The sequence below is a fragment of the Cnephaeus nilssonii genome (assembly GCF_951640355.1).
Source record: "Cnephaeus nilssonii genome assembly, chromosome: 7".
Taxonomy (NCBI): Eukaryota; Metazoa; Chordata; class Mammalia; order Chiroptera; family Vespertilionidae; genus Cnephaeus; species Cnephaeus nilssonii.
In genome coordinates this window covers 19073914-19144907 of record NC_137078.1, presented here as the reverse complement: position 1 = coordinate 19144907, position 70994 = coordinate 19073914, and the positions used below count along the sequence as shown (strand labels likewise).

Here is a 70994-nt window from a genome sequence, read left to right as displayed (position 1 = left end):
CAATAAATATGTAACATGCTAGATAGTAGTAAATGTTATAAGGAATAAAAAACATGGCAAAGATAATTAACTGGTTCTAATTTAGATTTGAGATACATTTGCAAAATACCTTATAGCCTACCTGTTATAAAACATTATTGTAATATTAATAACAGCTACCATCTACTGAATGCTTTATTTCACTATGTTCTCACAACAATGCTTAAAGTTATCCCCATGACATGAGGGAGGAGCCAGGCTCAGAAAATTTAATTAAGTCCATCTCAAACAACCTCAAGGTCAGGAGTTGAACTTCAAGATCCAGGCTCTTTTAGTTCTTCTAAGCTGCTGCTATGAACGTAGAAATCTGGCCCCTCGCTCTTCAGTCCTTACACAGAACATGGAGTGGCTATAATATCCCATGTGATTTATTCACATGGTTAGCCCACATCACAAGAACAGTATGTGCCTCAGGCTCGCATCAAATATTTAACTATGACCCATTGTCGTCCTGGACTGTCTTTCCCTAAGGCAGTGTGTTCTCTGACTACACAGTCCCTAATTCAGCCATTCCTGGAGTATTAGTGAGAATTTTGTGGGGAAAAAAAAGTTACATGGAAAAGTAAATTCTGGAAATACTAGTATAAAAATATGGAACAGGTTATTTAGGTATTGTTTTACTGAAGACTCCTCCTTTAATAACATAACATCACCTTTAACCTTCCTGTTATTTATAGTTACTACGAAATAATTTCCGTTTCCTGTGAGTGTTACTTTTTAATAAAACTAAGAGTGTTTATTTTAAATAATATAGATATGGGAAGATGTAATAAGTGAAACATGTAGTGAGTATAAACACTTTCTAAATTATACTATATCCAAGCCACATGACAAGTTATAGTTGACCAAATCTTATAGTAGATTTTGTTACCCAAGTCATAGGGTATTTAGAATTGCAAATCAAATCCTATTCAAGATAACTATTTTCAATTGAACCATTATTGTTATGCATTTTGTTATGTTTTATAGAGAACATTCCTGGGAACTGAAAATTATTTAAAACTCACATAAAGAAAAATCCTTCCATTTGAAGATACATTCGTTTCAGGAATAAACTATATTTCTTTAACCTAAAAAAAGTGTTAATGCGAGGCTTTTACCTCACCTAATTTTTAAAAATATATTTTATTGATTTTTTACAGAGAGGAAGGGAGAGGGATAGAGAGTTAGAAACATCGATGAGAGAGAAACATCGGTCAGCTGCCTCATGCACACTCCCTACTGGGTATGTGCCCGCAACCAAGCTACATGCCCTTGATCGGAATTGAACCTGGGACCCTTGAGTCCACAGGCCGATGCTCTATCCACTGAGCCAAACTGGTTAGGGCTACCTCACCTAATTTTTAAAAATTACAGGTGTATAATGAACCAGGAGGTCACAGTTCCATTCCCGGTCAGGGCACATGCCCACATTGTGGGCTTGATCCCCAGTGGGGGATGTGCAGGAGGCAACCAATTGATTTTGTTCCTCTCTCATCAATGTTTCTATCACTCCTTCCCTCTCCCTTCCTCTATCTCTAAAAAACATATTTTTAAAAAATTACATGTGGATGTGTATCATATCATGCTAAAGACATCAGCCTGACCAACTAGCACAAACCAATAGATACAAAACTGTGTTCCTTTAATAAACAATTTTGTTTGGTTGCAGGCTCCTCCCCAGCCAGGGTCCTTTTAATAAACAATTCTGAACAAAATTTAAAGAACAACAACAAAGCAGCAATCATTGAGAACCACAAGAATTCAAGATAACTCTGGTATGTCACCTGTTCAAAAGTGTCCTTTCCCTTTGCTGGAATTCAAAATATCTCTGTGACAATGCGCACAGCAGAATTGTAAAGTTGCCAAGACCAAGACTTCTTGCTGGAATATTGACTCAGAATCCTCAGTAAATTAATTTTAATTTATCATTACCAAGCTTAATAACATTTAATTATTTATTGCATTGGTTACCATTAAAAGGCCAAATGAAAGTTTATGTAATGAGTCTTCAGATCCAAAAAAAGAACTTCTGTTCTGAATCATTTCAAGGTTCCTTAAGGTAACCCTTGTGGCTGAGTTTAAAAATTAAGTCTGCCAGACTGAAGGTGGTTGACCAAAACAACCTGACCCGGAAGCAGAAAGCCTGCTTGGGTCACCACATGGGGAGCGTGTTGTTGTGGTGGTGTAACTAAGGTGACCAGACGTCCCGCTTTTGGCGGGACAGTCCCGATTTTTAACAATTTGTCCCGCGTCCCGGGGCGTTTTAAAAAAGTCCTGATTTTTGGAAAGAATGTACGACCAGCTAGGGAACAGCGGGAGAACAGGAAGGGAATATACGGTTTTCGGCGGCCATGTGGCTATTTAGCCAGGATATGAGTTTTATATTATTTTTGTTAATTTTATAATGTTAAACTTTAATAATAACAAATAATTGTTGAGAACTGATTATCGAGAACTGCTTATCAAAGTTCGCATTGTTGATCAGTTGTTAGAATTCGACCACCATTGTTTGGACTTAATGAACAATGGCATTTTTTGGGATTGGCAACGACGAAAACATTTTGTAACTGTCTCTCAGACGATACACATCGTACTGCGTGGTAGTAAGCTAGTTAAACAAGTGATGTCATTACAAATCAGCTATTCAGATAATTTAGGTAAGTAATTTATTTATTTATTTCATAAATACATAAATTTTCTTGAATTTAGCAGACAGTACTCGTATTACTTATATTTTATAGTGGCGGCAAAAAGTCTAGCGCCGGCCTTGAAAGTGACACTTACGACTTACGTTACGGCAAATTCAGAGGAAAAATAATACAAGTTAGTATTGTTATTATTTAGAAAGAAATATAGGATTAAAATAATTTTTAAAATATAGTTACTTTATAACAATCAAATTAATTTAATTTATAAACTAACAATAAAATATGTTCATGTAATTATGTACCTACTTACTGTGTTTTTAAGCAATATGTATATAATAATTTATAATATAATTTTAAATTATTTTTTTTAGATTTTTAACATAATGAGTAAGAAAAGAGGATGCAAATTCAACGATGATCTAAGAAGTGAATTTCCTTTTATTAAAAAAACCAAAAGCGATTACAATATAGACCAAATTTTTAATCAAGAACCCCCCCCCCCCCCCCCCCCCCCCGGCCAAAACCGGTTTGGCTCAGTGGATAGAGCGTCGGCCTGCAGACTCAAGGGTCCCAGGTTCGATTCTGGTCAAGGGCATGTACCTTGGTTGCGGGCACATCCCCAGTAGGGGGTGTGCAAGAGGCAGCTGATCGATGTTTCTCTCTCATCGATGTTTCTAACTCTCTATCCCTCTCTCTTCCTCTCTGTAAAAAATCAATAAAATATATATTTTTTAAAAAAGAACACACCCACCCCCCCCCCGGTCAATGGTGTCCCGCTTTACCAATGTTAAAATCTGGTCACCTATTAGGTGTAACCCCCATCTTACAAAGGACGCCTCAAAAAAGTCGAATTATGGAGTCATTTATTAAAAGCCGGCGGCATACGAGGGAGCAAAAGTGCTCCAGACCTCGCAGCCCCGAACAGCTCGCCACGCCTGGCTTATATTGGCAGAATATCACAAAAGTATCGATTACATCTTTGTGTCTGGAATGAGGAACCTGTTTCGCGATTTTACAGAAGTGAAACTGAGCAAGTTAGTTATCTAAAGTATCTGCGAATCACTGAATCAACAGAAACACATTATCTGGGACCACCGGGACAATTTAGAATAATTGTGCTGTCCAGATTCTGGGATCTCTGAGTCAACAGGAATGCACTATCTGTAGCTACTGAGGCAATTTAGGATAATTGAACCGTCTTGGGTCCCAGAGGAAGGTGTTTCGATGACCAGTGAGATCACAATCAATGGGATATTCAAACCATCATCAATGGAGTATTGGGATAGCATACATAAGTTCAGAAAATCAAAATAACTTTCTATTGTTTTAGCAAACAAATAAGTACAGAACCCAAACAGCAGTTTCTATCTGAGATGATTGCTACCATACTTCATTGTGAGGAGGCAAAAAGTTGACCTCCTTAGAGCTGCACTGTATTCAACTGTTCTTGACTCTTTACTTTTTGTACATCCTGCAATATATACTGCCACTCAAAGAAGATTGGAGACTCATTTATGCAACCTGAAATATCTTATTTTTTTGCTTTCTTTTTTTTTAACAAACTGTAACATAGGCATTTATTATGACCAACTATTGCATATTGTGCATTATTGTATGTGCTGCATTTTTCTCTTTTTCTTTTCTTTTATTTTTAGAGAGTAGAAGTGAGAGGAAGAGACAAAGAGAAACATCGAGCCGAAACCGGTTTGGCTCAGTGGATAGAGCGTCAGCCTGCGGACTGAAAGGTCCCAGGTTCGATTCTAGTCAAGGGCATGTACCTTGGTTGCGGGCACCTCCCCAGTAGGGGGTGTGCAGGAGGCAGCGGATCGATGTTTCTCTCTCATCGATGTTTCTAACTCTCTATCTCTCTCCCTTCCTCTCTGTAAAAAATCAATAAAATATATTTTTTAAAAAAGAGAGAGAGAGAAACATCGATGTGAGAGAGTCACATCGATTGGTTGCCTCCTGCACGCACCCTGACCAGAGCCGGGGAACCTGCAACCAAGGTACGTGCCCTTGACCGGAATTGAACCCGAGACCCTTCAGTCCGTGGCTAGGGCTGAATTCGCATTCTTAAACAGAGTTTCATCTTGGCCATTTATTTCTCACTTGAGACACTGCTCTACAGACTTTTAATTGTTTGAGTCTTAAAGAAGAGCATGTATTCATGTATGGTGTGCAATAAAAAGCAAGCAAGCTGGTTTTAAACTCTGTTTTACCAGATTGTCCATCCACTGGAAAAATTGCTTGTCTCATAAAACTTTGAGTATCCACCTAAGGACATTTAAGAGTTTGTTTTAAAACAGTGCTTCTCAAATGATAGTGCTCAAATGAATTACGTGGAGATCTTGTTAAGAGCAGATTCTGAAACAGTGGGTCTAGGGTGGGCCTTTCTCACAAGCTCCCAGGGCTGCTGGTCCACAGGGTACACTTGGGCAACAAGGTTTTAAGAGAGCCGCTGCTCCGTGCCATTTCCCTGCAATCCAGGACATCATTTCTCCTGCCTTCCCTCACAGCCTCATGCATTTATCATTAGAGGGGCTTCATGTCCCCAGAGAATCAGAATACATGTGGCGGGAAATTGGCTGAGTTGAATCAAAATGCATTGGTTTGGCCTCCGTCGACACATTGCCTGTATCTGTAACTGTATTTCAGTTCCAGTAAATGCACGCACATGGGTCTGAGGTAAACATATTGGTTTAAACGAAAATTCACTGGTTGGGAAACAAAAATAGGATTGCAGTGAAAACACATTGTGTTAAGTATTTTGCATAATTCCCACAAACAGATGCCAGGAAACCGATGTTTAGGTTTCAGTGGCAGTTCATTGAATTCATTGGCCTTCTATGTGTTTCACTGAATATGTATGAGATTTGATGAAAATGCATTGCTTGGAAGAAATCAGGCTCTTTTTATACAGGCCGGTCATAATGTCCTTCCTAATTTCGGAGCCATACCATCGTGGCTCTTGTTTGTGAATGCCTATTATTTGTAATGTTCCACATTGCTTAGGTGGCAGTGGGCAAAACAATTTTATCTGTTCCTTGAGTTTGTAATGTAGTGGAATCATTGAACACTACAGAATATAAATGTGACTAAAATCTATGTTAGAATAACTATAGGATGTTTTTTTAATCTCAAAATATTATTTTTTTCTGAACCAATTTTTATACAGAAAAATACATTCCAAAATGTTGGGCTAAATCTAGAATCAATTTTGAAATCACAATACTGTACACTAAATACAAATATTGGCAATATTTGATAAAATCCATGGTGTAATTACAGTAAAGCTACACTGGAAACCAATTGAACTGAGGACAGATTTAGAATTTGTATCAAATCAATGCCCTGATAGGAGCCTACATCCACAGAGTGCTCATAAGTGTATTGCTAATTCCTCCTGCGACCCGAAGATACGATGGTGGCAGAGGGGGACGAGCAAGGACGTTTTCTTTATATTGTGACAATGTTCTAATATGGTGCTTTAGATACTCAAATGGACCAGATATATGTAGCACATGCTCAGCCAGTTGCCTGGTGTGAAAAATTATTCTTGATCCAGTATAAGAATTTAAAGGAGCAGTGAGTACAAGCTACATAGATATAGCTAGTTGGACATATTTTTTTTTTATCCACCAAATCTAGCTTGATAAGAAACTCTCAAGCCTAAACATGCTTTAATCAGAAATGAGCTGAATGGTACTTCTGGGCTTTAGGAATGTGGGTGTCATTGTGTTGGGCAAGTTACAAAATCCAAGTCCAGGTCAAAACTGCCGATTCCATGACTACCTGACTTCCAATCTATCTTGTCCTTGCAATTCTGTGGCCAAAACACAGAGTCTCCCTTAATGACCCAGAACAGTTTAAAAAAATAAAAAATGCATTACTTTTTCTCTTCCAGCCCTGATATATTATCTTGAGGAGATGCATTCTGAAGTATAGTAATCCCCCCTTATCAGCGGTTTCACTTTCTGCAGTTTCAGTTATCTGTGGTCAACCATGGTCTGAAATATTAAATGGAAAATTGCAGAAATAAGCAATTCATAAGTTTTAAATTGTGTTATGTTCTGAATGATGTGGTGAACTTTTGCACCACCCTACCTGGAATGTGAGTCATCCTTTGTCCATCACCTCCACGCTGTATTCTCTCCCCACCTGCTAGTCACTCAGTAACCATCTGTCTCAGTTACCAGGTCCACTGTCTCGGTATCAGTGCTTGTGTTCCAGTTACACTTATTTTACTTAATAATGGCCCCAAAGTGCAATTCGGATATGCCAAAGAGAAGCCTTAAGTGAAAAGGAGAGTACAGTACAAGAGATCACATTCACATAACTTTGATCGCAGTATATTGTTATAATTGTTCTATTTTATTATTAGTGATTGTTGTTAATCTCTTACTCTGCCTAATTTATAAATTAAACTTTATCATAATGGTACATGCAGGCTCAATCCCCAGTGTGGGGTGTGCAGGAGGCAGCTGATCAATGATCCTCTCTCATCATTGATGTTTCTCTCTCTCCCTCCTCCTTCCTCTCTGAAATCAATAAAAATCTATATTTAAAATAAATAAATAAATGGCTTAGAAGAAAATGTGCCCCCCTCTTTTTCTCCTTCTCATTCTCCTCCTTCTCCTCCTCCTCCTCCTCTTCCTCCTCCTCTTCTTTCTTTCTTTCTTTCTTTCTTTCTTTCTTTCTTTCTTTCTTTCTTTCTCTCTCTCTCTCTCTCTCTCTCTCTCTCTCTCTCTCTCATCATATCATATCATCTATCATCTATATCTATTCTATATCATCTATCTATCAAGATACAAACAAAAGTGTCAAAATAATAACAATTGTTAAATCTAGGTGAGGGATATTAGTGTATTTGTGTACTATTCTAGATTTTCTGGTTGCTTTGGTTTACTTTATTTAAAAGTTGGGGGGGGGGGGGGGCCCTAGCTCGTTTGGCTCAGTGGATAGAGTGTCGGCGGGCAGACCAAAGGGTCCCAGGTTGGATTCCATTTCCAGGAGAACCAGGCTCCTCCCCGCCTGGGCCCTGGTCAGGGCTCCTGCAGGAGGCAACCAATCGATGTGTTTCTCTCACATTGATGTTTCTCTGTGTCTTTCCCTCTCTCTTCCACTCTCCCTAAAAACCAATGGAAAGATATGAGGATTAACAAAAAATATATAAGTAAATAAATAAAAATTCTCATTAAAAATAAATAAATAAAAATAAAAGTTAGGAGGGAAAGACATGGTCTTGATTGGGTGTGAGGACAGAGAAGAAAGGGCTGAGTCTGTCTTGTTTTCTGATATATCACAAGTGCCCAGCACACATCCGTGCTAGTAAATAACTTTTAAACTTAAGTTCCTTTATTTGTCAGAAGGAAAGGCGGCGGCGGCGGCGGTGGGTTCGGTTGTGCGTGGGGCACGGGGTGGGCTGGGCGCGGCACCCGCCAGCGCCCTTTGGGAACGTGTTGGCCGCTAGCGCGCCGCCCCGCAGGGCCCCACCGCCGTCCTAGTGGGACTGCCGCCGCCTCCACCCTCTCCTCCCGGCGGCTTCGCGCTGCCCCCGCTTGGGGGCGGCCTGGGCGCAGGGGCCGGGGCGGGTCGAGGTTCAGAACCGGACGCTGGGGCCTGCGGCTGCCTTCCCACCCGGGTGCGCCCGCCGAGTGCCACCGCAGGTGCCAGGAGCTGTTTCCTCCCCAGGTGCAAGGTGTCGAGCTCACAGTCAACAAAGGGTTGAGGAGCCATTTCCAGGTGAACCACACAGCAGCTCTCAGCACAGTCGGGGCGTCCAACTACCATTTCGGGGTCACGTACGTGGGGACAAAGCAGCTGAGTCCCACCGAGGCATTCCCCGTGTTGGTGGGCGACATGGACAGCAGTGGCGGCCTCCATGCTCAGGCCGTTCACCAGCTGGGCCCGGCCTCAGGTCCAAGAAGGCCATCCAGACCCAGCAGTCAAAGTTTGTCAACTGGCAGGTGGACGGGGAGTCCCGGGGTTCTGACTTCACAGCAGCTGTCCCCCTCGGGAGCCCAGACGTCCTGGTGGGTTCAGGAATCCTGGAGACCCACTTCCTCCAGAGCATCACGCCGTGTCTGGCACTGGGCGGAGAGCTGGTCGACCCGCGGCGGCCTGGGGAGGAGGGTACTGTCGTGTCTCTCGCTGGGAAACACACACTGAACAACTGGTTGGCGACAGTAACGTTGGGCCAGGTGGGCGTGCACGCGACATCCTACCACAAAGCCAGTGACCAGCTGCAGGTAGGCGAGGAGTTTGAGGCCAGCACAAAGATGCAAGACACGAGTGTCTCCTTTGGGTACCAGCTGGACTTGCCCAGGGTCAACCTCCTCTTCAAAGGCTCCGTGGACAGCAACTGGATCGTGGGTGCCACGCTGGAGAAGAAGCTCCCACCCCTGCCGCTGCCGCTGGCCCTCGGGGCCTTCCTGAATCACCGAAAGAACAATTCCAGTGTGGCTTTGGCCTCACCATCGGCTGAGCCCCTCCTGGCTCCTGCCTCCCACTCCCTCCCTCCTTGAGATTCCCCCTGCTCCTCCCCCAACGAACGGAGGGGAGACCTAAGCCTCCCTCCCTCTCCCTTCCCTCCCTCCTTGGTGGTCAGGGGGGCAGCGAAAAGGAGGGGGCCATCACCCCAGCAGCATCTAGAACCATGGGCGCTTCGGGATTTGAAGCACTGGGGGCTGTGTGCCCAGTGGACCTGAGGCCCAGAAGGGGTTCTGGAATCGAGGGGCACGCCAGATTCTGAGCACCAGGGGCAGAGGCTGCCAGGCAACCTCAGGGAGGTGTTGGGGCATCACCACCACCCCCAAAGATCTTGGGGCCATGCCCTGAGGGGGCAGCAAGAAAAGGAGCTTCCCCATCCCAGATCTGCCCCCACCCACCAGGAAGACAGGTCAACTGAAAGACTGACCTTGGTTTGCTGAAAGGAAAACAGATAATCAATTTTTATATATACACTAGGGGCCCAGTGCATGAATTCGTGCACCTTGAAAGGAACTATGGGCCACGAGGCTGCGATGGGCATAGGGGCAGGTCTCGGGCCATCCTCCATGCCCCTGCCCGGCCCCTCCCACCGTGACCCCGGTCCCCTGTCTGCTAGCAGCCCCGGTCCTGCAGCCACCGCTCCCACAGGCTGATGGTGCCAGCCCCATTCGCACCCGCTGACGGCATGGAGCAATTGGGTTCGGCGCCAGCAGTGGGTGCAAGCAGGGCGAGTGCCATCAGTGGGTGTGAGTGGAAGCTGCTGCCCCAATCGCCCCTCAGGAACAGGGGGAGGTGGAGAAGCCCTCAGGGGCATTGGGGTTGGCAGCCGCTGCTTGCACCCACTGCCAGCGCTGAGCGATTGGGACCAGCACCGGGTGCCAGCAGCAGGTTCAAGCGGCCGCTCCAGCGCCAGCTGTGGGTGTGAGCGGGGCCGTTGCTGTCAGTGGGTATGAGAAGTGGCTGCCGGCCCTGATTGCCCCTCAGGAGCAGGGGGAAGTGGAGAAGCCCTGAGGGATGATCGGGGAGGGCAGCCGCCACTCGCACCCGCTGACGGCGCCGAGTGATTGGGGCTGGCGCTGGGTGCCGGCAGTGGGTGCGAGCAGTGGCTCCGGCGCCAGCCGTGGGTGCAAGTGGGGCCAGCACTGCTGGCAGCAGGTGTGAGTGCCAGGCGGGACCGCAGCATGCGGGAGCAAAGAATTTTCAGTGACCACCAGAGGCTCGCCCTGATGACAGCAACTGGAGCTCCGCCTTGGTCTGGCGCCCCCCCTCCCCGCCCCCGCTCACCTGCTCCACCATCCAGCTGCAGCAGACACCTACCATGTTCCGCGCATGCCCCCTGGTGGTCAGCACACATATAGCAACTGGTTGTTCAGTTGTTCGGTTGTTCCACTGTTTGGTCTATTTGCATATTAGGGTTTTATATATATGTATCCTACATAATAAAATGGTAATATGTAAATTACCATCACTCCGCTACGCCCACGATTGGGCCAGCAGGAGGCGCAGGGGGCGGGACTCAGGGTGGCCGGGGTAGCTGATTGGGCCAGCAGGATGCTGAGCTCGCGGCGCCAGTGGCGCCGCGAGCTCAGCGTCTATGCCATGGCTGCCGGAGGCTTTCGGAAGGCCTGGGGCACCGGCGGACAGCCGGCCAGGTCCCCCGCGATCAAAGGCCAAAGCGGGGGACCTGGCCGGCTGTCTGCTCCGGCGCAAGGCCTTTCGAAAGCCTCCGCAGCGCCGGAGGCTTTCAGAAGGCCTGGGGCACCGGCGGACAGCCAGCCCGCTGGTGCACCAGGTGCATGATTAAATCATGCACTGGGCCTCTAGTGTATATATATATATATATATATATATATATATATATATATACATATATATATACATATATACATATATACATATATAATATATATGGCTAGATATTGATATATTGATATATAATGCTATATATATAAATTGATATATATAATGCTATATATGTATATTAAAAATGCTACATATATATTATTTATTTCTACTTTTCTGCATTGCTATTATTATTTCTACTTTTGGAGCAAAATGTCAGTCCCACCATTAGATCCATTTGTCTCCTGGTCAACCTTCCACATTTGGAATGAACCCCCCTCCCCGTGACTTACCTGAGGATGCCAAGTCCGGGGCTCTGCTCTAGTTCAGGCCAGCACATGCTCCAAGGACTCCAACTCTGCCATTTTCCCTTTCCCTCTCAGTGGCGGCAACAGCACGCTAACTGCCTCGTGTCTGCCTCTCTGGTAGTCTACGGCTTGCCATTTCAACCCCGTTTCACTTGCCTTACCCTCGGAGTTTAAGGTTTATCTCTAAATTGTGGAATGAGAGGTTTCATCTTGTGTTAGGGAATTTCAGGCATCAACCAGCAGGTGGGGTAAGAGGCCAGCCACTCCCAGTCCTGTAGGCTGCCACTCACACATCTGTTCCACTCAGCCACTGTCCTGCTGTGAAGACCTTCCTCTTACTGATCTGACTCACTGGGCACACCTCTCAAGCTCCCCAATCTTCCTCTTGGAGGAAAGAAATGTGTTCAACTGATTTGAGCATTCTGTCCAGGGTGCCTAATTCCCATGTCTGAATGTGTATTTTTCATTTGTAAATGTACCAGTATATGTGTCAGAATGCAGGCATGGCATAAAGGAAAAGTTAGTGATGTTGAAGACAAATATTTTATTTTGCCCACTGAGTTTTTACTTTCTCTCTATTCTTTCAAACTCTTCCCAGATCTCATCTCAGCTAAGAAACACTTGCTCTAGTCAGTCATGTGAATGGTGTGTGAGTCAACTTGAAACCGGACTGCAACTCCTTGCTCCCAGTGGTGGCAATGAAAACATAACTCAGGTTTCTCCAGGCCTTTTCCTCCACTAGAGGTATTTTACCTCTCCTCTCCATTTTATTCCCTCTAGGAACTCTTAGCTAACAAAGCAGTTTCAGGTGTAAAATCTCAAAGTTAAATGTTTTCCTTTATATTGATATAAGTGGCATGTAACATTGAATAAGTTTGAGGTGTACAATGTGTTGGTTTGATACATTTATATATTGCAATCTGATTGCTACAATAGCAGCTTTCTGCATTAAATTTTTTTTTCTATAGAAAATACACGTATATACTATAACATTCAAAAGATACAAAATGGTAAGTTGCAAAAATGATCTCTGTTCCTCGCTTTTCTCTCATCCATCCAGGTCTTTGCAAAGACAATATTGTTATTAGGTACTTGTGTATTTCTAGATATTCCAAGATTTTCCAAACAAAGACATATATATTAGTTATGCCCTCTTGCCACCACATACATATCAGCAGACCATGGCGGAGACTGCAAGTTGCCTGTCCCAGCAGCCATCCTCCCACTCTTCTTAAAACAGCATCCCAGACTTTTAGGGGCTGCTCATTGCTGTTTAGGTGCTGCCTGTGACTGGCCTCAGGCAATGTGTTTGGAGCTACAAAGCAAATCCACAGTTTGTCCCTGCTTCTGCTTGGCCTGGGCGTGTGTGGGAAGCAGGGCACCAAAGCTGGCTTTTACCAGCACCAGGCCTCGGGGCAGGTCAGCAAAAAGTCTACGGCACCCCAAGATCTGCCGCCACCTGCCAGCTATCTGCTAGGTCGGTCACTGAAAGAGCCTCCGGTGGTACTCGAGTTACATGAGGTCGGTTCTCAGTGAGTCATCAGGTAGGGGCAAGTCGTGTTCACCAGATCACACCGTGCCTGTGCTGGGTCTGAGGCCACTCAGCAAATGTCCCAGGGTATACCAAATCCAGCTGCCACGCGCTGGGTGCTTGCACACCTTTGTGTGGGGCAGGATCTCAGGGCGTCATCCGGATAGACCAGCAGTTTATCAGGCCCAGGTAGACCAAGATTTGGTTGTGTGAAAGGAGGCCTCTGTATCCGCTGGGCGTGCAAGGGGAAAATGTCTCCCATCCTCGAGCCACACAACTCATTCTGTCCCACATTCTGCCAGGGGCCCAATCTCAGTAGGGCAGGGCTGCTGGGAGTTAGGAGGGTGGGATCTCCCAGTCAGGCTTGGGAGAATGAGCTGTTACAGAAAACCGGAGAAGAACCAAGCAATGCTTAGAGAGATGGAATTACATTTATTATTATTTTTATTACGCGCGAGCCCAGAGGAAAATGTCTCTCAAATTCTGGGCCCAGTCACACAGGAAGTTTCCTGTATTTATACCTTTTTACCCTCTATGTCTCCCAAATATGGGTTTTCCTGTCCCCTTTGCAAGTTCTTAAAGAGCCCCTATGTGCTGGGGCTTTGAGACCTCAACCAAAGGCTTGGCCTGGTGCCAGCACTGATAACTTCGCCTGGGGAAGGTTTAATGGCCTCTCTGAAATGGGAGTAGTCTTATTTTCCTTATTATTTAAGCAAGCAAGCATTTACAGAAGCCAAAATAGCAGGGTTAAAAATGTTAAACAGCAGTTTTTATATAAGATGGATGCTTCAGAGCCACACCACTCAGTCTGTCCCAGAATCTTCTCAGACCTCGGCAGTGTGGAGCCACCAAGAGTGTGGAAGGCAGGGGTTTCTGGGATCCCAGTGAGTGGACCTAGAGGATCTCCTAAGAAGGGAGGTGCCAGTCAGCTTCACGAGAAAGTGGGGGGAATGGTCCCCACCCCAAACCACACAACTCAGTTACTGACACTGCCTGAATCTGCTCGGACATCTACACCTCGGCCCAGCAGCTGACTCCTCAGCTAGGTGCCAGCTCTGCAGGATGGCATGAGAGGGAGTACAGTGGGGGGGGGGGGGGTATTGCATTCCCCCAGGCTGATGCCCCATGGATGGGCATGTACCACCCAAGAAAGATGGTTCTGTGGTGTGGGAGAATGACTCGGCACAGGAATACTTCAGCTCTCTCCCCAGAGCCTCTTCTCATGTGACTCTCTCCCTCCGCCAGAGCCCAGGGCGAGTGGCTGTGAACGAGATTCTGTGTATTGGCACTTTAAGAAGGAGCCCGCGTCTCTAGCAGACTCCCGTCTCTCCCCGGTGGACAGAATACCTGCTGACTTTCACAGCCAGATGCTACTTGGGTTCTTCTTCCAGGCTCTGGTGCTCTGAGCCGGGGAGCCCTGTGTGGGGCTGAAACTCCACACCCTTCAGGGGGAGCCTGTGCAGCTGAGATATTCCTCAGGAGCCTCGGCTGCCAGCGGTGGGAGCAGGGCCGGTCCTTCCTCCCTGTCTCGGTGTGGCTCCTATACATCCTTGGTTGTAAGACTTCTCGTCAGCTGGTCCCAGTTGGTTATTCAGGTAGAGTGCTCTATATTTTAGCTGTAACTCCAGTTTGGTCCTGGGAGGTGGTGGGTATAACATCTATCTACTTGGCAGCCATCTTCTAGTATCCTCCCACACAGCCTTTTAAAAAAATAATAATAATTTCTTTATTTTGAGAGAGAAACATCCACTTGTTGTTACACTTATTTATGTATTCACTGGTTGATTCTTTTTTTTTTAAAATATATTTTATTGATTTTTTACAGAGAGGAAGGGAGAGGGATAGAGGGCTAGAAACATCGACCAGCTGCCTCCTGCACACCCTCTACTGGGGATGTGCCCACAACCAAGGTACATGCCCTTGACCGGAATCGAACCTGGGACCTTTCAGTCCGCAGGCTGATGCTCTATCCACGGAGCCAAACCGGTTTCGGCAATTGGTTGATTCTTGTATGTGCCCTGCCTGGGGATCAAACCTGCAACCTTGACATTTCGGGAGGATGCTCCAACCAACTGAGCCACCCTGCCAGGGCTCCCACACAGCCCTGTAAACCACCTATGCACGATCGAACTTGGTCCTCAGAATCTGCAGGTGAACAATTGTCAGCTTAAGGTATGAAACCTCATTGTCCACTAGCAGGCTGCCGAGACTACCCTCTTTGTTCGTGGATTTCTTAGAGGGATTAAAATTTTTAAAAATCATTCAAGTCCATATACACTCATTAGAAAGGGAAAATTAAGCCTGGCAGCATATACAGCATGGTATTGATAAAGAATGTTGTCCAACAAATAAACTTTTAACAAAACTCCAGTAGATGGCAGTATTGGCTAACTTTTTCCTTAAAAAACAAAGTTCTTTTCAAGATGCTAATTAAATGTTGGTGGGTAAATTAAATGTGTTTTTTAAACTTCTAAATAAGAATTGAATGTGTTTTTAAATTATATATTGTGCTCTAAATGGTAAAAATAAGGGAAGTCTTCAAGTGGTAACGTGAAACAACAATAGAGTAATTGAGTGATTAAATTAACATTGAGTGCTCACAAGTGCTAAGGACTTTATTATGGACCTCTCAAAATTCATATGTTGAAGCCCTTACCCACACTCTGCCTTTGTATATAGGGTCTTCAGGAGATAATTAAGTTTAAATAAGGTCCTAAGGGTGGGGCTGTAACCCACTAAGACTGGTGTCCCTATGAGAAGAGGAAGCGACCTCAGACACCTTTCTCTCTGTGGACACAAAAAGGAAAGGCCACGAGAGGACACAGCAAGAAGGCAGAAGTCTACAAGCCAGGAGGAGTGTCCTCACCAGAAAACAATCATGATGACATCTTGACCTTGGACTTGTAGCTTCCAGAAATGTGAGAAAATAAGTTCATGTTATTAAACCACCCAGTCTAGCCAAAGCCGGTTTGGCTCAGTGGATAGAGCGTCGGCCTGCGGACTGAAGGGTCCCAGGTTCGATTCCGGTCAAGGGCATGTGCCTTGGTTGCGGGCATATCCCTGGTGGGGGGTGTGCAGGAGGCAGCTGGTCGATGTTTCTCTCTCATTGATGTTTCTAGCTCTCTATCCCTCTCCCTTCCTCTCTGTAAAAAATCAATAAAATATATTTAAAAAAAAAAAAAAAAAACCACCCAGTCTGCGGTATTCTGTATGGCAGTCCGAGGCCAGTAACAGACTTTCTTATATCTTTAAGTTCTCACCACCCTGAGGTAGGAATTACTGTATCTGTTGTACTGAGAACACTGAGGGAAAGGGATAAACTGCTGAACAGCATCCAGTGTTATGTAGTGAATTTGTCTAAAACAATTCCCTGTAGGGTTCCCTGATTGTGATGTCCCTGGCTGGTTCCCCCACAGACAATGACCTCTATGTGGCTACAGCCAAGGGTCTGCTTTCTGTCTTCATTGTGCTCAACCTATCGGCACCATTTCACACAGGTTTTCACTCCCTCTTCTGGAAATTTGGCTTCCAGAGCCCATGCTCACTGGTGTTCTTCCTACTTCTTTGGTCATTCTTCTCAGGTGGGCTTTGTTGGTGTCCCTGCATGTCCTTGATTCTAAACCTGGCCTGGGCTTCTTGTTTATCTGCAAGCATTCCCCGGTGATCTGAACGAGTCTCATGGTATTTGCTACAGCCTCCCAACTGATTTTCCTGCTTCCATACTTGTACCTCTATAGTGACAGCAGCCTAGGTGTTGAAACGGAATTTTTGGACTGGAACCCGGATTCTTTGTCTGCCGGAATCAAAGAAGGAATCCACGGACAGAAAGGTGGTATAGCAAAGGTGGAGATTTATTGAAGAACAAGTAGACTCCCACGTAGGGAGGGGGAAAGGGTCTCACAGAATGGACTCCCACGTGGGGAGGGGGAAAGGGTCCCCCTGAGTTCCTTTTCCCTATGGCTTATAAAGGCTGCAGATCCTGGTGCCTTGATATCCCCTCTGGTTGGTCACTATTCCCTTAGCCTGGTTACTATAGTAACTCCTAGGCTTAAAGGTCAACCTCACATGGGACATCTGAGTTTCTTCCCCCTCCTTCCTTATTATTTTCCTATTCCTTTTGGGCTTTCTTCTTCTCCTTCTGGATGAAGGGCTTCCTTCCCTTTATTTTGTAAATATAGACCTTTTGCTGTTCCCAGCTCCCTCATTCTATGGAAATGTGCCTGTGGCAGCTTCTCAGCTCCCCCATTCTATGGAGATATACCTTCTGCTGCTCTGCAGCCCTGTGCTTCCTCCATGGTCCCCTTAATTTCCAGAATTTCTAAAATTTCCTAAACCTGTCCTATTTTACCCCTAAAATTCCTGTTTCAATGTCCCTGTTAAAATCATGTTAGATCATATCGTTTTTTGGCTCAAATCCCGGCAAAGGCTCTCCTCTGTCTCAGAGGAAAAGGACATGGCTCTCGAGGACTTGCACCCTGAGCACCTCTAGCCCCCAGACCCCTGCTATTTCTAGATTTCTCTCTGGCCTGATCTGTTACTACTCTTTCCTTTCTCACTCACTCCAACCACCTAAACCAGTCATGTTTGTGCCTCAGTGCCTTTGCACTTGCTGATTTCTCTGCCTGGAATATTTCCCTGGTGATGCAGATGTCATCACGTCCTTGGGCCATGCCTGTCTAAATTGCAAATCACACACTCCCAGTACTTCTTACCCCCCTTTCTGCATTTATGTTTCCCTTTCCCTCATCTTACAGTTCTCTAACACACTAAAGACTTCACTTACCTTGTTTATTGCCTGCTTCCTCCCTTCTAGAACATAAGCTCCACAGGGCAGGGATGGTCGTCCTTGTTTTTTTTTTTTTTTCACTGTTCTAGCCCCCAAATCTAGAACAGTGCATGGCACATGGAAGATAGTCAATAACTGAAAGAACCTAGAGATAATGATTAAGAATAAGAAGCATTGCCCTAGCTGGTTTGGCTCAGTGGATAAAGCGTCGGCCTGCTGACGGAAGGGTCTCGAGTTTGATTCTGGTCAAGGGCACATGCCTGGGTTGTGGGCTTGATCCCCAGTGTGGGAAGTGCAGGAGGCAGCCAATCAATTATTCTCTCTCATCATTGATGTTTCTATCTCTCTCTCCCTCTCCCTCTTTGAAATCAATAAAAACAAAAATAAAAATGTATTTTTTAAAAAGAATAAGAAGGGTTATTGTGCAAAGAAGAATTCCCAACAGCTCCCTACATCTCACACAGAGAAAACAAAACAAAACAAAATTACATATAAATCACTATATGAAAGATTAGATAGAATAAAAAAAATTATCAGACATTGAGGATTCTTAAGTATTGCAATAAGCTATAAAGGAAAACTACCAAATCTCTGGACACATTGGAAAATAGGACAGTTTCTAAATATGTTGGTGCTATTTACCTTCATTGTGTGTGAAGACAAAGGGATTGGATGGCTTCAAGTGGTCTTCCAGGCCCGGAATCTACAGCTGAAATAAGTGTATTCTTTATCTAACTTTTGTGCATTTAAATATCCAAATGCAGCATTGTTCCATGCTTAGAGGATTTTGTAGACAACAAAGAGCATTGTAAGACTAATCCTGTTGTTAGTATTTTTTAAAAAAAAACAGCAGACTTGCCTATAAAGATTATTGTATATAATCCATTCATAGGCTTGTCTGAATCCCTTCCCTTCAGGAAATGTCACAATTTTTATGATATCCCTGAATATTATTAACACGTGTTTATATAGCTCTCTTCAAAGAGGTCAATAATGTGATTTAGTAGCATGTTATTTCCACATCAGGCAGAACTTATCTGGATTTTATACGTTAGGGTATAGAGCGAAATACAAATATGTGAAAATGCTTTGCCTAATAATAATACATCTAAAATTAGGATTGATTCTCACATGCACCAAATATTTTACGTAAGTTCCATCTGAAGGTAACAAAATACATTAGACAGTGTCTTCTAGTCTTGTGACTTGTGGTTTTTTAGTTGTATGTTTCATTTCTAGAATCACTTTCTGAAAACAGTGTGGTTTCAGAACTCAGCTGACAGCTGTATGAATCTGACTCAAGGGGCTTTTAGAGCCGGAAGGGGCCTCAGAGACCACGGGCAAATGCGCCCTGGAGACATGAAGCAACTTGCCCAGCAACATGGAGTAGCTTGTGGCCAGGTTGACACTAGAATCCGGTTCCTCTGATTCCAGCCGGTCTCCTTCCTTTTTCCCACGCTCAGAAAACCTGTGAATCTTCCAAAACACTGCAAGTTGAGCATTGCCCTGCCGGTGATCGCGGCAGTTTTCAGAAGGGTATGTATTGTGTTAGAGGAGATCGTACGGCTTTAGGAGAGGATGGGAACAGCCTGGGCGAGGGGACTGGTGTTTGGGAATCACTGTGGCAACGGTAAAACCCTGGTGATGAAGAGTGGACTGCCGTTCTCCCTGGCACCAAACTGAACTGCAGCCCTGTCGCTCCGCACCTGGCTCTGAGGACACACATCACACCTGTGGCTACCAGCAGGTAGCTCTAGTTATAGTTGGTAATAATGCCTATGCATTTCATTGGTCTCTTGTTCAGAGAAAGAAGTTGAATAACAGAATCCTCATTTAAATAAGGACGCATAAATGTTTTACACCATAAGCCTGTTTTCTATTCAGTTATATAGTAGGCCATCTGGTAATTGAGAAAATGGTTTGAAAACCCACCCAAATTAATCTGAAATGTTGCAGTTCCTGCCTTTGGGGCTTTGAATTTTTAAATTTTATGGTGTTGTAATAGAGGGTGATCAAGCTAAGAGTAATACCTCTCCTATACCTATGCACACGTTTTAGGGTACACATGCATACAACTCACATAACAAGATGCACGTACTAGCACACAGGTATATTTACTAGTATTACATACAAGAATGCCAGACTAGAATCCAGTTCCTCCAAGCAACAGATATTACATTCTCTTATCAAGCATAGTATGCTAGCATATGAAAGTTCTAACACTAAGACATGATATCCAAAGTAGGGTTCATAAATCTGAGTCTGACTTAGAATCCTGTGCATTAGGTGCATAACTATTGTGTTAATGTTTTAGGTGTGCAACATATAAGACTCAAAGGAAAAGAGTTCAAGGGTTTTACAATACATCAAGTGGTGAAGTGTACATTAATGATGAAAATGATAACAAAAGCTAAAAGTAAGAAGGAGGACCTCAAAAACACCTCTTTTAAAAAATATTTTTAATATGTGTTTTTATTTATTTTAGAGAGGGAGGAAGAAAGAGGGAGCCATCGATCAGCTGCCTCCTGCGCGCCCCCTACTGGGGATTGAGTCTGTACCCTGGGCATGTGCTCTGACCAGGAATTGAACCAGAGACCTTTTGGTGCATGGGAAGATGCTCAACCAACTGAGCCACACCAGCCAGGGCAACAGAATAATATATTTTGAGTCCAGGGGTTTTCAAACATTTTAGTCACAATCTCCACAGCTAAACAACTGTTAAGAAACAATCAAAAACCTTATCTGATGGTAAAATTTTAATGATTTACATATTCAAGGCAAGTGGCAATAAAGTTTATATCACTAAATATGACACAAAAGATAATGGTAGTAAAAAATAACAGTTGTACATATTATGACAGTTTAGGGGTTCAATTAATATGAATTGTAAGGTTTTCTTTGTAGGTTTAATCTTATCCAGGTCAAATAAGAATTTTCCATTTCTAGTTATCTTTGCTCCAGTTCTTGTTTCATATGTGCAAATAAATGAGCTGCTTTACTTTGTAAGACAGAAATGACAAAATATTATAGAGTTATATCTTCACACATTTTACTATGTAAATACGTACACATCCATACAAAAAAATCCTATTTATAACATGTCCCTAGAGAATACTAGCAAAACCCCATGGGATTCTAGAGTTCCTATGAACGTAGTTTGAGGAACCCAATTTAAAATGTGTGCTTTGTTAGAATTATCAATGTATTGGCTAGGATGATTTTGGTTCCAACTAAAGTTAAATGTCTTTTATTCACATATTCACATATTAAGTCCTGAGGTAGAACAGCCACAGGGTCAGTTAATTCAGCAGCTTAACAAGACCATCAAAGACCTAGAATTCTTTCCTTCTTTCCATTCTGCTATACCTTGCATAGCAGAATGGGGCTTCCTTCATGGTCAGAATGTGGCTGCAATAGTTCCAGACATCACTTCCCTTATATCTCCACAGAGTAACAACCAAAACCTAGAAGAGAAAATAAAGACACAGCCTTATCTTCTGTTCCTTCCTAAGAGTGAGAAAGACAATCTCAGATGCCCCAATTCCAACCCGATTTCCCTTTATAAGGCTGAAAACTGCATCCTGTGCTCATTCCTAAACCAGCCACCAAAGAGGGGAGTGGAATGATCATCATTGGCTTAGGAAAGTGTTTCTCAGCCCAAGCTGCACACTAACAACACTTGGAAAGTTTTCAAAAACTGTCAAACTCTAGACTAATTAACCACAATCTCTGGAGGTGGGCCTGGGTATCAGTATTTTTACAGAGTTCCCCGAAGATTCTGATAAACCGTGAGGGGTACTGATATCTATTGGAATGGCTGTTATCAAAAAGACAAGATAACAAGTGATGGCGAGAATGCAGAGAAAAGGGAATCCTTGCGCACTATTGGTGGAAATAAAATTTGTAAATTGGTACAGCCATGATGGAAAGCAATACGGAGGTTCCTCAAAGAATTAAAAATAGAACTATCATATGCAATTCCACTATTAGGTATTTATCGGAAGAGGGAAAAAACTAACTCAAAAGCTATATGCACCCCCATGTTCAGTACAGAGTTATTTACAATAGCCAAGATATGGAAACAACCTAAATGTTCATAGATTAATGAAAATATTATATATAACTGTATATACACATATAAACAAATACACACAATGGAATAGTGTTCATTCTTTAAAAAAGAAGGAAATCTTGCTGTTTGTGACAAATGGATGAACACTGAGGGCATTATGCTAAGCCAGACAGAGAGAGACATACTGTACGATCTCACTTATCTGATGAGTCTGAAAAAAACAAAAACAGAAACCAAGCTTATAGATACAGACAACAGATTGGTGCTTGCCAGAAGCAGGGAATGGGGGAGGGGTGGACAAAATGGGTGAAAGGGGGTCAAAAGGTACAAAACTTCAGATATAAAGTATTAGGGATGCAAAGTACTGCTTGGTGACTAAAGGTAATAACACTGTATTATATATTTGAAAGTTGCTGAGAGAATAGATCGTAGAAGTTCTCATCCCAAGAAAAAAAATTTGTGCTGACGGATTGTGGTGATCATTTTGCAATATACAGAGTATGGCAAAAGTAGGTTTACAGTTGTTCATATGGAAAATAATACAATAATTAATAAATAATAATACAAGAGTAACTGTTTTGTGTACTCACAACTATAAACCTACTTTGTCCCACCCTGTATACAAATATTCAATTATTATGTTGTACACCTGAAACTAATATAATGTTATATGTCAGTTATACCTCAATAATTTAAAAAGCAATAATAACAATCAAACAAAAGCTTTTGAATTAAAAAAAAATGAGAGGTGAGAACCTATCTAATTCTTAGATGAGTTGAGATTGATCCCATTGGGTAAGAGAGGGACCCAGCCTTTCCTGAAACATATGGTTGCCTGATAACTGAACAAAATCGGGGTTTTAGTATCAAGAAAGTAGGGAGAGAATGGCATTGTCAGATCCATTATGACATTACAGAGAAGACTTAAGAGCTAGTTGGAGCTGTAAAAGCACCTGTTGTGGATATATACTGTACACACTGAAGATGATTTTCATTTTTGAAGTCACAAGCAATCGCCTACATAATCATTGGTCATTAACAAAAATGAATTCCTTCTTTCTCCTTAGGCTCAGAGCTACTTAGACTTTGAGAAGCAGGTTTGTCAACATGACAGAGGACCAAGGTAATGGATTCCAATGACGAAACAGGAAATTCATCCATGAGCTTTTGGCATACCCCCAAAGTTACTTAGCCAGAAATGGGATACCTATGTTTTCCTACTTCTGCTTTATTATCCTCAATGAGAATGACCAAACATTAACTAAATGGAAACAAATATTAAATGGGACTTTAAAAAATTCTGGCTTGCCTTAGCCGGTTTGGCTCAATGGATAGAGCGTTGGCCTGCGGACTGAAGGGTCCAGGGTTCGATTCTGGTCAAGGGCACATGCTAGGGTTGCAGGTTCGATCCCCAGTAGAGGCAGCCAAATTATTCCCTCTCATCATTGATGTTTCTATCTCTCTCTCCCTCTCCCTTCCTCTCTGAAGTCAATATATATATAAATAAAATCTGGCTCCCCCATTCTCCCCATCCCACCAACCTGCCACCCATTTTAATATTAGAAGAGACAGAGAAGTTATGTGATTAGCAGAGATTATATCAGGAATCTGTGGCAAAAGTAGACCTGTTCTCCACCTTTCTCTCACCTTGTCTTTGGTGCTCTTACAATAATTAGAGTTTTTCTCTGATTGTAGTTCTGTGTATCTCAACTGTGAATGCTGTAGAAGAGGTGCTAAATAAACAATTTCGATTTAACACTCAGTTTCCTAAAGGGACACGTGGGGGCAGCAAAAGTTTAAGAAAAAAATTCCAGTTCTAACTTGTACAGGCTATATACAGGGGTAGGCAAAAGTAGGTTTACAGTTGTGAGTACGTGAAACAGTTTATTCTTATGTTATTTGTTCATTATTGTAAACCTACTTTCTTAATTAATGTAAACCTATTTTTGCCCATGCCTCTATATACATTAGGAAACATTTGAAAAAGGGATATTTGGGGGGAGGGGTGGTTTGTTTATTTGATAGTACTGAGATTGCTCATGACCCATATGCATCAACAAGGTACTGGGTATTTCAGAGAAAGTGGTAGTCAGCATGACTTAATTATGTTTCCAAATGTGTCACTGCTAAGAGATTATCAAATGCACTCATTATAAATAGGAAGTGTGTCTTCAGAATGTTTGTTAATACTGAGCCACACCTTCCTTGTAGAAGTTAATGAGATTTTGTGTCACATGGACTGGAATAAGTAAAGGCAGCATATTGATGAAAAGTTCCTTTAGCTGTTATTATAACCCATTTTCATTATTATGATTACTGATGAATAAAACAATCTCCTTTGGTAGTTACTTCAATTTTTTATTTCCTCATTCTTTAATGTTTTCTTTCTTCTTTTTAAAAAAAAGTATATTTCATTGATTTTTTACAGAGAGGAAGGGAGAGGGATAGAGAGTTAGAAACATCGATCAGCTGCCTCCTGCACACCTCCTACTGGGGATGTGCCCGCAACCAAGGTACATGCCCTTGACTGGAATCGAACCTGGGACCTTTCAGTCCGCAGGCCGACGCTCTATCCACTGAGCCAAACCGGTCAGGGCTAATGTTTTCTTTCTTACTGTCAGTTGATTCATATCCTTCTCTAATAACTCCAACTAGTGATTCCTGAAGGATTATTCCTGCTTTCCTTCTATCAAATTGTCAGTAAGCATGGAATTCTTGCACTGGAATGCTGTGCTATAAAATATTAGGCATATGTCCAGGCAGTGTTCAAGACACGTGAAAGACACAGGTAGCAGGCATATTCAGAAAGGAAGCTTCCATTTTCTTGTGGTTTTCAGTGGAGTTTGAACTCAGTCAGGGAAACGGTCACCAGTGAAACATCAACATTAAACCCTGGAGACATTTCTCGAGTATCATCCAGAATCCAGGCTTTGAAGGTCATTTCTATCAACACTGCACATTTCCTATCTGCAATTAACAATGGATACCCAGGTCATCTTTAATTCCAACCCCTTTAAGGCAGATGGATGCTTTAGGTTTACAAACATTTAGTCAAAAGGTATTTTAATTAGGCTTTTAATCCTGAGCACAATCCAGGACACAGTACCTAGTATTGTGGATAAATTGCATGGAACCGGTGTGGTGAGGGGAATACCACCACCCCGGACACCTAGTTTTGACCCCTTGGGTCACCAACAAGCTGAGGATTGCCAGTCTCAATACACACCTGTGGTGGGCATTATGATGAGAGTGCTAAGGCTCTAAAATTCTGTGATTCTCATAATTTCTTCTTCAGGATAAAACTGTGGAAAACACTGACTTCCCTCTCTGAGAGGTTAGAGCCAGGCTGCTGTTGGACATAACAAGTCAGATTTTTCATATCTAGTCTTGGCACTGGGACGCAGGAAAAGGGCCAGGGCCAAGGCCAAGGGAATTGTGTTGTTTGAAAAGTTTTGGTTGTTAGCTTCTCTTTCTAGTAGTAAAAGAAAAGAAAAAAAGAGTTTTAAAATATTATCAATATTTGGGGGGGGAGCAGGTTGTATTAATATTTGAATATAATAAGAATATGTAAACTGGGTATGTATTTTTCATGTCTTACTTAATCAGAACTTTATATAATGGTTGCTTAAGTGCTCAGAAAAATGCAAAGAGAAACTATGTATTTAAGCAGTTTTTAAGTATTTTTCCTTTATTCAGTACACTTGAGAGGTTCACTCAAACTATAGTATTAAAATTAAAAAATTTTAAGATAAATGGAAATTGCAAGTAGTCAAATGCTATTGTCTCATTATTTATTCAACTAAGTGTCTTAGCTGACTTTGTCTCTAAAAGTTCCTGAGACAAAGGAAAGCCAGTTTTTCAAAAGTAGAAATAAAATATTTAAACTGAAGACCACAGTTAACTTAGTATCCTGTAACTTTGGTGTAGTAATTCTCAAAGAGGAGAGTCAAGTAAAAAAGGGAACTGTGTGTATAAATTGTCAAGTTCTGGTGTTTGTTTTTAATCACTTCCCAAGAAAAAACTTCCTTTTCATTCTTCTCAGCACCACACTTCAAAGGAAAATTGTGTAATGCTTATGTCCACAACATTAGGGCTAAGATTTTCTAATTAGAAAGGCTGTACAATTTACATTATAATATTCAGCATGAATACATTTTGAGTTTGGAAACAGATGAAGTGACATGTGCCATGTCAATTTTTTTAAAGCCTCATGTACTTGATCTAACCTTGTTAAACTGTCGACTTGAATTTTGAATGCAACTTGTTATGTTGAAATAAATACAGAAACACACAATGCCCTTTGAATAATACCTCCCTAGGTCCCAGAGCCATGTTAAGTATTGTTTTGTTGGTGTGTGTGTGTGTGTGGGGGGGGGGGGGGGTAATGACTTAAAAAAAAAACAAAAAACTCTTAGACTTGAGAAACATAATTCATGCATTTTTTATTTTTAATATGTACTTGCAAATCCAGAGGTAGCTGGCCTGTCATTCTGAGATCTTTGATCAAATAATCTTGCACAGCCCCACAATATGCACGTTTTACTTTACCTGAACTTTATATAATGGTTGCTTAAGTGCTCAAAAAAAAAAAAATGCAAACAGAAAAGATGTATTTAAGCAGTTTTTAAAATAGGTATTTAACCAGAGCCCCCTCAGTGTAGAGCGAGCCTCTCAGCATCACATGCAAACGCAGTAAGGCTACACGATTAAGAAAGTATAAGGTATTCAAACGTGGACGTCTCACAGGTTTGAATGGACACCGAGGGCTGCTCTGTGGTCGCCTGGAAAGCAGGGGAATCCGGTGTGGGAGGGTCCCGAGGCGCATCCTCAGGAGCGTCCTTGGGGGAGGCAGACAAGGCAAAGCGAGCGATCCCCACGTTTTACAACAGGGCCTTAGCTCTCGTTTCTAAATCCAAGTGCCAGCTCCTCGAGAAAGTCTCCGAGCACGCGCCCCAGCCCGTCCCCGCGCTAGGCCACCAGGACAAACTGGAGGAAGTACACGGAGCCGGTGGGAGTCGACCCACGACCCCGGCCCGCGGGGCAGCGGGAGGCGGGGCGGCATTTAGGGCCTGCACCAAGGCAACCGGGACCCAGCCGCCGCGACAGCCCGGGCTTTGCAGAACAGAAAGTTCTGAGTCCCCCATTCCAGACTTTCTGGAGACTTGCCTCCACTTCGGAGACTCTCTGTCTCCGCCCGCCTCTAAATTCTGCATGTGAATGAGCCCCGTCGGCACCCCCAGCCCCCGCCCCGCCCCGGCCTCCCGGGTTTGGCGCCGGAGGTCCCTCCCGACCACGTCCTGGGCGCAGCGGGGACTGTCCGCCGGGCCCGGGCGCCCCACGCTCCGCGGGCCGCCCCCCCTCCGGTCGCAACGCGAGGCCCCGGCTCCGCCACCGGAGCCGACCGAGTGAGCGGCGCCCAGCGGCGGCGGCCCCGCCGGAGCCCGAGCGCGCGCTCCGGGCCGCCCGCGCGCCCCCTCCCCGCCGCCGGGGAGCGACGCCCACCTGTCAGCCCGGGCGCCGCCGCTTCCGGGGAACGACACGTGCGGCCCGAAAGGTGACCGGGCCCCACCCGGGGCACACACCCTCGGGATGGCACGGCCCGAGGGGCCACTGAGTGTGCAGCCCGAGGGCCGCGCGTCTGCAGCCGGGACGGCACCGCCCGGCGCTCCCGGGAGAGGCGCCCGCGCTGCTCCGGAGCTGCCCCACCGGCCAGCCCCGCGCCTGTCTAACCGGCGGCCGCCGACGTGCCCTGGGGCGGCGGGTGGGGGGGCGATGGACCGGGCGCTGCGGCGGGGTGCGCACCTGGTCGGCACACTTCGCTCGACCAGTTTGGGGGTAGGATGCAGCGGAGGGCGGGGGGTTCGCTCTCCCCAGCCTGGGAGGGCCCACAGTCGGATGGTTCTGTTTTCGGACTTCAGATTCAGAGGACAAGCTCCAAGGACGTGGCCTGAACGAGTGAGCTGAGACGCCCAGTAGGGTTCGAGGAGTTGGGAGCGGAGACCGAGGGAGAGAGGGCCGGGGGCGGGGTGGGGGGGGGGGGGAGCCCGTAGCTCAGAGGTTGAGTACAAGTTGTATCTGGCCGCAAGTGGTTCTAAACCTGTATCCCATGAAAACTCCAACGCCACCGAGAGGAGGGGGAACGCTGAGTTTGTGGGCTCTTGCTTAGCAGTGACGTTGAACTTGTTCCTAAGTTGGTTGATTCTAATGCCGGGCACTTGCTGGAGAGAGTGACACCTCTTCCTACCTAGGACGGCTGAGGCACGCTCTGTTTTCCCAAAGGATGCGCAGGGAAAGCAGAGGTCTCACGTTTTTCACGCGGCTAAAGGTGAAGAACAGCTGCAGATTAGAAAGCCAGCCCCCAAGCTCTACCTCAGAGATAGAGGCTCGCATTTCCCCAGGTCTGTGGTGCTCAAATTTGAGCTTGCACTCACCTCCCTGGGAGGGCTGATTGAAATAATGATCTCTGGGCCCCACCCTCAGAGTTTTCAAGAGTGCTAGTGTGGGGCGAGAGAATTTGCATTTCTAATAAATTCCCAGGTGATGTGGATCTTGCTGGTCCCTGGACCACACTTTGAGGACCACTGCCCTAAGCCATTGATTCTCAAATTTGGCTGCACTTACCTGGGATACTTTAAAAAAAAAAAAAGTTATGCTTGGGTCCACTTGGGCATTAGCATTTTAACACTCTTTAGGTGATTCTGATATACAGTAATGTTTGAACATCACCGCCCCAAGTCATTCACTGCCCCAAGACAACTTCTGCGAGAGGAGGGGGGACCAGGATCTTTCCCATCCTGCTCTTGGCTATTCTGACGGCTTTGGATCTAGCTCCCCAGTTTTTGTAAAAGAAAGACCCCCTCACTTTACATATGTTTTGCACAGTGACACAGACAGGAGTTTGATGCTCTGCTTTCATCAACTATACAGGAATTATAAAGGATGAAGCAATTCCCCCAAGGCCTTAAAAAACACAAATGATAATTTCATATTAATAATTCTGCTTCCCATGTAGGGAAGCCTCTTCAAACATCCCAGCTCAGTATATCAATTAGGAACCAAAGTAATCTCTCAGGGTGAGTGAATGCAGACTATTCATGCTACAGTTATGGAGACCCAGAGTCCTAAATCCGGGCTGGATGGCAGGCACGTACATCCAAACTTGCCAGCCACATTAATGTGGACTTCAGGGGAAATCTTGCCCTTGGCTAACAGAGTGGGGTAGGGGAAACAGTATTGGATGTCCAGGATGGCTCTTGCATAAACCCAAACTCTGGTTATATTAAGTGGTGAATTGCTGATACCACGACTAGAAAGGTCTTTACAGCAGGCATCTGAGGGGAAATGGTGGGAGGAGAAAGGGATGAGGGCGGGAAAGATCTCTCCCTTCTTCCCCAGGACAACTGAGGGGCAGAGCCACTTGCACCCCAAAGGAACTCCTCAGAAGCCCCCCACCCCACCCCCGCTGTGTGTGGCTTTGGCCGCCTTAAGGGTTTAGAACCTCACTCTAGACAAGCCAGGACTGGGGTGGAGATAACCCAAAGGGACAGGGTCCCCACAGAGACTGCTTATAATTTCCAAGGATTTCTGCCTTTCCCTCATTCCCTGGCCCACCTGCTTACCCCCCCTCCCCCAAGAACAATTGCGTGGGGAATACATGGGGATTACGGGGAGCAAAACCCTCCCCTCCTGGTTAGGAACTCCTGAAGACAGTCCTTTGGGCCCTGCAGGGTCTTGCAGGTTCCAAAGGAAACTCTGCTTCCAAGAACTCACTCCTCGCCCCCTTCTGCGCACTGATTGGGGGTGGGGGTGGGTGGGCAGGAGCATCTTTGAACACACTAGAAAAGAAACGTTGCAGTGGGAGCTGAAGATGGGTGGGTCTCACGGAGCCAAGAGAGCAGTTCCGCGCTCTGTCCTGCGCAGTTCCAGGCTGGGCTCCCCGGTCACACCCCCTCGCCTGCGCTGGGGCTGCTGTCCTCTCTTTCCCGGGCCTGGGGGGACGGCGGCGAGTTCCAGCCATTTGCTCTGGAAGGTAGTCGGGAGCGTTCCCCTTCCCTCTTCTGCCACTCCTCCCCCCAACTCCGCGCGTTTTCTTCGCTAGGGTTTCCCTTAGGGCAGATTACTTTATGACAGGGTGTGATAAGTGGTGATTTTGTTCCTCTTTTGATGGCAGGATTGCTTTGTAAACAGAAGCGCCAACTCGTTCCGATAGTGGTTCCGCACCAGTGCGCGGCCGGCCGCCCGCCCTGGCACGGCAGGCGGCTGAGGCTGTGGCTGCACCTGTCGCCTGGGGCCGGGAAGGACCCAGGTTGCCCGTGGAGGGGTCGCACCGAGCGCGCGGGATCATGGTTCTCCGGCCTCCAGGGCATCTCTAGGTTTTCGTCTCTTGGCCTTCCGGGCCTCCTCAGGCCTTCTGTCCTCTGTGATCCAGAACTCCCAGTTTGAAAGAACACGCCTGGGAGGCATCAGTGAACACACGCCGGGGTCTTGGGGCCTCCCTTCTGCACTCTCCTTGGGCTCCCTGGGTTAAAGGTTTGGCTTCTTTCTTCTGTGCTAACTGTAACCCTATTCCTTTGCCCTAATCCAATTGGAGCGTCATCAGGCTTTTGTGCTCGGGAGGAATCGCTCTAGGTGAGAGCTTCAGCTCCTGGTGTGGCAAGACATTGCTCAGCTTCCCTCATCTTTTCCCCTAAGTGGTCCAACCTTCTCCCTTCCCTGCTCCCAGTGTGGGGCCAGTTTACTGCTCTGAGGGCCCCAGGAAGACCCAACGTTGACTGAGGCTCTCTCAGGCCCAAGGGTGGGAAGATGTGTCTCTGCTGGGGAAGAGGCTGGGGCTCAGTGAGTGGTCACTCAATCTGTCCAATCACCCCTGACTCCTTTAAGGGGAAAGTGAAGTCCAGGTCACCACGATAATGAACTTGCAAATTAACCCATTGCTCAGACTCTGGTCTAGACTTCCAAGTGCCTTAAGGAGCCTTGAAGGGGTCCCTAGGCAGTTGGCACTTGATGATGAATGAAAAGGTGGGGGAAGGGTCCCGGAGGTTCTGAAGTGCAGTGAATGCGGTTCAACTACAGCTTTACCCTAAAGGAAAGATTGTTCCCAGTGCACCTTGGGGGCTGATGGAGCCAGGAGAGAGTGTGTGTGTGTGTGTGTGTGTGTGTGTGTGTGTGTTACTGTGACAGGAGTAGATGGATCCAATATCCCTGGACACCAGGGGCCTCAGAGAGTCTGAGCTCAGCATTACCAGAAGCTGGAAACTCTGCTCAATCTGACACCAAGTCATCCAGCTCGGTGTTAGGAAGCTCAGGTCACCTGCACTGAGGGTGCACAGAAAAGTTGGCTATTGGGTCAAGAGTCTCAGGACCTGTTAGCTGTGCAACCTGCTTTGTATGTGCATGGGGGGGGGGGGGGGGGACGACTCCTGCTGCTCTTCCTCTCCTAATCCAGTTTTTTTTAAAAAAAGCTGAAGTTTTCTCTGATTCAAAGAGGCCAGATGTTGATGTTCTGGGGACTGCTTGGGTGCTGAGGCAGGTCGTCAAGTAGTCTTGGGCCTGCCTGGGAAACTGGGTGCAGCTGGCTAGCTAAAGTGGCCCACAGGTGCCTGGGCTCAGGATTAAGTTGGGAAGTGTCTCCTTCCCCTCTGCTCCCCCTTCCATGGCACATCTCCCCCCCCCCCGCCCCCCACCCCAACCAGGCGATAGAGTCAGACTGTTGGGTGTAGGAAGGAAGGAAGGTGGGGAAAGACCCTTAGGGGTGAAGTGGGGTTTGGAGAGCAAGAGGGAGGGTGCACACATGGGCAGATGAGGGTCCTGAGGGGGCAATAGTGGGAGGTGCAGTTGACCCAAAGTCTGGTTGCAGTGTGCCTGGGAAAGTAGCTGTGCATTGACCTTGTCTGGACCTGAATGGTCTTGGGTGAGAGTGGGGAGGGGTGGAGTAGCCTGTCCTTGGTCACTCAGCAGCCTTTCTGGAGAGCACGAGGTGGGTCAGGTTCCGTGCTAAGCACTTTGCGCACATTCTCCTAGTGAATTCTCACAACAGATTACCCATTTTACAAATGAGTAAGTGAAGGTTCAGACAAGTTCAATAATTTGCCCTAGGTCACTCAGACTAGAAATGTGGCAGAGCTGAGTTTGAACCCCAGTGGTCCTATTCCAAAACTCAGTTCTAGCTCCCCACTGGTCTCAGGTTCCTGGAGTCCCTCCTCCATTCTCTCCCGTGCCCCCACCCCAACCGGGCCCTGCACCTAGCACCTGAGCAGACACCAAGAGCCCTGAAGCCCAAAGCCTGGGCTGCTTCCTTCCAAACCTTCCTGTCCACTGCCATCCAACCCTGAGCGGCGGCTTGGCTTCGCGCTTAACTACTCTAGCAGCTTTGCCCCTTCTTTCCCGCACTCTATGTCTTCCCCACTCCCTCCAAAGAGTACCAAAGCTGGAGATGGCACTCTAAACGCTCCACCCGGCCCCGGCACAACCCTCGGGTCTTCCCAGGCTCAGCCTGACCCGGCCAGCTGGGTCCCAGGTTCCTTCAGCTTTTGGAAAAAGCCTGGAAACCGAGCTCATTTTAAAGAGAGCACAGCGCCTCCAGCCGGAATCCGGAAGAACTACAGGCGCATCTTCGGGACCAGTCTTGGACTTGGAAGCGTTTGGATTTTACCAACCTATTTCGACCGTCTGGAAAAAGCCGGGGAAGTGAAGTATTTCTATAGCTTATGAGTTAAAGACGCTGTAATTTTAATCACTTAAAAATCTCGCAAAAACACGCATACACACAAACAAACAAAAGCCAAACTTGTTGAGCAGTGTCCTAAGGGAGGTTCAAGATAGTTTCAAACCAAGGAGAGAATCGGCAGCAGCAAGAAAGTCTCTCAGCCCAGAGACGATTAAAATGCCTAGGCGACTCGGTGACTTCTCGGAGAGACACCGCCACACCACCCCTGGGATCGCCAAGCGGGGGCAAGACCGTCTGGGTAGGCAGGAACGCAGTGTTAGGAAGAGAAGGTCTTGGTGCGGGGACAAATCTCCACTTCTCAGAGCGGAACTGACCTTTTACACACATTTGTCTGACGTGTCAGAGAAGATGATTCGACACCGGTTCTTTGTTCACCTCTCAGTCGCTGCGATGGCAGCCGGGAGGGTAACTGGGCCTGTTCCAGTCGTCCCAGGCCCAATCCCAGGACAACTGGATCTCTTGGCTGTCGGGAGGTAGCTGGCACTGTTGGGCAGCGAGCGCAGCCTGAGGCTAAGCTCCTCGCCCTCGCCTCCCTCCCAGCCAGGTGTGGTTCCTGCCGGGGAGGTGAGCTCCCCGGGAGCCCCAAATCCTGTGGCTTCTTTTAAAGCTCCCTTCTAATTAGAAGCAGCGGTGAAATCACTTGAGCGATTTTATCTGTCATGGGAAAGCAAACCCCAGCCCAAACCTCAGTTGCCCATCCCAGAACCATCAACGCCCCCACTCTTGGTTTAAAAAGTTTTTAGTGGAAAAGATAAAGAGCTGGGAAGCAACAGAGGAGTGGGGGAGGGGCGGGAATTGTGACAGTAGGAAAAGAGGGTGAACCTTAAATAGAAGTATACGTGTGTGAGTGTGCAACTTGTGTTGCGTGTGTTTGGCTCTCTGCGGTGGGAGGAGACTAAACCCAGAAGCCAGAAATGAACCTCTTCACCTACTGAAAAACACTTTGATCTGGGATCCGACGCTGAAGCAGCCCTGGGGGGTGCAGACTCAGATCCGCGAGGCCCGGGGCTGCCTTGAATCTCCTGGGCCGGTGGGAATCTGTCCCCACCGCGGGCATCCAGGTGCGCGGGACCTATCCACTGGCCCTATCTTCGGATTTTGCACTCCCCCTCCCACCCATCTCCGGGTGAAGACTCCCAGCAACAAAGTTTCGAGGGGGAGGAGAGCCGTGGGAAGACTGTGTAGATGCCCCCAATGCTTGAGTGTGAAAACAGGCTCTCACACTCTCAGCGGGCCCAGTGCACCCTGGCAGGCAGTCTACCTCGGTTCCCAGGGCAGAGACTGACCGGGAAAGCGGGTTGGGGCTGTTGGGAAAAGCTGGAGTTGATGGCGAGATTGCCGTGGCTATAAATCCATCACTTCCCAGTTCAGCTCCGCGAGGCGCAGGGACTGGAGCTGGCGAAGTGAATTCCTGGGCTAGCGCGCATGCGTCGGCAGGTAGCAACCCAGCTCTTTATGACCAGGTGAGATGTTGGTGAGCAGGTAAAAAAGGAGGATTTACCTAAGCGATTCCAGGGAGCGGGCCCAGTCGAGCCCTACAGCCCATGCCCGGCGGGGACCCGTCGCCAGGAGCGCCGAGACGCGATGTCCATACTTGCCAAAATGGGGGACTGGCAGGTACGGGGGTTTGCCTGGGCTGGGGCCGAGGTGGGCGGGGGTGGGACGGGGGAGGGTGCCGGGAGGGGGAGGCGGAGAGGAAGAGCCTTGGCCCAGGGCAGGAGAGTCGTAGGTGAGGCGCGCCCGGCTGCGCCCCGAAGAGTTCCTAGGAGAGAAAGAGGACGGGAGGACGCGCGCGGGCGGCAGCCGAGGCGCTGGGGGCAACGCGCGCTGCCCGCGGGCTGGGCGCTGGGGAAAGTCCGGCGCACGCTCCAACGGTGGCCCCCGGGGGAGGGGTCACTTGTAGTTTGCGAGGCAGCCCCCCTCCCCCCCTCCTCGGTGGAAACTGGGCTGGATGACTAATTCAGGAGGAGGGAGGGTGCTGGGCGGGGGTTGTGGTGCGCCATGAGGAGACTTCCCTGCTCGCTACGCCTTCGGTCTTGTCCCAGACCCCAGGGCTGCGCGTGAAGTGGGGTTCTGGTGCACCTGTCTCTCCGCGTGTCTCCACGTTTTGGGGACCCAGGGGATGTAGCGAATGGAAAGGGGCCCAGATGGAAGAAGGGTCGCAGGGCGAGCATGTTCTTTGGGGAAATACTTAAAAGAGTTGGCGCTAAGTTTAGCTTCTCACTCAGTCCGCTTCCTGAAGCCAGTTTTCGCTTCTTGGGCTCCTGATGGGGTGACTGGATTCGGGTGTGTGTGAACGGTTGGCGATGAGGCAGAAGATCTAAAATTTTCCGAAATCAACGCCTCAGGCACCGCAAGGCCAGCTAGGCTCCGGGTTCTGCCCGCCCTGAGCCACGACCTGACCCGGCATCCGGAGCATTCGTCCAGAGTTGTCCTGACTTCCAGACGTGTTCCCCGTGGGAACCAGGGCGGCTCTGGCCGGATTGGTGAGGGTAGCAGCCTCTCTCCTGTCTCCGATTTCATAATGGGAACCCCGGGGCCCTTTTTTTCTGCCCCTGCAAAGCAAGGCCTGGTTAGGGCGAGGCTCCATGTGCCTAAAAGTTTGCAGGTCGATTGGAACCAAACGCCCTGATCGTCCCAAAGAAAAGTCGAGGCCTACTCCTTGGGGGTCGAGTTCTTTCACTTGTTTCAAATTTGGGCCAATAAAAGTTCAGAGAAGTCCTGTCTTCACTACACTCGTTGGGAGTTTGGGGAAAGGAAGTCATCTCGCAATCCTAATTTCTTTCCTTACACTTTGTAAAAACCAACCGTGAGCTCTTATGCCTCTCCCCACCAGGTAAATCTCACTAAATAAAAGGTCATCCCCAAAGTTAGACTAACTTTGTGGTTTCAGGATGCAAATCTCACACCAAATACAAATCCTGGGATAGCACGGCTCTCCTTCCCCTGTCCCTGCGGGCCTCAGGGCTGGTCTTCATTCTCTTCTCTGGAGGGTGAAGATCAGGGAAGTGCTTTGGCAGAGGTGTTTAGGTTTCCTCCTCAAGCCGGAAGAACTTTGTTGCAGAATTCTGAATTCCTCGGTGGTGAGAAGGCGCTGGGAGTGAAGGCTGGGCCTGGGTCTAGGCCTCCGGTAGGCCCAGCTAAGGTTCAGAAGCAGCGAGCTTACAGCTTGAAGGGGAAAGGAGTGAACCCTGGGCCTGGCTCCTGCGGGCTCACCGTTTGGCAAGCGGTGGCAAGCCTGGATCTTAAGTGGGGCGCTGAGGATTTGGGGTCCTGAGAAGTGGGATGCTCTGGGGTTGTCCTGCTGGGCTCCCGGGTCCGACTGGGTAGTGACAAGGGCAGGAAATAGAGTCATTCTGGCCTCTCGCTGTCTCTTTGTTTCTCTCCGTATCTCTGTCTCTCACACAGATATTTGCTCTTAGTTTCTCCACGGCCCCAAATCTGGCCTGGACCCCCTAACCCTAGGCCTGGCGCTGCTGTCCTGGGGTTCTGGCTAGGCAGGACTATTGACATGCAAACAAGCGACTTGTGGTGGTAATGACGCGCCCTCTCACGCCGCTCCGCTGGCTCCAGGGGTGACCGGGGTGCTCGCCCGGGCCTTTCTTTGGTGCCCAGGACACCGGCGGAGGCGCTGAGCCGGCAGGCCCCAATCTGCACCTCAAAGGCGCCCTCGGCGGGAATACAACAACAGTTTAGCAGCTCTGGCTGGTGCAGAGCCGGCGGTCGGCGGGGTGCGGAGCAGCCAGAGGGGCTGGTTGAAAAGATGAAGAGCCTTTGCCTTCCCCAGTCCGCAAACTGAAAGAAAGAAAGCGAAACAAGAGTTCCTCTAAACACGCCTTAGCGCAGTTTAGGGGGTGGGAAATCCATGCTCCCAGGCCTGGGGTTTGGCCTACAGATCACGCTCTGCGTCTGCTGCTACGGCTGGGAAGGTGTCAGTCCTCCCAGCGGCCCATCTCCCCACTTAAAGTGAACCCCGGGGCAGCCCCGGAGGGCGAGTGTGCCAGCACTAGAGCTGACCCTTTCCTGCGTGAGGTGCCTCGGGGAGGCCCTCGCCGGGCTCAGCCCAAAGACGGTGCTAGTATTCTGAGGAGGGAGCGGGGGAGGAAGGGCAGGGGAGTGCTCAGATGAGGGGAGGGGGTCCCTCCGAGTCTAAATCTCCCCTCTAGCGCTAGTCTTCTTTCTAACTTTTTGGGGGCCTCTGGCCTGCTCTGCCTGTCCTGGGAAGTTTGCTGCGGTCCTCTGGAGGGAGAATTGCCCATCCACACGGCTTGTGGGAGGGGGTCCTCGCTCCTCTGCCTCCTTCCACCTGTTAGAGAAAGCTCCGGTTTCCAACAGCCTCTCCCCTACTTTGAGGACACCGTTGAAATCTGGGAGGCTGAGGGGTTTTCAAGAAACACGGCCAGAGGGAATCTGAGGTCGTTAGTAGAGCAGCTCTGAGGCGAGACCTACTGTTGTTGGGGAGTTTTCGGTATCCAAGTGGGAGAAAGACAGAAACTTTTTTGTGTGGAGGGCAAATGAGCAGGCTCAGCCAGAGAAATTAACTACTCTGGATTTTGAGAACCAGTCTGTTTTTTCTTTCTTTTTATAAAATTTTGCTAAAACTGAAGAAAAAATAAAGCCCTGGGGTGAGCAGGCCCCTGTGTAGAGGGGGAGAGCCTAGACTGGCCAGCCTGGCCGCGGGAACGGCTGCCCGGTCTCCGGTTGCGGGGCAGCCGGGCACTGCGCCCCGAGCGCGCCCGCCCGCGTGGGTAACACCACCAAATCATGAAGGAACTCTCCCTGCTTTAATTAAAAAGGGGAATCTTGGGAAAACTGGAGCAGATTAGCACAGCGAAGAGTTGGTTCCCAGCGACTTATTTTGATGCGTGCAAGTGCACACATGTATTTCGGCTCAACTCCAGAAGCGACTGCGAGCCTCTGTAGGAGTTCTGTATTCTTGTCCACATCACGCCCGGGAAACCCTCAGTCCAAACACCACGTTGAGTTCTCGCTCGGCCCTAGCTTCCTACAAACGAGAGGAAAATCACTGAACTCCTGGAGCCGTCAAGTAACCTCTTCAGGGTACAATTTTTATTTTACACGCGGCAATTAGAGAATCGCAAACCCCAGCCGAGCGGCTGAGGCCGTTCGGCAAAATCTCCAACCTGGGGGTGAAGCACAAAGCCAATAAACGCCCAGACCTCTGTGGCCCAAGGCGGTGGCCGCCCCGGCGGAGGCGATCTTTTCTTGGGCAAAAATCCTGGAGTGACTTCGCTGATCTTGGTTTGGTGGTTATATTTAATTGCGAAAAGGATAATTTCTAATGAAATTGGAGGGGGGCGAAAGGACAGCGCCGTTATTGGCAGCAGAGGTGGGGGAGAGGGGCCGAGAGCCTGGCCGCGGGCGCGGCCGCTCGGCCTCTGCGCAGAACCGGGCCTCTGCACCGGCTTCTCCCTCTAGGAGGGGACGGAGTAGAGGACTGGGGAGGAATGGGGGGTGGGGGGACGGGCAGGGGCGCGAGGCGGGGCTCGGGAGATTTCAAGGGCTCAATGGCGGGCGTGCGCTCAGGGAGCAAGTTGGCGGCTCCGAGAGAGGCCTTTATACCTGGTTCGGAGGCAGAGAGTCCTGCTGGCGAGCAATTGGATTATTGTTGATATGCTAATGAGGCGATTAGGCTGTTGGTAAAGAGCTGGAAAAGGGAAAAGTTTCTACCATTAGAGGGAGATCTCCGAGCGCACACGGGAGCTCTTTCCCTTCTCGCCTCCTCCTCCTCACCCTCCTCCTCCTCGACCTCCTCCTCCCCCTTTCTGCCCTCCTCCTCCTCCTCCTCCTTTCCTCCCTCCTCCTCCTCCTCCGCTCACCGTCACAGCCGGCACTTTGCGCTTACCCCGAGAGTAGCTGCACTTGGGTGCGAGGCAGAGAGGGGGCAAATCAGTTCACGCCGATCCATGAAAATGCTTTGGAAACTGACGGATAATATCAAGTACGAGGACTGCGAGGTAAGCGCGGCGCCGGCTCAGTTATCCTCGCGGCCTCTGGATCCGAGCTCTACCCTCCCGCGCCTCCTCCTTTCGCCGCCAGCTGAGAAGTGCGGGTGGGACAAACTTTGCCCCGCGCAGCGCCCGCCTCTCCAGTGCGCCTGAAGAACGCCGGGGAGAGGCTGGAGAGGGAGCCAGCGGACGCTCCCCTTTTCATTTCGCCCCTTCGAAGCCCGTGTCCCACTTTCCCCCCTTTTCTGAGCAACATTGTCTGTGCCTATGACTAGGGAGAAGAGAGACAAGCATGGGTTTTTGAAGCAATTGCTGGCAATAGGGCACGCGCCCGTGCACTCCGCGTGTCTCTAGCGAGGTTCTGGGAGCCCAAGTCACCAGGAAGAGAAAGGAAAGAGAAAACCCTTTACCTTCTTTAACTTCCTCTCTGATCCTTAATGTTTGTTTGTTTATTTGCTTATTTATTCCTCCCCAACCTTTTTTTAAAAAAGGCTCATTTCTCTGTGGAGAGGGGGCCGTACACTTCGCTTTAAGCTGGGTTGCATCTCCCTTTTAGCGGGTTCAGTTTGAGATCACTCCTCTCCCAAACTGCTGCGGGGCCCGCTCCAGGTACTCTCTATGCACGAAGTTCCGCGCCGCTTCTCTCTCCGAACCACTTGGTTGGCGCCTCAATGGGGTGGGGGTGGGGGACCGCGCGGCACGGAGATTCCCGGCTCCCGGGTCCCCACGCATCTGCCCTTGCAGCCGCCCGGCAGTCGGCTGCGTAACCGTGGGAATCCTGGCGGGGCTACACGCGACCTCCGGTGCGAGGAGCCAGCGGGGCCGATGGAGCCCGTTAAAAAACCCAGGGTCCCGGGAGCTCGGTTTCTTGGGGAGCAGCCAGGGGAGCCCCCCGCACTACCGGTCCGCCCGCGGGAGGCGCTGAGACCCGGCCAGGCGGCCGCCGCTCCCGCCGCCCTTACAACCCCAGCCGAAAGGAGTCGATGAGTCACGAGAGGGGGAGGGGGGCCGCGGCCGGAGATTACCTAAATAAATAGGTGGCAGTCCCGGCTTTTGCTCTTTTTTCCCCTTTCCTTTCTTGTTGGTATTTGGAGCTGGGAGTGTCAGGCGTGGAGGTCTGCGCGGGCGCAGCGGCAGGGGGCTTGTCTTCCCCGAAATCGGAACCTGGGTTTCTGTGAACGTTGTGCCACCCGTCTCCCTTCCCCTCCTATTTGTAGACTATTTTAAATCTCTCTCCTTTCCCCGGCCCTTTCTTTTCGCTCTCCCCACCCCCACGGGGCACGGGGTGACATCCCTCCGAGACCGGCGCTTCTCTGGGGCTCCTGCTGTGCGCGGCGCGGGGTGCAGACACCCCACATCAGACCAGCCGCTTTGTTTGTCAGAACAGGGGGTGCCCTTTGCGAGCTAATGGGGTGAAACTCAGTCCTTAAGTCTCTTAGGGTGAATTGTCTCGGCCCGGGCTGTGGCCGGAGGCTCGGGCGTTCACTTTCTCCGAGGCCAAAACCCAGCTCCCGGCGCTGGACTCTGGGTCGGCTCCGCGCGGCGCTGGGCGCCTATGGGACCTAGGTGGGAGGCGAGGAACTTGCACCCCCAGAGAGAGAGACCCTGTGGGGGCGCGTGTGAATGTGTGTGAGCGAGGCAAAAAAGAAAAATAAAATGATGAGAAACGAGACGGGGAAGGAAATAGAGTGAAGGCTGTTTCAACAACTTTGGCTGCGGCGGGCGAGTGCCGGAGCAGGGATTTCGGGTTTCCGAGCCGGCTCGGGGCTGTCTAATTATGTCGGGGCTCTGCAGGGACACGCAGGAGGCGAGGTGCCGCTTGTTCTGACAACCCGGCGGGCAGGCTGGCAGCGGCGGCAGCCCAGCCGCTCAGGGAGAGAACGAGCCGTGTCATCCCGGGGGGGGGGGGGGAGAAGGGGGGGCATCGGGCGGGAGTGGCCCAGCCAGTCGGACGGGTTTGAGCCGGGAGTCTGCGCCAGCTGCGTCCAGGCTGGGCAGCCCCGCGTCTCCGCGCACCCGGGGCCGCGTCCCGGCTCCCCTCCCCGAGCCCCTGCCCCGGAGAGCCGAGGGCGGGGCGGCAGAGCGCACAGCCCCGGGTGTTCGAGAGAAGCACCAGCGGCAGCCGAGGCGAGGGTCAGTCCCGGGTGGGGCCCCGGGCCATGGAGGAGCGGCGAGGCAGCGGGCAGCCGAGTCCCGAGTCCCGGGCCCGGCTGCGGAGCGGAGGAGCTCGCGGCCGGAGAGGGCAGGGAAGCACCTCCGGTGCCGAGAGCCGGTGGAACACCCGGACACGGTCCCCGGTAGCTCCAGCCAGCGACACGCGGCCCCCACGATATCCCGAGGTCTGCTAGAGCCTTTTAGGTCCGATTGTCCTCACTCGCTTCCTTTACCCCCTCCCCCTTCCCCGCGGCCTCCCCCTCCGCGCGCTCCGACTCAGCCCCCTCCCCCTCCTCCCCCCTCCCTCCCTCCCTCCCTCCCTCCAGCCGGGCTCTCCCTCCTTTTCTCCCTCCCCTCTTCCCACTCCGGGCTCCTCTCCCTCGCCCACACTTTCTTTCTCACACACGCGCGCAGACACATTCTCCCTCTCTGCACTCTCTCCCTCCGTCTCCCTCTCTCCCTCTTTCTCTTTCACTTTTGCATGCCCTGCACCCTTTTAAAATGTTGCCCCTTCCCTGTGATTCGCCAGACGCTGCGCCGCTGCCCCCCGCGCGCTCGCCCGCTCCCTCTCTCGCCCGCTTTTTGTCTCTCGCGCTCCCGCTCCCCACCTCCGATTTGCTACACTGAGGCTCCCGTCAATGGACTGCATTGAGAGCCGGCTCCTGCGCGAGTTGCCGCTCCGCTTCACGCTCGATTTCCAGGCATTCTTCCCTTATTAAGTATTCGTGTAATATTAATAGTCATGAATATCTGCTATTAGGAGGCTCCAGGAACGCTGCCCAGCGCGGTTATTAGAAGCTCAAGCGAAGCCGCCACTAAGAAAAGAGGGGAGACACGGATTAAGGAACACGCGCGCGCACAGACACACACACACACACACACACACACACACACACACACACACTTTTTCTTTTGGGGGGCTTTTCATTTTCTAAGGAACTTTGAATCACAGCCGATCACGGAAAGATAGAGACCGTGGGTTCGACCTGCTGAAGGCGCCGCTCGAATCGGTGGTTCAAGTTCGGATGGACCAGAGCGGGGCTCCAGCGCTAGCGGCAGCGTCGGCGCGGTGACTGGAGTCGGGGTGGCGCCGGACTCCCGGCGCCTTTTGTGTGGGGCGCACTCGGGCAGCTGGGCAGCCGGGCTCTCCAGGCTTGCTTGTTTTTTTTCCACCCTGACTCGTTACCCCAGACTCTTCGCAGATGTTAGTTCACAGTTTTTCAGCTATGGTGAGTCCCACCCCCACCCCCACCCCTGTTTCCTTAGGAATTCTAGTCTGGAAACCTGGTGCGGCGGGGCTGCGCGAGACCTCGGGTTCCACCTCCGGGTTTCCATCGGGGCACCCCCTTTCGTTTGCATTTCCCTCTGTTGCTCTTTTCCATCCTCCAATACCCCGTCCCTGCTCGACCTCTCCCGGCGCGCAGACCTACCTCGCCGCTCCTCCCCAAGGCGTGTTCCTCGCCTTGTTCGTCTTGATTTCCTGGCGTCTTCACTGGCTCCTGAGATGTGCTCAACATTGGGTGCTAAATCCGTTTGCACACACACACAAAAAACGCAGCCCGATGTGCCCCTACCCTAGGGGCCCGGGGACGAACCTCCGAGGGTTCGCCTTCCCTGGAATCAACTCTGTTCACTTGTTTTGCAAGCGAATTTCAGTAGAGGAACAGAAAGTCAGGCGTTTCTTCTGCCTTTTGGGGCTGGGGTGGAAGGGGTGGGGGCCTCCGCCCCGGGGCGCACCTCTCTCATTAAACCCAAGAGGGCTGAGTCTATTTTAAACCTTGACTAGACGTCCCCTTCTCCCCATCCAGATGGTAAATCGACGCTGTGGAGAAGGGGGCTCCTAACTGAGGAAACGGGCAAGGCAGAGTCTCCCTCCCACCCCAACCTGCAGTTAAAACCTTTAAGCTCGCAATTTAAACGTGTGCTTCGTTATAGCCCCACTACGAAATGTTTCTATTTAAATAGTCATGAAATGCTAGTAGTCTTTGAACGTGTATGATTTTTTCCCTCCAAATAGATGGAACAAGGTAAACAACGCAGTTCAAATGGTGTGTGTGTGTGGCGGGGGGGGGGGGTGCGCTTCTACTGTTTAATATTTAGTAGGGATTTTAATTTTGCTTAAGGGAGGTTTCCCGCCGCAGCTTATCGTGCTCCGTTCTGGGAGGCCCTTTTCTACCCGTCCCCGCCGTTGAAAGAAATAGCTGAGAGTCTCTTACGCCCCACCTTTGCACAGCCTAATTTCCTGCGTTTTTGGAAGGGCCCGCTTCGCTTCTGGGGCCTTTTCCAAAAGGAGCAACTTGGAGCTCATTTCTGCGGCCTGCCGACGGGAAGGGGCGGCTTCCCACGCAGTCCCGCCGAGTGGATTTCGTGCGGACAGCTGTACCTCGACGCCTGACTCCTTCGCTCTCCTCTCGCTCTCTCCTAGGACCGTCACGACGGCACCAGCAACGGGACGGCGCGGTTGCCCCAGCTGGGCACTGTAGGTCAATCTCCCTACACGAGCGCCCCGCCGCTGTCCCACACCCCCAATGCCGACTTCCAGCCCCCCTACTTCCCCCCGCCCTACCAGCCTATCTACTCCCAGTCGCAAGATCCTTACTCCCACGTCAACGACCCCTACAGCCTGAACCCCCTGCACGCCCAGCCGCAGCCGCAGCACCCGGGCTGGCCCTGCCAGAGGCAGAGCCAGGAGTCTGGGCTCCTGCACACGCACCGGGGGCTGCCCCACCAGCTGTCTGGCCTGGACCCTCGCAGGGACTACCGGCGGCACGAGGACCTCCTGCACGGCCCGCACGGGCTTGGCTCCGGACTCGGAGACCTCCCGATCCACTCCTTGCCTCACGCCATCGAGGACGTCCCGGTAAGAGGCCGCGCGGGCGGCGCGAGAGCGAGGGCAGCCCTTCCCGGCTCCCAGGGAAGGTGCCGGGACGCACAGCCGGCGGGCCGGGTTTCCCTCGGTGCTGTTTACTTGTTCAAAATGTCGTTTTATTTTTTTGGGCGGGCGCTTGAAGGACCCACCTAGGCAACCGAATTTAAAAATTAAAAATAAGTTGAGAGTTCTGCCCCTAGAACAATGGTTCCTGGAAATCCTTCAAACAATGCCAGCATTACCATTTCCACCGACGCAAATAAATCAGATGGATGCCACAATATCTTCCCCTCTCCAAGACAGTAAACGGTTTCGATTGGGAGAGGATCTAATTCCACCTCAGAGTCTGGCGTTGGGATTTCTCCCTGTCCTGAAAAAGATGTTAAATTCAACTGAAAGAGCTCATTAAATGCCCTGGCAACTCAAAAGAAAGTGTACAAGACACACTGAAAAATATATTTTTACTGGATTTTACAAGCATTAGTGATATCTGAAAGTTATGTGTATCCCCTACCCTGATTAAGGAATAGTTAAGTAGCAAATCTGAGCAGAGGGACATTAAAATGCAGCCTTCTTCTCTTCCTAGGGGTGCTAAGTGCTGACCTCATAAATCATTAGCTAGGTTCCAAACGCCTATCAGAACCTGCTACACCCCATATTAAATTAAATGTTCTGAAACTATTGAGCAACATTACTTGAGTTTTAATTCAGTTATCAATAAATGTAGTTTAAAATGATCTCTTAATAAGCATGATATTAGCACATTTACTCTTTACAATGTAAACCAGCTATTGATAATTTGAAAATACTTTCTGAAATTAAATTTAAACCAGCATCTCTGCTTCAATTCTACATATTTATGGTTTCCTCACAACCTTCCTGAAATGGAATTAGAACAAGCCAATAATTTTATTAAAGCTGTAAAGGCTCTATTAATGCTGCTTTTCTTTGGAGAGGAAATGTATCTGGATGTGATTTTTGCTGAAATGCTATTTCAAATTACTGCATCAAATATTGCAGCAATATGTCCGTTGACAGTTTAATGATTACTGCATTAGATTGCAAAGAAAATGGTCAGATGAACTTACCTGCTTGCTTGGTGAATTTAAAACTTTAAGTTACATAGGAAAATAGAAAATTTATTACATCTCTCATTTAGCTCAGTTAATCACTGAAATTTGTTGGTTATATTTAGCAGCCTTGCATGGAAAGCAGAAATGTAGGAACTTGATCCAATGTGGGGTTTAGTAAGCATTGTGTGTGTATGTGTGTTCGAACATGTATTTAGAGGCTAATACTAAACAGTGCAGTTCTTGGGAAGGAAAATGAGAGGAGCAATAGTTGAGAAAAGCACAATTAAAAAACAAGCCTGGGAGTTGTGATCATTTTACTTCTTCCCAAAGAGTCTCTGAATCCTTTTCCTAGCCTGGTCTTTGGAAATATTTGAATTGCAAAATAATGTTGCAAGCTTTTGAGACTACTGTGGATTAGAATTGCTCTACTTTGCAAAAATTCGAAAGTGGTTGGTGTGAATTCTTAACACCTGTATAGTCCCTCTTTGTGGTGAAATTGGTCAGTAGGAGAAATTAACCTAAAGATCAAATGAAAACAAGGAAACCCAGTTGCTGCTCTCCCCCTCCCTTCCCCACCTTTTAAGAAGAAAAAAAATTCTTTCAAAGGAATTTGGGTCAGGAGAAGGGTTGTTTTCAATTTTCCCATTGCTGCAACAGTTAACCTTTAATAAGAATGACTGCTAAATATTTAAGAAAATCAAATCGATGGTGAAAATTATTTAATCATTAATATCTCAGTGGGGTTTTAAACTTAACAGTCTTCCCTGTATGGACAAGGTCTAGAAATAACACAAATAAAAGTATTATGCCACACTACATTTACTTTATGAGTTTAGGGTGCATGCATAAAGGGATCATATTTCCCCATATAGTTAAAACACAAGAACTGCAGCAGTACTCATTTCTGAACATTTCTCAATTTAATTATACTTAAATCCAGAAGCACTTTAGGCAAGTTACAAATGAGAGCATTGAGTATAATAAAACCTGTAATAAAGCAACTTAGTACCATCCACCCGGAATCATTGCGATCAGGCACAATTAACAGGAGCATAAATCCAAGACAGAATGGAAAATGTTTGAATCAGTATTATTGTTGGACAAAGACTAGAGAAGGAAGTAATAGTTTTTTAAATGGTAATGCCTGTGTTTGGTAACGATTGCGAAATCTTCTATCTCAGCAGCCCTGGTGCTAATTTGTAAACACAGCCAGACATTATATTGCCTGTCAGTTTCTGCATTAGAAAACATGATTTCATTTTACTTTCTAATCACGTTTTGACTCTGGCACACACATATACCCATCCATCCGCAAAAAAAAAAAAAAGAAAAGAAAACCCCACCCCAACAAATCTGCTGTTGGACAACAGAAACAACCTCAAACGTTTTTGTGTTTGTTTTTTAAAAACATTTATATTCCTATCTGATATCCAATGTAGGCAGTAGTCCTTTTTTCAAAAGAGACAACACAAAATATTATTTTTCCATAAGGGAAGATGTGTGTATACATTTGCTGTTTATCACACTACCTAACGCGATTCCAGCACACCCCTGTCCTGCCTGTCATTTCTATTGTGTTTCTCTGGCTTTTGCTGCTGAGCCCTTGAATCACTAAAAGTCCAAAGCCACTGAGGCGCCAAAGTAATGCTAGGTGCATTTTAAAAAGGTTGAACTGATTGTGAAAAAGATTAGTTGCTCCAAAACTTGATTTTAATTTCCAAAGAAAGTTTTATTCCCAACCCCCACTTCTTTCAAACTCAAATTATTTGCGGGAGGAGGAGAAATTGGCCGTGGGTGTGCAGTGAAACCTCTTGAGTTGCAAAGCCCCAGATTCCAATAAGCCAAGATGAGATGTTTATATATAAATGCCACTATAAGGGGGGAATTTTGATTCTACACCTTCCCCTCCCCCCATCTTGCACGGAATATTCATTTCCTTTTGTTTTGATTATACACTTACATCCATGTGTATCCTTTTGTTGCAGCATGTAGAAGACCCGGGTATTAACATCCCAGATCAAACTGTAATTAAGAAAGGTAAGCCATTTCCTTTTGCATTCCAAGCATGTCCTTACAGGCATAGTGCTATTTAAAAGAACTTGCAGAGCTGTATTTATTTTTTTCAAATACGATTTTCCTAAAGGCTCAGAATTAGCAAACAGACATAGAACAGCAGTGCTTGAATGATCGGCTTTCAGTAGGTTAGCAATGGCAACAGGCTAGCTTTGTTCTGATTCATGATTTAATATAGTTTAATGATATCTGGACAAACACATAAAATGTGTAATAGTTTAACTGATTTGGAAGTGGCATTTCAATTTTGAAATGTTTCAATAGTTTATTTAATTGTGTGAGTGGCCAGGAGTGTTAAGAAGTGATATGCTAAAACAGTGCAAATAATTTACTATTGATATAAGGGCAGATGATAAAAAAGACATAGCATTCCTTAGCAAAGGAGAAAAAAAACCTTCCATGTTTTTCAATTCAATTTCTCATTAGCTCTTTAAGGGTTTTTAAACTTTGTGAATTAGGTTAACAAAAATTTGGCTTTTGGTTAAAATTAGCATCTTGGAGATGTCAGGATTGTTAGCATAATTGTTCATAGCAAAAAAAGTTGTTTAAAAGTGTCCAGGGATTTGGATGGATTTGTAATTTGTATTGTATTTAGTGAGTAGAAATAAAGTTTACTGGATTAAATGCTTTCACAGCAGCTTTGTTGTTGTTGTTGTTATAGTGGCAATGTTACATTTCAGGATTCTAGGCACCACCAGAGGCCAATGCTATGTAACTGTTCTCATTTCATTTCTAACCCCAATCAGCTTGTTAGCTAGTTTAGAGTTTCATTTTTGCATCTGTGAAGTCTTTGTCACATCAAATTAGATGTGCAAGGGATAAATCTTAAGAGATGCTCTTTCCAAGTCGACATGATAATTGGCTCTTTTATTAGTAATCTCTCAAGAGTTCGTTTAACTCCTATTGTCTCTATTAGCCTCCCCAGAGCTATTAATGTCACAAGCGATCTATCCAAAACTAGAGCCCCCCACCTCTCCATACATCTAGAATATCCCATTAAAGAGGGAGGAGTAAGGCAATGAGAATGTATACATATTTTTATATATGTCTCCATGTGGGATTTTAAAAATACAAATGCATACTGTACTTAAATGGTTATGAATGCATCCGAATTATATTGGTGTCAAGAAATGTAACGTTAGTACACTTTCTGCTGGACTTGAAATTTTTTTCTAACTATGATGGGTCCAACCATGAAGAGCTAATGAATTTAACTAGTAATATATCCTCCCTGCCTTCCCAATGAGGACGCTTAAGCAGAGGGCTATTAACTATTTGCTCAACAAAAGTATTCTGTGCTAGGCCTGTCCTTCTAGTACAAAACGGGGCTTGGAATGGCTCTTCAAAACTCGAGTCTTTCTCAAAACTAAACATAGGAAAGGGCCTGTTTCTCAAAAGGATGGGGCACGTGTTGTGTGTCCACAGACCACTTCCCAGATTGGTGCCTTAACTGAAAATGCTCATTTACAGGCTGATTTGCCATCTAAACTCTGGGCTGACTTTAATTACAGGTTTATGAAGTACCCCCCCCCCCCAACACTAAACCCCTCATTCCACAAAACTCCAAAGGACACATACGTAGTTTGCTTGCTCTTGGTTTGCAAACGTAATCCCTTCCCCTGCACCCCAAGCCCGTGCTGGAGCACCTTGTCTGGGGCCCCCTGTCCTCGGATGCTGCGAGCTCAGCGGCTCCCAATTTCACCACCATCTCTAGACAGCACCCCGAGGCTGCAAGGAAAGGGTCCGGGCAGGAGCACAGGCCTGGCTGGTGGGCTGGGCGGGGACGCCTCCAGGCCGGGGGGTGAGGCGCGCCGAGGAGAAGTCTCGCTCTCAGGACGGAGCAGGGCAGGAGGTGGGAAAGGAGCCATGGAGTTCTCAGTGCTGGAAGAAACGGGGGGGTTGCCGCGCCCGCCCCGGCCGGGAGGAGAGTCGTGTCCGGCAGCACTTGGGCGGGATCCCCGGCTCCCACACACGGCCTCCGGTCTGTCTCCGCAGGCCCCGTGTCCCTGTCCAAGTCCAACAGCAACGCCGTCTCCGCCATCCCCATTAACAAGGACAACCTCTTCGGTGGCGTCGTGAACCCCAACGAAGTCTTCTGTTCAGTTCCGGGTCGCCTCTCGCTCCTCAGCTCCACCTCGAAGTACAAGGTCACGGTGGCGGAAGTACAGCGGCGCCTCTCACCGCCCGAGTGTCTCAACGCTTCGCTGCTGGGCGGAGTGCTGCGGAGGTGAGGCCTGCGCGGCCCGACCTCCCCGCCCGCGGCCCGGGCGACACTGCGCCTGCGCCGGGCCGCGACGCCGACGGGCCTCGCGCCGCGGCCCTCCCTTCGCGGGAAGAGAAAGGGGCGGGGAGAAGGCGTGGAATGGAGTGGGCGGAGCCGGGGGCGGGGCGAGGCGGCGCGCGCCCGCCCTCTCCGCCCCTCCCCTCGCGGGGGTGGGGTCTGGCGCGCGACCGGGGGGGGGTGGCGGCCGCGCGCTCGCTGGGCCCTCCGGCTCCTCCCTCCCCGCCCGGCGCGCACGCGCAGCTCGCTCCGCCCTGAGCTCAGTCCCGGCTGCGGCAGCCGCGGGGCGCCGTGCCGCTGCCTTTTACCTCCGTGCGCACACCTTGCCGGCCCCGGAAAACTTCCTCTCGGGCTCCTCACTTTTCTTGACCTCCGTGTAGGGTCTCCGACGGGTAACCCGTCGTCCCTAGAATAGAATTTTAAGTAGAAGGCAGTTGCTTTCTCTCGAGTCAGCACGCCAGGCCCGCCGGTCAGTACCACCTCGGACCGAAGGTGACTCCCCGCGCCCAAGGCACTTGCATTCGTGGTTGCGATGCATGGCGGCCCCGATGTGTGCCAGGCTGCATGCAAGGCACGTTTAAGTGCATTAGGTGTAGTCACTACCGACGAATACATGTTACATACGTGGCCTCACCCCCGCGAGGTCGGAATGATTCATTTCGTAGATAAAATTTTATAAGCGGCAGCGAGGTGAAGCATCTTCCCTCAGGGCAGGTTTCTCCCTCCTGTGGGCTTCCTTCTAGGGTTCCACCCAATGGAGGGTCTTGTGTTGAGCTTTCCCAGATAAATACTTTCTTCCTTTTTTTTTTTCTAAATAAGAAAGTAGACCAAAAGTTTATCCTTTTGATACTCATATACCCACCTATGAGACTTGGTTCTGCTCTGATAGGTGTATCCCATTCAAAGCCTATAAAACCATTCTCGGAAGGTTTTAACATCAGCTATGTTAATCTTTTCTTCCTCCTTCACAGTCATATGGCTGTCCCTTTGTAATCTTTCACTGTCACAGATCTGAATCCGCCCTCTGCCTTTTCCTCCCCTTCCCCCACCCCCAGTATTGGAGACTGTTTACCTAGGGGAGTATAATCTAATCCACACAATTAAAGAGCACTTGAGTAGGGAATAAAATCTGAAATTAATTAATTTGCTGTTTTATTTAAACAATTTATCTTAACCACTTTCTGATTATGGAAGTCTATTTAGACATCTATTTAGAACTGCCTCCATTGTCTCGAAATCAGTGAAATTTTTAAAGGCCGATATCAGCTTTTGACATTTCCAGTTAGGCTGGTGACATGGCATGTAAACAGTTGGTGAAATGAATTCCCCGTTGGGGCTAAAGCCAGAGCAAGAAACGTGAGAGTGATGATAACTTTGGTTACTCTGAACAACCTAACAGCAGATCTTACAAAGACAATTTAAAGACCCCATTGGGATTTATGTGATTGTAACAACAGGGAAAATATACAGTGACCAGTTGAACTAAAAAGTACCTTAAACCCTAGAGGTGAGAGCTGTTTTTGTTTGTGATTCTTTAGAGAGCTGGGGGATCAAAACCGTCCAACCTGCCACAATAATTGCAATAATAACTGAACACAGAAGATGCTTTACAGTTTAATAAGCATTTGTCTCCGATGATGTTTCTGTACCATTTCTTCCTAGTTTTCCCTCCCTTAAATATCTCGGGGCTGTGATTCTTAATTTTAGGAAGTTGTCAAAATTACTATAATATGATGCAGAGCAACCCAATGTTTTCTAAATCGCTTTCCTATATTTGTGAAACAGGGCGAAGTCTAAAAATGGAGGAAGATCTTTAAGAGAAAAGCTGGACAAAATAGGATTAAATCTGCCTGCAGGGAGACGCAAAGCTGCCAATGTCACCCTGCTCACTTCACTCGTGGAGGGTAAGCGAGTCTACTTGCTAACAAGAGGGAAGTTTCTTCTGAGAAAGTGGGTAATACTTAGTGGCCAGATGTTTGGTTGTATTTTGTGTCAATTGGGCAGTTTCATTTTTTTTTCCAGAGAATGTAACAGGAAGTGAATGAAATTCTTGCATGTCAAAAAACTATTTGCATTTATTCCTATCCTCCTTTCCTCTTGCCCTCTGCCACAGAATTACACCTCCCTAGCCCAATTCTGACCTAAACAATGTGAAAATTTAAGAACTGCATATTCTCCAAGTTCCTGTCTCCCTTATAGAGCTCAGCAGTAAATCACTTAAGGTATTCTGACATCTGCATTTGAGAAATGCGTGACCATTACTTCCTGAATTAATTTGGGAATCTTTGACCTGCATCCTGATTTAAGACCATCCTGAAAGCTCAGGGTTATATACCCTTTTAGTTTTTGTTTTCCAAACATATGCTCCCTTATCTCTCCTTTAATTGTGCTTCTTTACTTGGAGGGGAAGAAAAGTGAGTGATTTTAGACTTTGAATTGTTTTGGATATAAAAAGAAAAAAGAAAGATGAGCATTGCGAAAAGTTTCTCCTGGCAGTTTTAAACACGCACACATGCATGCCTGCACACACACACACAACACACACATGCATGCTTCCAAACCCCTCAAAAACAAAAGCCAACCCCATCCTCACTCCCTGCTCTAGATGCACTATCACCAGAATCTTCTCAGATTCCTGCTTCCTCTAGATTGCTGTTAAGTTTTTCTGACACCAAATTGGCTTAAGTTGAGTGTGTTGGAATAAATATATAGCTCTCTTGCATTTTCCTTTGTGTTCTGCTGGAAATGCCTTATGGCGATAGGGGAAAGGGCACTTAAATTATCAGGCAGATTTCAAAACTGCCATTTATATTTACAGAAGGCATTTTATCTTATTTGCATTTTCTATTTGAGGAGGTACAATACAGTTGAATTCAACTTCTAGCTTTGTAAATAACTAAAAATGTTTAAAACTGTAAATTTGAGGAGGAACCCTATGAAACCATTTGAAAATGGTGTCAAAGATGACAATAATATAACTGCTAAGTAATAAGCATTTGTTCGGTGCCAGAAACTATCTACAGTAGCATTATGTTCATGATATTAAAAATAATGCAAATACATAGAAAATGCTCTATCCATACTCCAAAAGACCTATATGCATTAAAAAAAAAAAGTAGTTATGAGTTCGGGTGTAGTGTGAGAGTATGTGTGGGTTTTGGGGTTGAGCCCTGTAGCAGGGAGGCAGTTTCTGGAGAATTGTTATTGTTTGTGATCCGCTCCATTTTATGGAAACAAGCTCTGCGGAGAGGGCTTTGATGCTCTAATTGGCGCATGCGTTCTTCCGGAGCTGGAGCTAATGGCAGGAAGCCCTGCAGTAAAAACCAACTGGTTCAGGAAATTAAAACCAAAGATTCGAAAATCAACAACACAGACAGACTCAGTGGAGTGACCCTCAAATCCTCTTGGTTAATCGGTTTGGATGAACAGATAATTATATGCGATCAAGTTAAAATGTAAACCCTTAGTTGTTACCTTGCAGAAAAGCTCAAGGAGTAATTATGCATACCATTTATGAATGCGTTGATAGGTGTGAGGTTGGAATACAAGAGACATTTTAAAAGAGAAGTTGGGAAAGTGTTATCAGGGTGGGGATGAGACTGGAGGGTAGTGGATGAGATTTACATTTTCAAATCATCTTGGCCTTCTAGGGTAAGTGGCCATTTTTCCTGATAACTGCATCCACCAGATTCTACAGAGAAGGAAATAAAATGCCTGAAATGAGAAAACAAGTATTTTGTGTTTCCTTCAACATCTGGTTTAAGAAAATAAGGGAGTTGGGAGGAAGTTTTGATCCCAACTCTACATTCTCTTGCACTCGCCTCCCTCCTCTCACCTCTTGCCAGGAGAAGCCGTCCACCTAGCCAGGGACTTTGGGTACGTGTGTGAAACCGAATTTCCTGCCAAAGCAGTAGCTGAATTTCTCAACCGACAACATTCCGATCCCAATGAGCAAGTGACAAGAAAAAACATGCTCCTGGCTACAAAGTAAGGCGCTTACCTCTTCAGGGTCTCTGTGTCTCATTGTGAAGAGAAACAAAAATCAAATTTGCTCTCACTTTTCTCTTTTCCTTTTGTGTTAGTCAGCTTTGTTGATGTAAATATTGATAAACACAATCTGATAAATCATAATCTATTTTAAATGGGAGATACAAGTAGAATTGTTCTGTGTGTGTCCATTTTTCTGCCTCACCTTCCATCACAAACAATTGATGTGTGTGGGGGTGGGGGATTGTAGGGATTTGATAGAAGTTGAGTGTGGATTTGTGACTATGTTGTTTCAGAAGACCAGAATCAAGTCATCAAAGGAGTAAACAGGCTTTTCTATATCAGTTTCTTTCTCTTGCCCAAGTCAGTTTTTGTCTTCTATCAATGTAAACCCTTAGTTGTTAATCCAAAGGCAAGGATTAAGTAGCGGCCTACAAAATGTGCAAACCAGAAGTTGTCCTAGTTTCAACCCTAATCCCAATCCCATTTCTTGCTTCCTTTCTCCTGGAAAGTCAAACACACACACACACACACACACACACACACACACACACACACCACAAGTTTTAGCCCACAGGCAAGATATCAAGTAGGTTTCAAAATGGCCCCAAGTTAAATTCCCATGGGTGCTTGGGTTGGATAGGCTTCTCCAGGTGGTATGTGAAAAGAAAATGACTGTCTTGATTTGTTTTCTGGACATTAAAAGGCTTGTTTGGAAGCCTTTAATTATCAAAGTGCACGTCACAGGAGGGCATGGAACCAGAGGGCAGAGGCTGAGGCCTGGGGCAGGACAGTGTTTGGCCTGGGGACATCATCAGCCTTGGGGAAGGCGGCCTTCTCGTGCTCCCCATTCCCCCTCTCCCTCCCCCCACCCCACCTCCATCCCCAAGGCCCAGCTAATCCTTGTTTCCCACATTCAGAGACAGGGCTTCCAGTGTGCAGGCCTCATCTTCCTGTATTTCAACTTTTTCTCTTTCCTTAGTTTCGAAGCATGCCCATGTTCACAATTTCCCTAGAGAGTTTTATTTTATTTTGATGTATGAGGAAAGACATGGACTGGGAAACTGAAATGACTGTTTCTTCTTCTCCAAGCCACTCTGAATATCCCCAAGTAATGGGTTTTTCATGCCTTTTTTTAAAAAAAAGGCAAAATAATCCCAAGCAAAGTTTTGCCTTTCTGTTCACATGCAACTGATTAGAAGGTGAATGAGTGGAGACTTGATCCCACAGGCTGCTGCTGAGGTCTCTCTAGAAGATCAGAGAAGAGGGTCTCTCTAATGTTTTCAACAGGACAGCTGATGGCCGCATGCTGCTGGCCATTGAAGAGAGACTTACGTTTGACTCCTTGTCCCTCTTACTGTCCTTTGTGCTCTTCTCCTGTGTGAGATGTTTTCCAGTGACTAGGATGTTTGGTGTGAGCAGGAGAGGAGGGGGTCAGAAGTTTGGTATAACTGAGAGGCGGGTGGGGGAGGAGGGGGAGAGAGACAGAGACAGAGACCGAACACATTAGTGGAAATATTTAAAGAAGGAGCGGCGATGTTTCAGTGGACACTGCTGGGGCTTCCAGCATGTGGCCACTGTAGGTCTGTCTCTAGGGCTGGGGTCTTGGGTCAGGTCAGTGTCTGCTGGATCCCGGCAGAGGTAAGTGTAGGGAGAAAGGTTATCTTTGCTGGTGCTGCCCCAGAGGAGTTTCACGTCTCCCTCTCTCTCTCTCTCTGCTTCACTTGTGCTGCAGACAGATATGCAAAGAGTTCACCGACCTGCTGGCTCAGGACCGATCTCCTCTGGGGAACTCGCGGCCCAACCCCATCCTGGAGCCCGGCATCCAGAGCTGCTTGACCCACTTCAACCTCATCTCCCACGGCTTCGGCAGCCCGGCGGTGTGCGCCGCGGTCACGGCCCTGCAGAACTATCTCACCGAGGCCCTCAAGGCCATGGACAAAATGTACCTCAGCAACAACCCCAACAGCCACACGGACAACAGCGCCAAAAGCAGTGACAAAGAGGAGAAACACCGAAAGTGAGGCTCTCCTCCCGCCCAGCCCCTCCCCCCAGCGCCCACCCACTCGGTCTCACCCGCACCAACCACCCCCAGCAGGTGACAGCCCGGGATCAGCAACCCCCCACTGCTGCTGCTGCTACTGCTGCTGCTGCTGCTGCCGCCGCCGCCTTCAGCCCTCCCGTCTGGGAGTCTGGGGACTGCTCTGCGCTGTCAGTGGGGCAGCCCCCGCTGACTCAGGCCCTGCCTCAACTTCCCCATCAGCATCAACCCTTTGCCCTCATGTGGAGCCTAAGAACAGAACAGGCCGTGAAGCCAGCAAAGAAAAGTTCTGTCGGAGTTTGTGAACTTTTTCTTTTTTTTTTAAATAAATAAAAAACCCCCACACATCAACAATGGCAACAACAACAACAAAAACTTAAAACTTTTTTTTTCTAAAAAAAGAACGTAAAAATTAAAAAAAAAAATTATACGAGCTTCATGGGACTGAATCACCACCTTCTCTTACATACTTCAGTTCAGATTGTAGCCATACTTAAAAAAGGCAAAAGGATAATGACATTTTTATCAGTATTGTGAATAAACTTGAACACAAATACACGAAGTTCCATGTCATGTCTCAGTTGTAGAAGTTTTTCCTCTTCAAGGTAAAGCGACCAACTTGAACTTTCTCTGGCAACACGATTCAGTTATATAAGGGAATCAGTGTTCATGTCTCTGTATATATTTATTTATGTGTAATTTAATGGGAAGTGTAAATATGGTGAGTCTGTTTTAAGCCTTTTTTTATTTATCTGGTGATCTCGTTTACCTCTTGTTTAGTGGGTTTTGAATCTTCCCTATTAGTTCTTCATGTGGTTCATGGTACTTATTTAGAAATTCAAGGTTTGGGGGGATTCCTTTTTCCTCTGGGATTCATGAATTTAGCATGTTAAAGATGACAATGAAACAGCTGAACAAATAAAAAACAAGTAAAGTAACATTTTATATACAATTAGAATTACATTTAGCTTTTCATTGAACGGAAAGAAAAATTGATATTGGACCTGGGAAAGATTTTTAAACTTGAGTGGTTTCATAACCCTTCTATGTATTATGGGGAGGGGGAAAAAGTTAATTTTATTCCACCATCCTCCCTTAAAAGCATCATTTGAGCAATAAATGGGTACTGTCTTTAAACCAAGGGTTAGGGATATTTTTTTCCTCTCTTTCTCTCTTTTTGTTCAAAGAACTTCAAACATTTGGGACCACCTGGTATTCTGTATTTTCACTGGCCATTTTGGAAACAGTTCTAGTTGTATTGTATTGAGTTGTGCTGGCAGTAGTTTCCATGCCTGTCAATGTATCATAGTCCTTTGTTGCCCAGATAAATAAATATTTGATACGCTTTATGTCGATTTTTTTTTATTCAGTGGCTGTCTTTACCCAGGCGTATTTTTGTTCTTGGCAGTATTTTTTATTCAGTATGGTTACAGTAATTGAGTTTAACTCTCCCTTGGCAATTGCTCCTTGCAATAAGCAGCTGAACCCATTGTTTCCCTCAAGTATAATAAAAACTTACTTTCAACTTGGAGTTCAGAGCAGGGTATCATTTAGATATTCCACTGAGTCTGTATCCAGACAAATGACACAATAAAACCCAATGTATTCTTTCGGATAAAAGATTGTTTGTACTGCTAAAGGAATGACACACTATCTTTTCCTTACTAGGAACATTAATTTTATTATTAAAAATAAACTTTTATTTATGTTGATCCTTTAGGTTTTTATTTGTGTTTTGGAGACCAAAATATAAAATCTTCAGACCCAAACATTAAGGATGACAAGGAAGATGGAGAATAGAAGACACCTCCTCCCCCCCCCCCACCCCCACCCCTAACTACTTTGGAGTCTGTCTCAAAATAACTGAAATTTAAATTGTTAGTTCATTAGCACAAAGGAACTACCACTTCAACCTTCACTTGCTAGCTCAGGCTTCTCAGAGGCTAAGACATGTAAATGAGGTAAAACTAGCTCTAGTTTTCTGGGAGGAGGAAGGCATAGTGGCAGAAATGAACACGGGGCAGAGAAGGAGATGGCAAACTGTCTCCCATTTATTTTAATATTTTATTTAGAGATGAATTTCTTCCTATGCTGTTCTTAGTTGTTCTTGTGGGAGCAGAGGGGAGTGGGAAGTTACGTTGATTTCCAGAATCATTTCTGCCTGCCCCTAAAAGCCGACCCACCCCTTTCTATCACCACGGGGCTCCTCCTAGAACCTTTTAGAAATAGAAAATGTTCTCAGAGGCCGGGTGGAGAGGATGGGGGAGGGCCCCTGCAGACTTCTGTCTGTCTTCTACAACAGCAGGACTCTGTGCTTAGCTCTGACAGAGGAAGGACTTCCTGTGCATAAAAATGGTGAATTCGGAGCTTTTAAAACTGATTTGGAAAGTCTGCTTTGGAAGTGAGGAGGATTTTTAATGATTTTTCAGGAGAAAATGGAGGTAGATAACTGGAAGGTTTATAGGAAAAGTCACAGAAAAAGTATCTAGGTGTAGGTATAATCTACATACTGGAGGAGATTTAACATTGTTCATCTGGTTTGGCATTCCGAAGGACTAGGGAAGCAAAGCATTAGGCAGTGTCCATTTTGCAGCCTTTTGCTTTCTAATCTCCTTATGGAAGGCAGTGCAAAATCAATCCCGACAGACGAATGAGAGTTGGTGGAGTCTAAATTCTATTTCCCAAAGCCAGAGAATTCATAATAATGGTGGAGTGTTGTTTTTTGTTTTTTTTTTAAATTCAAATGGAGAGTGTATCCTCAGAACGCAAGGCGGCAATTGTTTTTTAAAGCGGTTATTTATTATTTCCTAGAGAGACTGGTTAACTGTAACGTAGATGTAACAAAATAATGAGGCGAATGAACCCTAACTGTACATACTCTTGACAGAAATGAAATGCACACAGCATCATAGCAGGTGAAGTGAAGCATTGTCTATCAAGGCTGTTTTTCTTGGCTGCATCTCAGATTGTGTGGGGGGATCCTAACCTCAGGCACAATAGCATTCATAAACAGCCATACATTGCTGCTCTTTCTCCAACGACACATAAATACTCATTTTAAAACGAAAACAATCTTATTAAATACCATTCATTCATATCTGGATTTACAGATGCTTGTTATGTTGGAAAAACCTGAACCCAATATAATCCTTGCATCCTGAGAAAGACAGAAAGGAAATAGTGGGTTAGAACATTACAAGGTCATAATAAACAATGGTTTTCAAAGGCACAGAATTAGTTATTTTTATTCTGTAATTGGACATTTTGAGGATCATGATATTGTCACTTCTTTTTCTTTTCTTTAACAAACATTAAAAAGAAGTTATATATATTTTTAAGGGGTGGGAAGATTAAAGGGCTGTTATTAAAAATAATTTTTATGGGACTAACCAAAGGCTATATGGATTTTGGCTTTCTCTGTTGTAACCAATGTGTATTTTCTAAAACACATGGTGATTATTGGACAGGTCACTTATTTATATACTAACAGCAGTGATTATCTTTGAATTAAGTCAAATTAGGATACCTAGTTGAATTATAAAAATGCTTGCTAGGCTATGCTAATTACCACACCCAATTTTTATGGAAACACAATGCTCCTTCATTACCTCTTCTATTCTCCAACAGCCTTTGAAAATCACTATCCAACCCATTCCTCCCCAAAATCGAATATTAATATAATTTGAGTTCTTGATGGAACTACCATCAGGACTGCAATGCCCCGCAGCTGAAATAATATTTAAAATAGAAGGGATTTGACATTTGAGAAGTCAGTGGCTTGAAATACCCAGTTGTACTTAGCTAATTCAGTCCTTAACCTCTGGTTTCAAATAAATCAATTACAGTCGATTCCACTTCAGTTCAGAAGTGCACAGGGTTTTAGTTAATTGAATACATTTTATTCACTTGCTAGGAATATTCATTTATCAAAATTCCAAATTTAATGTACATTTCTTTACAACTCAGATTATGTTAGACTGCACAATCAGATCAAATTTGCCCTGGTTTCCCCCAACTCCTGCTTAAAATCTAAATTTCACCACTCTTTATGAAACGATGTTTGCCATTCCTTTCTCGATCAAAAGTAAATTCATAATAATTCCATTCCAGGCAGGAGAGCTGTTTTCCCCCACAAAGAAAAAAATCATGTGGTCATCATCCTTGCGTTAACTTTAAATAGGTTAAGAACAGAGCTGGATTAATTAAGTTTTTAAAAAGTATTGACCTGAAATTAAAAAAAAAAATTATGCATGGTTTCCATTAGAGCTTAACTTTGCTGCAGCTGACAGGTATGACAACATTTTAAAGCCGCAGGCCCCTTTTCTTAACCCTCTCTTTTCCTCTGTCTCCCTCCCCCGCCCCTCTGGCTTTTGGAGAAGTGCTTGAATAAATACTAAATTGTTAACTGAAAGCAGTACGGTTAAATGTGCCCAAATGAAGTTGTGCTTTAAACAGATATTGATGTATGCAGTGTTTTATATTTATTGTTTGTAGCATCCTGCTGGCAGCAGTTTACTGTTTGGAAAGGAAAGGGGTTAATTAGCGTCATTATCAATCACTAATGCTTGCCTAACGTGTCCAAAGAATAATCAAGTTAGAGGACGGCATGAAGCCAACAGCTGCTTCATCCCAGTTACAGATCTCCTCCTAAGACACTCAGTTATGGGGTGGAGAGGGTGGGGGATGAAGTGAGGGGAAGAGTCGTCATTGCTTGGGTAAAAGGGCTATAAAAATCAGGTCAACTCACTAGAGATTCAAGAGGCAGAAAGTACAACATAAATAACAGTATTTTCATTCTCTGAGTTACAGGTGCAGAGATGGCACCAGTCCTGAGGCAAGAGTACTAACATTTGTCCTTTAATTGGCTTGATGATCCAAGTTGGGCATTTGAAGAAACACATCCATATTTCCCTATTGCTTTGTGTTATGTGGAAAAACAAAACAAACCTAAAATGCTAGAAGAGAAAAGGAAGAAGAAGGCAAAAAACCTCACACACCACAGACAAACCCAAGTCAACTCCGAATATCACCCATCTCCGAAGAATAAAACCACAGAACACATCAGGTAACAGCAGTTCTCACACCTCTGCATCACCTCGTAGGATGCTTAGGGATATTTTTGCTTGTGATTTCAATGAACAATTCTTTTTTTATATTAAACTTGGTTGCTGCACAGGTATGCCATTCTCAGCTTCCTGTTGTTCTTACTACTCTTAATGATACTGACCTTGTGATACACCGTGGGAGAGAAACTGAAAAAGTTTGACCTATTATGGGTTCCTCTCAGCAGTTTATCTTTAAAAAATATTATTTGTAAGTTAACCAGGAGTTAGAACTAAAGACCCCATTAATGATCAGAGTTTACTCAACTGTTTTTCTGAAGGCAGGGATGAATTAGTCCAAGGTAGAGTATTTATAAACAGAGAGCAGTTATATGATTGGACAAGACATTGATTTCCATCTATGAAAGGAGTAGCCCAAACTCATGTTTGCCCATGTGGACATAGATAAAAACAAAACAAAACAAAACAAAACAAAACAACAACAACAAAAAAACAATCTCAATCAAAACATGAACATAAGTGAAGTCTCCATCCAAAGAAGTAGCTGGTGTTTCCCACGGAGGGCAGCATGGCTGCCGTCAGAGTGGGAAGAGAAGAATGTTGAGATGGAAAACTGTAATGCATGTTTATGGGAGTTTTTGTGTTGTAAAAAATAAGATTCTGTCCCTTAGAATAATGATTGAAAAAAGGAGAGGAGGGAATACAAGAGATTTTAGGCTGACCTGGGGCCTTATAACTAAATGGTAAGTATTGCTCATGTGTAGACTCTATTTTTTTCATTTTTGATGCCCCCAAAAGTGCAGGACTTTGATTTCACAGAGAGATTTCTTTCTTAACGAAAGAGCAGCAGAGCATATTGCTGGAGAAATCTGTTAGAGCAAAAGGAAGCCCAGGGAGATGACCTTTTAGTGGATAACTGAGAAAACTTACAGGAGGAATTTCGCTCTTCTTTCCTTCCTTCCTCCCTCCCTTCCTCCCTCCCTTCTTTCCTTCCTTCTTTCCTTCCTTCCTTTCTTCCTTCCTTCCTTCCTTCCTTCCTTCCTTCCTTCCTTCCTTCCTTCCTTCCTCCCTTCCTCCTCCTTCCCTTCCGTCTCTCCATTATACCTTCCTTTCCTCTCAGTCTCCTTCTAAACACAAGAATAGGTCTGACATCTTAGGCAAACTTCCTATGACTATTTTGACTTTCTATACTAAGGTCTGTTTAGAGGTAGGAATATTTTCAACAGCAAGGCATGGATTTTTTTTAAAAACTGGCCCAGTTTCATTCTAGTTTTCACTACACATGATTTTACTGAGGAAATAAATATTATAGCCCCTAAATTCCAAAAACAACCCCAAACAAAAGCCATTAAACTGAAGGTGGAATCTCATGGTCTAGTCTCATGGTCTAACCACTGTTCGATGTTCGTTGTCCATCACAGCTCTCAGCTTTTACAAGTGAAAAAGGAAGAGTCCCTGTTTTGCCTGGGCATACGTCTCTCTGAGCCCTCTTGAGTTGTTACCACTCATCACCCTTTTAAAATCCAGCCTATCCCGGGGAAATACACACATATATGCGTGTATATTTATATTGGGAATGTTTGGTTAAACTAAATTTAGCTAATATAGCTTAAAAGATTATCTCTCTTCCTGAGGCAATGAGTTCATGCAAGGATCGAATTTTGCTTTGTCAGCTACCAAATCCTATTTCAGGGTCCCCCTGTCTTTTTTTGGAGTCCCCAAGTCTGCTCTGAGCCTTTGTCCACAGCATGGACTCGTCCCAGCGCCTGATCTCAGCTAGGGGAGCCAGGACCCCCGCCTGGGAGGAGGCGGCGCGGTCCACACCCTGCACGGCGTGGGGTTCGGCCCACCCCCACCCCGCGGGCAGACAGGCTAAATTCTCCGGAAAAATCTCCCGCGCACCCCTTGGGCTTAGAGGCAATTCGCAACGTGATTCTGACGGCCTGGCGTGGGCGGTGGGGGGCGGGCGCGGCGGAGGGGAAAGGGGACGGGAGGTTGGAGCTTGGGGTTGGATGGAGGCGGGCGTGGGGCGCGCAGGAGCCCCGAGGGCAGCCGGGGAAGGTGTGGGAGGCCTGGGCGGCGGCCGTCGACGCTCGCGTCCGGGTTTGACCCAATTAAACTGCAGTAAATCCCTGAGAAAGAGGTTGGGGACTGGCCTGCCCTCCAGCCTCCCTGCGCGCTTGCCGGCGCAGTGAGCGGGAGCCGGCAGGCTCCAGGTCAGGGTTTTAAGGGCCCTTTTCACGGAAATGGCGCTTTAATTAACGACTGGAGGCAGGATCCGTGAAACTCTCTGGCTCCGAGGTTCCCCAAGGCCGCCCGAAGTTCCCGCCTCCCTGGCCCGGGTGTCTAAGTAGATAGAGCCGCAGCGGGCTCCCCTCCGGACCCGCACCCATTCAATCCCACCAGGCCTCCCCGAGCTTTCCACTCCTCACCCAGGTCACCAAACGTCCACCCGCGGGACACCTCTCCCCGGGCCGAGGCTTCCCTTCGGCGGGAACCCGCGCAGCTGCCCAACTCCGCCCGCTCGCCGCAGCATTGACCATCAGCCACTCCCGTCTTGGAAAAGTCATTAACACCTTGTTTTACTGCAACAATTTGGTTGACCTTTCCCGTGTGAGCAAACATCCAGGCCTGAACTACCTTAGCAGAGGGCAATTCTAGGGGCGGGGGGGGGGGCATTTATGTGACCCAAGCAGGGATCCCCGTTAGGATGACACGAGCTGAAAGCCTGGGGTAGCTTTCCGGACCAATCCCAGGCCCATGTGCACCTCTGGGCTGCCCCTCCCCCGCGGCCCCTCCTTTTGTAAAACTGCGCTCCGACCGGGCGGCGGGGGCGGGGGGACGCGGGCCGGGCCGGGCTGGGAGCGGGGGCTCCGCAGATAGTTGGTATTCCGGGTCCAGCCGCTCTCCGCGCTCCCTTTCTCTAAGCTCAGCCGGGGGGAGTGTCGCCCCGGGCCAAACATATGCTTCTTTCCAGCGCGCTAATCCACCTTCAGCGTGGAGGCATAATTGCTCGAGTGTCCATGGATTCGCGGCGCTTTGTCCCTTGCTGGCTCCCATCAACCCAGGCACACGCCATTTCAATCAAATCTTTTCAGAGAACTGTCTCCTTTTATCAAGTCCCAGCCCTTGCAAACGACGGGAGCGTTTAACAAAACACCCTCCATGTTCCGCCGCCCGCCTCCCTCAGCCCTGGCGGAGCAGGGAGCTGCGATTATTGCAACAACTTTTCATTCAGTTCAGCCTCTGAGAAGGGGTGGGGGGGGGGGGGGAGAAAGAGAGAGAGAGAGGAAAGAGAGAGAGAAACAACATTCGCATCCCATCTCAAGCAAGTCTTTCTCTAAAGCCTTTGGTGTCAGGTGGTCAGGTGTATGGAAAGGAAAGGTCAAAGGTCACCCTTAAAGAGAGAACATGTTTCATCTCAGTTATTTATTTTTTTTCTTTGAAATTACAGAATCGACTGCCTCTGTGAGTGTTTGGGCAGTCCAGTGGGATAAAAAAAAAAGCAGGCAGAAACAAGCTCAGCGAAATGGGCAGAGAACAGGGAAGGATCCTGTGGAAAGGATAGTATTGATAATCTGGCAAAAAGCTCTGATAGAAAAATTCCCAACACTGATTCCCATATACCTCTCCAATCTTGCTTTTGTGGCCTGCCATTGGCATAAATAAAAGTTGAATCTGAAGATCTATCTCTGCCTTATGATAATAATCTCATGGTAAAGATGGAAGTCTTACACTCTCCTGATTTAATATTTTGACTAGATTCCTAGCTTCAGGAGAAAAAGCTTTTATTGATCAGGAGAAAAAAAGGAGGACTGTCAGAGTGAAAGACAAACTCTGGGAAATACCTTAGGAGCTGATATAAAAAGTATTTTTGATGCGGTAGAAAAAAGTAATGAAGCCAAATGCAAAAAAAAAGGAGCAATTATTATGTAAATACAAACAGAAGAGATTATAGTTCTATTATAGGAACATAGCTTTGCTGCTTGTTTACAAAATGAGAACATCAGAGTTTTCTTCAAATCTCAAATCACCTCATATTGAGACTGATTTTAGGGACTTAGGTAGTTTTCCTTCTGCAAATCATTTATTTCATGATGATCAAGGAGGAGAAAGTCAACATAAATGGCACTTGTTCTACAGCCTTAGAATACAGTAGGCCTTTACAGCACGAAACTCCATGGGGCATTTTGGTGTTTCCCCTTATTCCTTAGCTGTCCATGCTAAGGAAGATTAGAAGTGCTTGATAAATTCCTCCCACTCACATGGGCCCTTCAATGCCAATCCCACTATCCTTGGTCCACTATCAGAGTCAGATGAAATTGTTGAGGTCTCCTGGATTAACCAAGTAGATGAGCCAAGTTTGCTGTTAATGTTGAGGTCCAGGTATTTAAGCCAGATTTTCTTCAACCACAGTTTTAATAGGTGATTGGATATGGGCTGCCTTAGTCTTCTGTAAATGTTCAGGTTGTGGGATCAGAAGTGGTAGGAATTCTGGGAAGTGGGATCTGAAGTGATAGGAATTTTGGAAGAAGGCTGCCTTGACTCATCCTGGAAACTGGAAAATGAGACACATATGAGCTTTATAGATTGAGAACAAGAAATTACTTTGTTATGATCACGAAACAGTAAAGAATGAATGAAATCCTCCAAAACCTAAACCTCATCAGGGGATTGTCAAGGGAAAGAGAGAGTGATTTTGAAATGTGTATTCATTTGCTTATTTATGATATATTTTTTTTGTAATTATAGAGCAAAAGGAAGACACAGTAAAATCTCCAATCCTTTTTTCACCCTTGCAGTAAGATGGGGGTAAGAATTCAGTAATCTTGGGGAGAAGTTAAATACTAAACACCAGGATGGCAAGAACTGTGAGAACCCTCTAGTGGGGGAAACGGCACTCAATAAGCATAGTCTTGCATGTTCTCTTTATTTCTCACCCGCACTCTTCATAGCCAATTGCATGGAAGGACTCAAGATGATGGGTTCCAAGTAGGGAAAATGTCTTCTGGAATAGCAGGGGTCATGGGAGTGATGAATCCTAACCTTGAGGATATATCTCAAAGCCAAAATGCTCTTGAAGATACCCATAAAGTTGGAAGGCTGGGAATTGAATGGGGTTCTCCTCTGGCATCAGGAGACTTAAGCAGGTGGCTCAGCTTCTTGAACTGCCTGACACAAGGTGGGGGTGGGGAGACCCATTATGAGCAGTTGATGACTTCCAGGGGACTTCTAACCAGCCTTGGCATTCCAGGAACAACAGAATGAAGGGAAGCATTGAAGAGGAAAGCCTAAAATTAAACTAGCTCATTCATAATGAGACCATCCTTAGAGGGTTTTTTTAAAAAAAATAATATTTAAACTGATACTGATCTCTCCAAACTCAACGCAGACCACTGATATCTAAGTCGGTCACAAGGCTGGGAAGCTTGGATTGGCACGGCTCCTTCAAGCTCTCAGAAAGCCTTGTGTTCTGCAGTGACATGGCCTAGAAAGGGACGAATCCACCTGTGTGTTTGTGAAGGTGACTTTTGCCATTAACTCAGTCGGGAGGTCTGAGGGGAAGGCTGGAGCAGGGAGTTGCCTCAGAGAATCTTGGGGCTGGAAAATCCCTTGCTATACCCTTTAGTATAAGTCCCAGTCCTTGAAAGTTAGTGCCAGGTCAAGAGAATCAAGTTACTGGTCTGTGACTCTGTGAAGCCAGAGCTGCTTAGGAAAAGTGTCTCAATGAGTATAAGTTTGGAGAAGGAATCAAGGAATCTAAGGAAAGGAATCAAGAAGGAAACTAGAGTTCAGAGAATTCTCTTGCGTTTCCCTTCTACCCCGTCTCCTTCCCCTCTCTCCCCACTGAGTATTTTGGCTGAACTTAGTGTTGCTTTGTACTTTCCTCCTTTGCCGAGAAAAACCTTCAGAGCCTTCCACTAGGCTTAGCTTTAACCACAAGCCTTACTGAATCTGACTTATGAAAACCAGACTTCTCTGAGAGACGGGGTCTTCTGGCAGCAATTAGTCTGACTTTTCTTTAACAAAATTCTTTGTAATGCCATTCAGAAAATGGTCGGTAGGAGTTTGTGGCAGGGAGTGTGTGTGTGTGTGGGTGGGTCTGGGAAGGGGGTGGGTTGAAGTGGGGGATGGGGTTACAGAAGGCCAATTTGTATGATTTGGTGGGGAGAAAAAATCCCAATGTTAGCATGTTAACTTGGGGAGCTGTGAAATATTTAATTAGTGTACTAGTTGGGATCCTATTAAAACTGGCTCTATTTCTGAAGACTGCCCTGAAAATCAGCTTGTTCCTTTTCCACGTACAGACTATAAAACAACATTGCCATCTATCTCTCCTGACACTGAATTCAAACCATCTACCAAAGGAATTTATTTTTAGAAGCAGGACTGCCTGGAACAAATGAAAGAAGGATCCAATTAGTAAATATTCCAAAGTAGAGGCTATGGATGGATGCAAGAAACTGGAGGAGGGAGGGAACAATAACCTGTCACCATCCCAGCAGCGACTTCTCTGCTTTTGACTCCTGGGGCAGCAACCCAGTCCTGGAGATGCCTTCCTATTGCCCTCCTCCCCTACGTGTATTTAAAAGTCCAACCCCACAACAAACAAGAGACCTATTCATTGAGGCTGCAGAGCCACCTTCTTCTCCCGGTTATGCAAATACTAAATTGAATCAACGGGCTAGAGCGTTCCATTGCTGAAATATGATAGAAAAAAAAAAGAAGTTGAGTATTCCAAGGAAATTGATTCCAACAGTTCACTTTCAGTCGGTGTGGATGTCTGTGAGTCTGAAGGTGGAGAAACAAATGCATCTTGTTAAAGTGTGGCTGCCATGCTTGGAAGCAGCGGAGGGTTTTAGACCTCCCCTCCCTTCCAGAGGAGATAAGAATTTGAGCCTTTTAAGAAGCAATGCTGAAAACTCTGGGCAGCCGCTCCCTGGGACTGAGAACTGGTCTCTGAACCCCCTCTGGTCCTGGTTTTCCGAAGTTGACTGGACTCGAGGTCCTAAGGGCAATTTCATTGAAAGCCCATCCCAAGCCTGAAGGCAGTCAGCTCCTGTCTTCAATCCTGCCAGGAGGAAGGAGGATTGGGGAGACAGCGGGGAGCAAACACACGCTCCCCTTCTCCTTCAGACCTGGGGCACAAGGATTTTCTTGAAACCATCAAGAGAACTCAGTGTTGTTCCTAAAAACCAGGAGACACCCTGGGCGTTCCTTTCTCTCTCTAGGCTCCCGGCGTCGCCGACTTTGCGACTTTGGGGGTAGCCTTACTTGCGCGTGTCTCCCTACGGCAGCGACTAAGGCGGGAAGTTCCTGAGAAGGCCTGGGACGCTTGTTCTTCGGGAAATCAAAGTGGGGGCCATCAGGAGGAAGGGGATCAGCCTCTCTTCGCAGTCCAAGGCGGTGTTCCCTGACGCGGGACCCTGGGCAGAGCCCCAGGAATCCAGCCCCTGCTCAGAACAATAAGGGCGAGGCGCAGCGCTTGTTCTCCGCCACCATCTCCATCTTAAGCATCGTAAAAAAACAACAACACCCCCCCCCCCATCTTTCTGCACACCCAATACATCATTTCAATAAGAATGACTTCACTTTAATAAAGATTTAATACATTAAATCTGTCTTGGTCGCTGATTGATGCTTCTTTGTCTTGAAAACGATTTGGGGTTTACTGATCAACAATTCTGGGGGAAATGCTGTAATTCAGAGTCGGGGGTTGTTAGATTGTTTGACAACAGTTGCCGAGGAGGAAAAACCCCGCGTGCGCACTGGCACACACGCGCGCTCGCACACTCAGAGGCCCGCTGGCTCGGCTCTCTCTCCTAGGGCTCTCCAGCACGGAAACCTAGAAAGCTTTCCAGGGCTGCCTGGGCCGTGGGGGAAGGGGAGCGCGGGGAGGGGAGGGGGGGGGGCCGGCCTGGATGGAGGAGGGGGGGAGGGTGATGCGAAGCGAAGCGTCTGTCGGAGAATCATTTGCCCTGAATCACAAATTTTCACGGCTTAAAAAGAAAAGGTAAAGCTAATGTCTGGCTCAATTAATAAACATGGTAATTTCACACCCGGAGAAGGACATAATTTCATCCGAGCGCTATCGGCGCCATCACAAAGGGTCAGGGCGCAGCTGCGGCGAACCCGGGTCATTACGGAGTCGCCGCGCGGCTCCCGCGCCCCGGCCCAGCGCGCGCCTCGAGGCGAAGGATGGCTGCGGGCGAGGCCGGGGCTTCCCCCGATAACGGATTTACCCACGGTGCGGGAAATGGAGCGGGCTGCAGACGGGGAGTAATCAGCTCGCAGACGTAGCTCCCGCCACGGTCCCCCGCCCCTTGCCACCGACTTTTTTTAAAAATAAAAGATAAAACAAATACCCTCTCCTTATCGTCTCAGTCTTTTTCTCTTCCCTTCTCATGTTCTTTTATAATAAAATTGCGACCAATACAATACAACACACACACACACACACACACACACACACACACACACATTTTTGTTTTTTAGAGGCTGTCTTTGATTCGACTTCAATAGAAATCTTTTGTATCTGTAAATTTCAGGACAGTTGCAGTTGATAAATTTGTGGTGTCAAGATTTGGGGCCAGGAGCTGGGAGACAAGATATTAGCTTCAATCTCATAATCTCTTAATCACATTACACTTTAAGTGAGCATGTGTAATTTCACCCATCAATGATTTATTTAAGCATTTGGAGCACAATTACTTGTCTCATACACAAATACTGACTGGAGCATTGTTTGCTAGAAAGAAACCCCGAGATTTAGGAAAAAGAACACATCCTTTCCGTTCCATTACGTGTCCCACCTCGGAATCAAAATTCATCTGTACTCGAGACCCACAGGGCCCATCTCCTCAAAGGAAGCCCCACCCTCCCCCCAAAACCCGTCCGAACCACGAGGGGGGGGCGCCCCTCCCCCCTTTCTGGGTTTAGGTTTTTGAGCAGATCTTCAAAGCTCCAATAAATGCCCATTAAATAGCTGCATGCAAATAGAAGGGAGCCGCGCAGCTAAACACACAAAGCCCATCTCACATAAAACAAAAGCATGATTGATGGCAACCCGGATGCTCCCGTGTTTGGGAAAAAGAAATTATACTTGTCCCGTCTCCCAGGTGTCTAAATTATTGAAGAGCGATGTGCATATTTCAGCGGGAGGAGGTGGCCGAGGTGAGGGGCCGGCCGTAGGCGCCGCGAACGCCACGGGGTGGGACTTGGGGTCTGGGGAGACTCCCGCGCGGAGAATGTGAACGCGTCCTTCTCTAGGCGGCCGGGGCGGCAGCGCTAACCTGACAGCTCTCGGGCAAATGGTTAGAGAAAATGGATCGCTTTCCTGGGCCAGGGACCCCACCGCCCCGCCTCGGGCAGCCGGTCCCTCTGCAGACCGCTCGAATGCCCGCAGGCCTCGGGGGGCGGCGGGCCCGGCCGGGGCGAGCAGCAGCAGCCGGGAGGGTCCCGCGGTGCCCAACGCAGTCGTGCACTTCCGCCCGCGAAGGGGGGGGGGCGGGGTGGGGGGGTCTCGCGGAGGAGCTCAGCCCCGGGGTCGGCCTCTGCGGGGGGGCCCGGGGAGCTCAGCCACCCCCGGAGCCGCTGGCGGCGTCAGTTCTTTGTTCTGGCCCTTCCTGGGCCTCCCAGGGTGGCACCGCCCGGGAGGCGCGACGGGTCGCTCCGTCGGGGGGAGATCCTACTGTGAGGGCCCGGCTCTGAGCGGGGGCTAGTGTGGGAATTAGCGGCCACTTGGGGTGGGGTGGGGGGACTTGCTAAAGCAGGGAGAGGTCGAACAAGTGGGAGATGGAGGGAACTTTCCAGTATCTCATTTTTAATACAAGAAGGAAGCATTTGAAAACAAGCGAGGACCTCCCCCCCATTCCTCCCCACCCCGCTCCCTCGTTCACCCTCTTTACACACACGCTAAAGGGAAGAACGGGCCCCAGCAATGGCCGGGAGGGGGTCTGCCCTAAGCGAACGGGCTCCGCGGCCTCCGGTCAGCGAGGGAGCCGCGGGCCCGCTTCCTGGCGCGGCGGCGGGCAGGGAGGCACGCGGGCTGCGGTCCTCCGCGCGGGGAGGCCGTTTCCCACGCACGGAACCCCTAACCCCAAACTCGAATCCATCTTGCTGCTCCAGTCGGGCCCGGCGGATTCATAAGCAGCGACGACGACCAAGAGTAATTACATATTAGAAAACAAAACAATAATTACACCGCCGAGTCGACACACCAGTCGGCGAAGCGCAGTGGAGGCGGGAGCCGCCAGGCCCGCGGCACCCGCGCTGACTCAGCGCATCGGAGGAGCCCGGGACCGTCCCCGCCCGCGGGGACCGCCTCCGCCGAGGCCGGACGGCGGCTGCTGCGCTCCCGCCGGGCCCCCTGCGAGCCGGCCGCGGAGCCCCCGGCCGCACACTGTGCTGTGGGGGGAGTCGTCTGGCAGGAAAACCTGCCACGGGGACCAAATAACCGGTTTCTCGGAGAGTCACGTTTAGTGTTTGAACCCAGGTCGATTCTTGGGGTTGCGCTCTGGTTTTACAGGCTTACGTGCGGAATAGAGAAGGGCGGTCCTTCCCTGTCCGTTTCCCCAGCACCTGCCACCTGGTTTCTGGGTTACCCCCCGCCCCCCACACCCCAGGCCCCGGCCTCTTCGGCTTTCGGCTTTCCTCCCCCAAGTGGCAAGTCCCCCAGGCCCTTTCCCTTCTTCCCCAGGCCCCGGGGGGGGGGGGGGGCGGGGATGCTGGGCATCTGGGGACGGAGCGCGCCTCTAACCGGGGCCCCGCGCCATCGCCCCCCCCCCCCCCCCCCAGTGCCCTTGGACAGCCGGGGAGGCTGCTCTGCGGCGGCGTCGCTTCCCCTCGGCCTCTTCAGTGGCTGCAGCGCGTCCTCGGGTTCATCCCGGACCCAAGCCAGGCGGGTGGCGGGTGGAGGGTGGATGCGGGGTTTGGGAGGCGGCTGGGGAGGAGTGGAGGCGTCGCCCGCAGCGAGACCGAGGCCGCTGCAGTCCCGAAGTGCGGACGATCCCTGTCTGCTCGGGCCAGGAGACGTGGCCAGAAGATGCAACGAAGCTTACA

The 70994-nt window shown here is 47.7% G+C and overlaps 1 protein-coding gene and 1 pseudogene across 6 annotated transcripts in view; both read left to right on the top strand.

Annotated features, from left to right (window-relative positions):
- LOC307102754 (mitochondrial import receptor subunit TOM40 homolog) overlaps window positions 1-9153 on the top strand; it is a 16168-nt pseudogene extending 7015 nt beyond the window's left edge. Inside the window, exon 2 of the transcript in view lies at window positions 8036-9153. The product of the transcript in view is annotated as a mitochondrial import receptor subunit TOM40 homolog (transcript). The remainder of the gene's footprint in view (window positions 1-8035) is intronic.
- Window positions 9154-33883: 24730 nt separating this feature from the next.
- TFAP2A (transcription factor AP-2 alpha) lies at window positions 33884-56219 on the top strand. 5 transcript variants are annotated; one of them, XM_079776968.1, is made up of 8 exons: window positions 33884-34040; window positions 42972-43029; window positions 43169-43406; window positions 46474-46525; window positions 48557-48788; window positions 50628-50746; window positions 52688-52829; window positions 54565-56219. In XM_079776968.1, the coding sequence occupies exons 1-8, from the start codon at window positions 33968-33970 to the stop codon at window positions 54851-54853; spliced, it is 1203 nt and encodes a 400-aa protein (XP_079633094.1). In that variant the 5' UTR covers window positions 33884-33967; the 3' UTR covers window positions 54854-56219. The 5 variants fall into 5 exon arrangements, with proteins under 5 accessions (XP_079633094.1, XP_079633092.1, XP_079633091.1 ...); XM_079776966.1 differs by having other exon boundaries at window positions 33888-34040; window positions 42972-43406; XM_079776965.1 differs by lacking the exon at window positions 33884-34040 and adding an exon at window positions 38146-38401 and having other exon boundaries at window positions 42972-43406.
- Window positions 56220-70994: the final 14775 nt, after the last annotated feature.

Coding starts and splice junctions, on each gene's coding strand:
- TFAP2A (XM_079776964.1), top strand. CDS start 40,552: ATGGAGGAGCGGCGAGGCAGCGGGCAGCCGAGTCCCGAGTCCCGGGCC. Junction 46,526..48,556: donor TCAAACTGTAATTAAGAAAG/GTAAGCCATTTC, acceptor CTGTCTCCGCAG/GCCCCGTGTCCCTGTCCAAG. Junction 52,830..54,564: donor AACATGCTCCTGGCTACAAA/GTAAGGCGCTTA, acceptor CTTGTGCTGCAG/ACAGATATGCAAAGAGTTCA.